Here is a 71,573-nt window from a genome sequence, read left to right as displayed (position 1 = left end):
GCCGCTCCGCGGCATGTGGGATCCTCCCAGACCGGGGCGCGGACCCGGTTCCCCTGCATCGGCAGGCGGACGCGCAACCACTGCGCCACCAGGGAAGCCCCTCTTTTTTTTTTTTTTTAAATATTTATTTATTTGGCTGCATTGGGTCTCAGTTGCGGCATGTGGGATCTTTTGTTGTGGTGTGCGGGCTTTTTTCTCTCTCCAGTTGTGGGGCACGGGCTCTGGAGTGTGCGGGCTTAGTTGCCCCACAGCATGTGGGATCTTAGCTCCCTGACCAGCGATCGAACCCGTGTTCCCTGCATTGGAATGCAGATTCTTAACCACTGGACCACCAGGGAAGTCCTTGTACCATCATTTCTATTTGAGGAAAAGGGAACGTTCTTCTCAAGTCCTTACTCTGAGCTGCGCACTGTGCGAGCCTTTGGCAGCACAGGGGTTACTAGAGCATAGGCCCTGCTTCATGTGACCCTTACATCAGTGGAGGAGACATGTGCAAAAAAGTAAACCTTCTCACTCACACCTGCCCCTCCCAGCCTGTGACCCCACAATTCTCCTCTGGGTTAACTCTAAAGTCCGTTTTCAGAGCCTCTGAGATTCACACAAGTGGGAGGTAGAGAGAGAAGCCAAGCTAATTCAAAAATGATACATTTTATCTCCATCAGATAGAGGGGTATCTTGTTATTAGGAACCTAATATGTAAAAATTAAATCTTACAAAACATAAGTAAAGGAATGATTATTCACTTCATAAAACTGGATCTTTCATTTATAAATAACTTCCTTTAAATTATCTGTTCCTACTTTATAAGACACTGCGTGGTATATGGGGAAGAATTTTGAACTGGACAACAGGAAACCTGGACACAAATACTAACTCTATTCCTTAGTGATTGTAATTTAGGAAAATCACTTAACTTTTCTATCTCTTTATTTTAAAATATCAAGAAGTTTGACTCAATGATTTCTAAGGTGCTTTTCAGGCCAACAGTCTCTGGTTACTAGGGGGTTTAAAGAAATTGGTATGAAGCACATTAAAAGGATTATACACCAGGATCAAGTGGGGTTTATCCCAGGGATGCAAGGATTCCTCAATATATGCAAATCAATCAATGTGATACACCGTATTAACAAATTGAAGGAGAAAAACCATATGATCATCTCAATAGATGCAGAAAAACCTTTCGACAAAATTCAACACCCATTTATGATAAAAACCCTCCAGAATATAGACATAGAGGGAACTTACCTCAACATAATAAAGGCCATATATGACAAACCCACAGCCAACATTGTTCTCAATGGTGAAAAACTGAAACCATTTCCACTAAGATCCGGAACAAGACAAGGTTGCCCACTCTCACCACTATTATTCAACATAGTTTTGGAAGTTTTAGCCACAGCAATCAGAGAAGAAAAAGAAATAAAAAATCCAAATTGGAAAAGAAGAAGTAAAACTGTCACTGTTTGCAGATGACATGATACTACACATAGAGAATCCTAAAAACGCAACCAGAGGGGAAGGGTAAGTTGTGACAAAGTGAAAGAGTGGCATGGACATATATACAGTACCAAACATAAAATAGAGAGAGAGTGGGAAGCAGCCACATAGCATGGGGAGATCAGCTCGGTGCTTTGTGACCACCTAGAGGGGTGGGATAGGGAGGGTGGGAGGGAGGGAGATGCAAGAGGGAAGAAATATGGGAACATATGTATATGTATAACTGATTCACTTTGTTATAAAGCAGAAACTAACACACCATTGTAAAGCGATTATACTCCAATAAAGATGTTAGAAAAAAAAAAGAAAAAGAAAAAAATGCCACCAGAAAACTACTAGAGCTAATCAATGAATTTGGTAAAGTAGATCCAGCAATCCCACTACTGGGCTTAGACCCTGAGAAAACCATAATTCAAAAAGAGTCATGAGGGCTTCCCTGGTGGCGCAGTGGTTGCGCATCCGCCTGCCGATGCAGGGGAAACGGGTTCGTGCCCCGGTCTGGGAGGATCCACTGGCATTTTTTTCAGAACTAGAACCAAAAATTTCACAATTTGTATGGAAACACAAAAGACCCCGAATAGCCAAAGCAATCTTGAGAACGAAAAATGGAGCTGGAGGAATCAGGCTCCCTGACCTCAGACTATACTACAAGGCTACGGGAATCATGACAGTATGGTACTGGCACAAAAACAGAAATATAGATCAATGGAACAGGATAGAAAGCCCAGAGATAAACCCACACACATATGGTCACCTTTTCTTTGATAAAGGAGGGAAGGATATACAGTGGAGAAAAGACAGCCTCTTCAATAAGTGGTCCTGGAAAACTGGACAGGTACATGTAAAAGTATGAAATTAGAACACTCCCTAACACCACACACAAGAATAAACTCAAAATGGGTTAAAGACCTACATGTAAGGCCAGACACTATCAAACTCTTAGAGGAAAACATAGGCAGAACACTCTATGACATAAATCACAGCAAGATCCTTTTTGACCCACCTCCTAGAGAAATGGAAATAAAAACAAAAATAAACAAATGGGACCTAATGAAACTTCAAAGCTTTTGCACAGCAGAGGAAACCATAAACAAGATGAAAAGACAACCCTCAGAATGGGAGAAAATATTTGCAAACGAAGCAACTGACAAAGGGTTAATCTCCAAAATTTACAAGCAGTTCATGCAGCTCAATATCAAAAAAAACAAACAACCCAATCCAAAAATGGGCAGAAGACCTAAATAGACATTTCTCCAAAGGAGGTATACAGATTGCCAGCAAACACATGATAGGATGTTCAACATTACTAATCATTAGAGAAATGCAAATCAAAACTACAGTGAGGTATCACCTCACACATGTCAGAATGGCCATCATCAAAAAATCTACAAGCAATTAATGTTGGAGACAGTGTGGAGAAAAGGGAACCCTCTTGCACTGTTGGTGGGAATGTAAATTGATACAGGCACTATGGAGAACAGTATGGAGGTTCCTTAAAAAACTACAAATAGAACTACCATAAGATCCAGCAATCCCACTACTGGGCTTAGACCCTGAGAAAACCATAATTCAAAAAGAGTCATGAGGGCTTCCCTGGTGGCGCAGTGGTTGCGCATCCGCCTGCCGATGCAGGGGAACCGGGTTCGCGCCCCGGTCTGGGAGGATCCCACATGCCGCGGAGCGGCTGGGCTCGTGAGCCATGGCTGCTGAGCCTGCGCGTCCGGCTGATTCACTTTGTTGTAAAGCAGAAACTAACACCCCATTGTAAAGCAATTATACTCCAATAAAGATATTTTTTTAAAAAAGAAATAATTATAAAGAATAAACAACCTCTACATTTTCACTATTAAAAAAAAAGAGTCATGTACCAAAATGTTCATTGCAGCTCTATTTACAATAGCCAGGACATGGAAGCAATGTAAGTGTCCATCAACAGGTGAATGGATAAAGAAGATGTGGCACATATATACAATGGAATATTACTCAGCCATAAAAAGAAAAGAAATTGAGTTATTTGTAGCGAGGTGGATGGACCTAGAGACTGTCATACAGAGTGAAGCAAGTCAGAAAGAGAAAAACAAATACTGTATGCTAACACATATATACGGAATCAAAAAAAGAAAATGGTTCTGAAGAACCTAGGGGCAGGACAAGAATAAAGACGCAGACATAGAGAATGGACTCTAGCACATGAGGCGTGGGAAGGGTAAGGTGGGACGAAATGAGAGAGTGGCATGGACATATATACACTACCAAATGTAAAATAGATAGCTAGTGGGAAGCAGCCTCATAGCACAGGGAGATCAGCTCCCTGATCCTTGTGCTTTGTGTCCACCTAGAGGGGTGATCTGATAGGGAGGGTGGGAGGGAGATGCAAGAGGGAGGAGATATGTGGATGTATGTATATGTATAGTTGATTCACTTTGTTATACAGCAGAAACTAACACACCATTGTAAAGCAATTATACTCCAATAAAGATGTTTAAAAAAAAAAAAAGAAAGAAATTGGTATAAGAGAGGGAGAAAGTATTACCATAAAGTGTTAAGCTCCATGGACAAATTGAAGCTAAATTGTAATGTAAAGCATCCCCGGGATGAAACCAAATCAAGGGGAAAGCAGGATGATATCTTTTGAGGCCATCCCCCCTATGATTCACTCCGTCATTCTGAAAAGAGGCAGAGACAGAAAATGAGGATTTGAAGAGCAGGCTTGAGATTGAGAGATGAAGGGCTTGGATCCAGGAAGCAGAGGACCTAGAAGCAAGCAGAACTGCGTGCCATTAAGAGTATCATCATAATCACTCATTAATGGAAATGTGACCATTTCCATGCCCAAGCTAGTAAGGGCTGAACACAACGGAGTTTGAACTTTCTCCATAGACAGTGGAAGATGATGAAGATTTTTTTGAGTAGAGGAGAATGACTCCAACCAGGATTTCTGCCCCATCCCTGGCCCTTTCCATGCAGCCAGCCATGTGCCCAAGTACCATGCAAAAGAACGTGTTGAAACTAGCTGGCCAACAATGCCTGTTCCAGGTGGTAGTCTAACCTTTATTCTTCACCGTGGCCTACCAGGCCTTCTGAATCTAGTCCCCATACTCCAGCTTTCTTTTTTTAAATTTTCTCATACTATAGATCTATAGATATCTTTTTTTAAATAAATTTATTTATTTATTTATTATTTATTTTTGGCAGCATTGGGTGTTTGTGGCTGCACACGGGCTTTCTCTAGTCGGGGCAAGTGGGGCTACTCTACATTGCGGTGTGCGGGCTTCTCATTGCGGTGGCTTCTCTTGTTGCAGAGCATGGGCTCTAGGCAGGTGGGCTTCAGTAGTTGTGGCTTGCAGGCCCTAGAGCACAGGCTCAGTAGTTGTGGCGCTTGGGCTTAGTTGCTCTGCAGCATGTAGGATCTTCCTGGACCAGGGATCGAACCCTTGTCCCCTGCATTGGCAGGTGGATTCTTAACCACTGCGCCACCAGGGAAGTCCCTCACTCCAGCTTTCAATAGCTGCCTTGTCTGTCTTCATTTTGGAGATTGACCTGGATACCTTTCTCTAGTCCCTGCTTCCTCCTAGACTTTTACTCTTGCATAGGACTTGATGACAGTATCCTGGTAGCTTTGGCTAAGATGGTTTCTCTGTTAGACTCAGATCCCCAGGACCCACACAAGCAAGGCTGTTTCATAGGAGAGAATGATTTAGATACACAAATTGTGTGAAAGTAGAATAATTCAGTTCAGGAGAGGCCAATAGAGATCACTGGTTTTTATTTTTGTGTTTTTTTTTGTTTTTCAGAAGGAGGCTGTGGGTTTGTCACTCTAGGCTCAGAAACATGGGAGAGGAGATTGAAGATGGGTCTGAAGTGGTCAAGCCAGTCCATAAAGGCAAGTCTATGCCAGTCAGTAAGAATCACTGTTTTGAAGTCTAAGATAGAAGGTGAATATTCAAGCAGAGGTAAAACTGGTCGTCAGTAGAGGTTGATTAGGCAGTTGGGGGTTAGAGAAATCTAGCACCTGGTATTAGAAAGCCTGGGATTTAGGGACAGGAAATCCTGGCACTAAAGGAAGGAGGATAAAGCAAACACATAGCCATAAAGGAACTACTTTTTAAACATATATAGCTTTTACATCTTTCAAATCATTTTCATATGTATGGTTTCCTTTGTCTTGACCAAAAACCTGTGGGATAAATAGAGCAATGGTTATTATTCCCATTTGACAGATGAGGATGAAGTCAGATTGTTGAAGTCCCTGAAAGACAGGAAGAAACTCTGAGACTTTGACGGAAGGGCTATAGGAGGTCATCGTGAGAGGTAAGCGTGGGAGAAGCTTTGTAAGAAGATTCACCCCTTAAATGCCTGATGCCTTGGATCTTCCTAACACATTACTACTGTGCTAAAATGGCTTTCTATTTTGGAGCATTTATCTGTTGTTGAACTTTTTAATTAGTCAAATGCCCAGCTGCAGTATCCAACATCAAGAAGCACTCCAGCAAAAATCAGAAGGTTTGAGAGGTCATTAGAAGTTGAAATGTATGAGGAAAAAGCATCTCTCCTAGAAACTCATTCTACTCCTGCAAATGACTTCAAAAATCATTTCTGGGCAACAAAGTGGAAGTCAAATTAGTTTCACTTATGTGCTTGTTAGCATTTGTTTTCTTGACCTCTCTATTTTTCCCCTGCTTTGTCTCCATTACCAATGTAGAAGAAAATTTGAAATATTCTGACTAATTAAATATCTTCTGGCTAGCTTCCTAGTTGATGTATACTTTTGGATAAAATTATATACACAACTATCTAAGAGTCATTTTTTGCCAGCCCAGCTTCCACTCACCACAGGGCTCATAAATCTCATGGGGCCATTGCTTGGAGGCCACCATCACAGACTCCATTGACACCATTGTCACATGAAGCCAGAACCACCACTAATACTAACCACTACCAACCCAAACTGCCCAAAGCCAAAGCCAAACCCTGCCCTGCGTTAAATCCTAAATTCTATGGGGAATTCTCAAGGCCAGCTAACCACACCAAGCCTGAAAGCTATATCATCTCTGGTCAACAAGCAAAATGCCATCCATACTCCCCTGACCCTTCCACACGCTCCTCTCGTCTGATAGGACTCTAAGCCTCTGGTCTCTGACCAACCACTCCTTTCTGCCTCCCATCCCACAGCTATCACTGTGCCCTCTGAAACTCCATCTCATGATAATCCAGCCACCTTAGGTTTTCAGCCTCTTCACAGATGCTCCCTTCATTTCCCGACAACTGAAACTGGGCTCTCCCTTGAGGACGTGACTCTCCCAAGTAGCCGTCTCCAATGGAAGAAGTTCCCATATCCACTTGAATATCTCAACGGGTACCTCAAACTCAACAAGGACAGAACTGAACCTGTCCTCTTCCCCATATCATCCATTCTCTTCCCCTGCCTCCATGACAAAATGACACAGAAGTTACCCAGTCACCCAAGCCAGGAATCTGGCAGCTCACCTAGACTCATCTTTCTCTTTCACCTTCTACATTCTATCACTCACCAAGCCCTGATAATTTTTCCTGCTAAATAGTTCTCAACCCATTCCTCTTCTGTGTTTCTATTATTAAAGTCTAGTATAAGGCCTCAGTCATCTCCTGCCAAGATGGTCACACTCATTTAATTTACCCAGGACCATCCTCCACCTGTGCCAGAGGGATCTCGAGCTGACCATGTTATTCCTCTGCCTGTACTAGTTCATGGACTCTCCCAAGCCTGGCTGAGCTCTCTCTCAGAAAAACAGGCTCTCCTTGATCTGTCCCTACCCACCTCTCCATTCTTATCTTCTCCAAATTGCTGTCTCCCACTCTAGGCTTTAAACAACTTGTCTTTCACTGCACTCATCATGCTGAAATAATCCTGTGCTTTTTTTTCATGCAGTTCCCTCGTCTGAAATGCCTTTCCTTACTCTACCCCATTCTTTGCCTGGTTGTCTCTTACACACTAAGCTTTGATTGGTGTCACCTTACCCAGGAACCATTTCTCGTGTGATCATGCCAAGCTCAGTCACCCTCCCTGTGCTCTCCCAGCCTCCTCTGCTTGGTTTGTATTAACAATATGAGTATGTTTGCATCTTTCTTCTGTATCTATTTACCTGGAGGTCAGAGACTGAATTTTTACTTTTTTTTTTTTTTTACATTTCCATCTGTGTGTCTAGCAAAGTGAAGGAACATATTAGGTGCTTAATAAATATTTGATGCACCAAAATAATTTCCAATGAAAATGGATTTGCCAAGTCCCAGTGGCCTTCATGCATGTAGGCATTCATTTACTCATTCAACAATAGAACACCTACTAAATATTTATATCCTATTTACCTAGCCTTCTCAACCTCTCTGCAATTTAGATATGCTGTAACTTCTTGAAATGCCTCAAATTCAGTTTCACTCAGAAGCATGCTCTCTTGTGAACCACAGGTATCTAGCTTGTGCAAAATAACTGGTAGAGGTGATCTGGGAAGAGGCAAAAGTAGGACAGCTCATGTCCCCATGAATTTACAATCTGATCTGACTATATGCATCTGCAATATTTGGCAATACATAATTTTTTAAAAAAACCTTTCAGCAAATGTAAATTAATAAAATGCAAACTGAATACCTAAATGTCTAGAGAACTTGGAGAGAAAAAAGATAAGAACTGTGTGAATTTAATGAGAACCAGCTGCAGAAGGTAAGGTTTGTCTTTAATGTAAAGACTCAGTGAACATGAACGACTTAAAAAGAAAAGAAAAGAAATACTATTTCAGGTTAAAGAAATGACATGAGCAAAAGAAAGAAGATAAAAGGTCTTTTGAGAAAACAGCAATCCCATTTCCCTGATGGAACTACAGGATCTGAACTAGGTTATGGGAATAGGCGCTCAGCGTGCAAGACCTCCACAAAATAAATCTATGAAGCCAAAATTAGTCTTTAGGGCCAACTGTCATAGAGAATCTCCAAATCAATTCCTTCCTCCCTTCTTTCCCTGGGGTGGGGGTGGGAGACTGTTCTTCCTCCTGTTATGAAGCAGAGACTATTCCCCTATCCCTTGAAATCCAGCATAGCTTTGTCACTTGCTTTGACGAATAGAATCTGGTGGAAGTGAAACTGGGCTACTCCCAGCAGAGGCCTGGAAGCTTCTGCTTTTTTTCTTGGAAGCCAACAACTATGTCACACAAAAAAAAAACCTCAGGCTTCGTCATTGAATGAAGAGAGGCCATGTGGAGAGAGACCTGGAAGACAAAACACCATCTTGGAAGGATGGTCCAGCCTCCAGATGTATGAAGTGGCTAAGTGACCTCAGCTATACCAGCTAGATCAGAAGAACAAAGGCAGAGGTCGGAGTGAGCAGTCACAAGTCAAAGAATGCTGCCAGCCACCAGAAGCTGGGAGAGGCAAAAGTGGAATCTCTTCTCCAGGCTCTGGAGGAAGCACAGCCTTGCTGACACCTTGATTTCAGACCTCTGGTCTCCAGAACTGTGAGAGAATACATTTCTGTTGTTTTAAGCCAAGTTTGTGGTAATTTGTTACAGCAGTTCTAGAAAACTAAAACAGATGGGTTCTATTTTTATCCCCATATTATAGATGAGGAGATTAAGTTAATGAGAAGATTAAATAATTTGCCCAAAGTCACATGGTAATAGGCAGAGGGGTGGACCATTCCCACCTCCTTGCACTCTGTGTCTATCTTTCCAGCTTCCTTCCTATCAAAAATACCCTGCTTGTAGCAAAGTGTCAGGAAAGGGTCTAATAATTCATTCATACTATCTTATTAATTCTCAATCCCAGTTTTGTGTTTGAATCCTCCTGGGACATGGTAGTAATTATATTTTATTGGAAAAAAGAACAGAGTCCACTGGAATGCAATGCAGATAGTGAAGCTTTAAGTTTCAACTACAGGCAGATGGTGGAGATATTTAGCAACCAAAAAATTTGCCTTTGCCATGTAATATTAGGTAAGATATGGGAGAAATTTAGAATCCTCTAAAAACTGTAAGTTCTTAAAGGGCAGCATTCAGGTTTAATATGCAGGTATTTCTGCTATAATGCAACAAATATATAGCTGAAAAACCTGAGGTCTACCAAAATTATGAACAAAAAACATAACAGGGATTATGGGACCAGCTAGGGAACTTGGGACCCAAGGAATGACACAGAAGTGAGTCCCCTGGGTTTTCTTTTTACTTCATATATCCCAGATGTGGAGCTGAAGAAGCCAGCAGTCCCAGAAATGCCAATGAGTGCAGACAAAAAAAGAAAAAAACATCAAACAAAAGCCTGCTCTTTTCAGCCAAAGGATCAGGAAAGGAAAAGCCTCAGAAGACAGAAATTTAAAATACAATACTACTTACGATTGTTCAAAAAGGTGAAACACTTTGGTATAAATATAGCAAAACATGTATAGCACTTGTATGCTGAAAACTACAAAATGAAATGAATCAAACAAGATCTAAATAAATGAAAAGACATACACTGTTCATGGATTGGAAGTTTCCATGCAGCACAGATGTCAGTTGTTCCCAGGTTGATATACAGGTGTAACACAATTTCTAACACTGTCCCAGCAAGTTTTCTTTGTAGATATATATAAGATTATTCTAAAATTTATGTAGAAAGATAAAGCAACTAGAATAGCTAAAATAGTCTTGAAACAGAAAATAAGGGGAGGAATCAGTCTACCTAATTTCAAGCTATGTAATCATAGCCACAGTAACCAAGACTGTGTGGTATTGGTAAAGGGACAGACACACAGGTAAATGGAACACAGTAGAGAACCCAGAAACGTACTCACACAAATATGCCCAGCTGATTTTTGATGAAAGTGTAAAAACAATTCAATGGAGGAAAGACAGCCTTTTCAACAAATGGTGCTAGAGCACTTGGTCTTCCATTGGCAAAAAAATGAAACTTGACATAAACCTCACACCTTATACAAAAATTAACTCAAAATGGATCACAGACCTAAATGTCAAATGTAAAACCATAAAACTTCTATTTCAAAAAACATAGAAAATTTCTGGAATCTAGGGCTAGGAAAAGAGTTCTAGTACTCCAAAACACAATCCAGAAAAGAAAAAATTGACGTATTGAAATTCGTCAAAATTAAAAATGTTTTCTCTACAAAAGACTGTTGAGAGATGGAAAAAACTACAAACTACAGTTCGGGATAAAAATAAAAACCAATCCAATTAGAAAATGGGCAAAAGACGTGAAGAGTAATTTCACTGAAGACATACATATGGCAAATAAGCAGATGAAAAGATGTTCAATATCATTAGACATTAGGGAAATTCAAATTAAAACCTTAATGAGATACCAGTGGACACCTATCAGAATGACTGAAATAAAAAATAGTGACAACACCAAATATCAGCAAGGATGCCGCAAAACTGGATTGCTGATGGGTATATGAAATGGTAAAACCACTCTGAAACTATTCGGCAGTTTTTTGTTTGTTTTTTTTTTTTAACCAAACATGCCACCCTCATACAAGCCAGCAATTGCAGTCCTGGACATTTATCCCAGAGAAATGAAGACTTATGTTCACACAACTGTTTACAGCAGCTTCAGTCAAAATAGTCAAAAACTGGAAACAACCCAGGTGTCTTTCAACAGCTGACTGGTTAAACAAACTGTGGTACATCCATACCATGGATTCAGCAATTAAAGGAGTGAACTAGTATCATACATACAACTTGGATGAATATCCAGAAAATTATGTTGTATGAAAAAAGTCAGTCCCAAAAGGTTGCATACTGTATGTGTCCATCTGTGTAACATTCTTTTTTTTTTAAATAGTCACTGTTTTTTTTTTTAATTAATTTATTTATTTATTTTTGGCTGCGTTGGGTCTTCGTTACTCTTCGTTGCAGTGCACGGGCTTCTCATTGCAGTGGCTTCTCTTGTTATGGAGCATGGGCTCTAGGCACACAGGCTCAGTTGCTCCCCAGCATTTGGGATCGTCCCGGACCAGGGCTCAAACCTGTGTCCCCTGCATTGGCAGGCGGATTCTGAACCACTGCACCACCAGGGAAATCCCTGTATAAGGTTCTTATAATGATAAAATTACAAAAATAGAGAACAGATTAGTATTTACAAGGATTAAGGGGGGAGTGGGGAAGGAAGTGGGTGTGACTATAAAAGGGCCACATGAGGGATCCTTGTGGTGATGGAAATGCTATGTATCTTCACTCTGCTAACATCAAAATCCCGGCTGAGATATTGTACTATAGTTTTTGCAAGATATTACTACTGGGGAAAACTAGGTAAATGGCACAAGGAATCTCTCTGTATTATCTCTAAAATTGCATGTTAAAAAAAAAAAAGCAAATACACAAAGATCAAGGACCCTTCCAATATTTACCTTCCAAGATAAGCCCTTCCAAGTCAGAGCATGCAGCCAAATATGGGAAGAGCAAACACTCAGTGACTGGGCATTGTGCACTATACTGGCTTGTCACATTCAGCTATGATGATGTCCTTTGTGTTCCAAGTGTTCAGTACTATAATTTAGCGGCACAAAATATTAATATATGGAAAACACATAAACCAACATGAATTCTGCATTAATTCTGGTATCATTCTTCTATTTACCATTCATATATAAGCTAAATTTCATTACAGAAATGTGTTGTTACAAGGGACTGCATTTCTTTATTTCCAAGTGACTATGCTGGCATAAAGTAAATAAACAGTATTTGGGGGAAAAATCTGAACGAATGAATGAACTGAAGCCAGAGGTATGTGGATGAAATTGGAAAATCATGTTTGAAGAAGATTCCTCTAGTGGCTGACTGTAATATGTAATATATAAAGCTGAGACAGAAAACATAAAAATGATAGAGGTTTTTATTAAAGTCTTACTAGGGGTAACGAAGGTCTGAATGGGGGTAAATATGTAGGACTTTACGTAAAAAAGTACTAGCAAAATTAATAAGGGATTCGATGTCAAAAAGTCTCTAAGTTTTTATTTAGGGTACCAGGAAAAGCTAAGTGGTTCTCTTGACAGAAATGAAAAAAAATCTCTGAAAGGTGACTGTTAGAACTATCTGAATTTATTTATTAAATTAAATATAATGTGTAAAGACATTCAAATAACATTGTCCTGCAGACAAATAGAGACGCAGTGTTAGAGAGGGGGCATGAGATAAAAGCCACTTAAACAGTGGTATTAGTGGGTGCTAGAGGTGAGGAAAAGCTCCCAAGGCAATGAATCATCCATCGTCCTAAATATGGGGTCTGTGAAACTGGATTGGGGTTCAGTTCCCCTACCCAGCGAGAAGAGAAGATTTTGATGGAGCTGAACTCACATGTGAAGACAAGTTACTTCATTTTCAAAGGCTAGAGGAATAGACGGAGCAAAATCCGACAGAAACTTAAATCAGGGTTTCAAAGGCAATGCAACTGAGGCCAAATTCCCCATCCTTCCCCTCACCAAGTCTCCTGCCTAATTATACGATACAGCTGGAAGCACTGCCAAAGCCTTGTTCTAATTTTGCAATGACAACACTATCTCAGGCTCTGCTTCCTCTCCCTACACCCAAAACTGTTAACTCTTACTTCTTCAGCTATCCCATCTCAAAAATAGATCCTTTGAGACCTCCACAGCTACTGAAAAATTCCTCATCTAAATGTAACACCTACTACAGCAAATCCTTCCACAGGTTCTTTAGATAATTAGTTTCATAGAATTCTGCTTTTGCTGGAATATTCTGCCAACAACCCCAACTTGCCTAGCAATGAAATAAAGAACAGGTGTTTCTCTTGCCAACACTCTCACCACAAGATCATTTTAACATAACTTAATCAATAGAAAGCAAAACACAATAACTAGTATCTATAAATGGCAAAGGGAAATGGCAATTCCCAATCCTGCCAAAATCTTACATCTTTATAGATGCATTTTTTTCCCCACTCATCACAGTGACTGATGAGGTGGAAAGATTTCCTGACTTGGCTTCCCCATTGGCTTCTGTAGGTTTCCTCTGATGGATACCTCCTGGCTCCCACCTTCTCTCATCTTCAACCGTTCTAGAATACAGATACAGCCTCAGCCACACATGTACTCAGCTACTTAGGATCCTGAGAAATCTGCTCTTCCAATATCTTAATGGAAGGGCAGATGGAAAGCCTCCATTCTTTGATCAGTGGATACTTCACTAAAATTCATTCCAATTCTCATCTGCTTTTTGTTGTTGTTGTTTAAGATTTTTTTGATGTGGACCTTTTTTTTTTTTTTTTTCCTGGTACGCGGGCCTCTCACTGTTGTGGCCTCTCCCGTTGCGGAGCACAGGCTCCGGACGCGCAGGCTCAGCGGCCATGTGTTACAATATTGCTTTATGTTTTGGGTTTTTGGCCCCAAGGCATGTGGGATCTTAGCTCCCCGACCAGGGATCGAACCCATACCCCCTGCATTGGAAGGCGAAGTCTTAACCACTGGACCACCAGGGAATTCCCTCATCTGCTTTCGAAGTGATCCAGCACTCTGGCTTACCTCTCCCAGCTCCACCTCTGGCTACTCACTGCTAGTTCACCACTTCGATCTCCAGGGGCACTGTCCCCTCCTAGAGGGGATGCTGGCACACTGACCTCAGCAGAAGGTAACATTTCCCTCTATTATCACATCCTTAATTCACCCCATTCCATCAACAACACAAAGCTGTTGGACTTGACTGAGGGTTGGGAGATAGACAAGATGATAATTTTTAATATTAAAAATGACCCTATAACTGATTCACTTTGCTGTACAACAGAAACTAACACAACATTATAAATCAACTATACTGCAATGAAAAAAATTTTTTTAATGACCCTAAACATCACCATTCCCAGAGTGTATGAAAAAAATTAAAGAGCAAGTTAAATTCTTCACATAGATCCTCTCGTTGGGTCACCTAGTTCCTAGGCTTGCTCCCCTGTCCCTCCTCAGTAACAGAGAAAGAACATTCTTAAATCCATCATGTTGCAAATTTCTCCCTTCCTCTAGGAAACTTTATCCCTCTACCTAAGGAGGCTAATCTTATCCTAAAATATGATCCTCCACTTCCAATTAGGGCAACCCATGAGACATAATAGCTCAAAGTAAGATCTCTCCCCAAAGACTGAGTTGTTCAATCTGGAACAACACTTTGGACTTTCAGCCAAACAACACACATGCTCATCCTTCCCAGAACGAGTATAATCAAAATCCCTTTTAAAGAAGAGAAACACTTCCCTCAAGGCAACAAGATCTGCAGAGCTTGCTCCAGGTCACGAAGGAGATAGCATTTTTATGCTCTTGACAAAGAGATATCAATCCTCCTTTCTCAGTCTCCAGCTTCCAGACCTTGTCCAGGCTTTTTCCCTTTGTAAACCAATCAACCAACCAAGGAGCCCATGACAGCACCTTTGATAATAGTGCCATCCAGTTAATCGTTACTCTGTAGCTTTCTTTACCTTGGACCAAATCCTATTCTAGTCAAGATTTCCTCCCATTCTAGTACCATGTTCCTTGGTATCCTCAGGGGATTGGTTCCAGGCCCCCTCCCTGCAGAGACCAAAATCCACAGATGCTCAAGCCCCACATATAAAATGGTGTAGTATTTGCATATAAGCTACACACATCCTCCCGTATACTTTAAATCATCACTAGATTACTTGTAATACCTAATACAATGTAAATGTTACATAGGGACTTTCCTGGCGGTCTAGTGGTTAAGACTCCAAGCTTCCAATGCAGGAGGTGCAGGTTCGATCCCTGGTGGAGGAACTAAGATCCCACTTGCCACACAGCAATCACCACCCCCCCCAAAAAAAATGTTATGTAAATAGTTGCCAGGGCAGCAAATTCAAATTTTGCATTTTGGAACTTAGTGAAATTTTTTTTCTAATATTTTTGATCTGTGATTGGTTGAATCCATGGAGGCAGAACTCACAGATATGGAGGGTCAGCTGTATTAAAATAGGGCAAAGACTAACATGGAGATGCATTTTCCACCCAAGCCATCTACTTTTTCTCTGCAGGGCTGCTTTTTCCTTATTTTACTGGGATGGGATAACATTTAGCTTCTCTGCAAGGCTCTTTCCCATTAGTCCTCAGACCTCGTGTCCTTCCTGGGTTGTACCCTGTCCCTCATCAGTGAGAATCCGTGGCTAATCTGTCAGCCCATTGGTTACTCCTAGTTAGAGTTAAGTTACATAAGCTTTATTAGTATAGCTTTTTCTTTAGTACATTTCTCTAAAACTGAAGTTGGTCTATCAAAAGCCATTCAAAATCATCTTCTGCCAAAGTCATCTTCTGTCTCTCACATTATAAATCCCTAAGCTTCTAAATCCACATTCTCTAAATCTCTTTATTAGTTTCCATTTCCTTGTCAGATTTTACTTCTCATCTTCAGATAACTCTGATTTCTTCCAACCCCTCTACTCACATCTTTTTTTTGTTCCTGGGATTTCTCTTTTCTTGCCCTTTTTCTACTCCACATCTGCACATATTTTTCAAGCCACCTGACCCCTCACAAGAATACCTTCTCACTTCTCATCTGACAAACCAGTTCTCTCAGCTATTAAAATATGGGAAATTTCCCAACAGCCCCTATGTACTCTAGAACCTATAGTGACAGACTCACTACTGCTGTCAGAAGACAGTTCTACCGGGCTCAAAATAAGCATTCCTTAATTGATCAGGGCCTTGATGATTAGGTTGCAATGGCATAATATATGCATTACTTCAGCCACCTTATGAACTAGAAATGTACTCCAGCAACATTATTAATTAAACAGCTTTGTGGGATAACCCAAGAATCTAACCACCATTTATAACATTATCTGTTTGGGAAAATGAGGCCTCCATTTTATTTTATTTTTAAAAAATTATTTATGTAATTTATTTTTGGCTGTGTTGGGTCTTCGTTGCTGCGCACGGGCGTTCTCTAGTTGCGGCGAGCAGGGCTACTCTTCGTTGCAGTATGCGGGTTTCTCATTGCAGTGGCTTCTCTTGTTGTGGAGCACGGGCTCTAGAGTGCAGGCTCAGTAGTTGTGGTCCACAGGCTTCGTGGCTCCGCGGCATGTAGGATCTTCCCGGGCCAGGGGTTGAACCCGTGTTCCCTGCATTGGCAGACGGATTCTTAACCACGGTGCCACCAGGGAAGTCCCGAGGCCTCCATTTTAAATAACCACAAATGAAGTTTTGAAACATGACTGGTTCACACCTGGCATCTGTAGACATTGTTGTAATTTGCCATCCATGTGCAAGCTTCATCTGAGGCAGGAAGAAGCAGATTTTCTGTTTCAAAGACCTGGACAGACCCAGAAGAAATGCATTGCTACAGATTGGAGGAATCCCTCCTGCTGATGACAATAACAGTAAAACATTTATTTCTGTATATTTTTACCTTTTAATCACATCCAATTTTTAAAACCATCCTTAAGATTTTTAGAGCAAAAAGCACAGATTTGAGCAAAGAGCAAACTGTTTGGAGATGGGGACCTAGGTTAAGGCCTGACTCTACTGTGTATTAGACATCTAGTTGGCCAAGTCATTTAATCCTTCTGAGCCTCAGTTCCCTTAACAGTAAAGCAACAGTAGTAACAACAATATTCTCCCTATCAAATACCCTGATTCAGGGACTTCCTGGTGGTGCAGTGGTTAAGAATCCACCTGACAATGCAGGGGACACGGGTTCAAGCCCTGGTCCGGGAAGATCCCACATGCTGTCGAGCAACTAAGCCTGTGCACCACAACTACTGAGCCCGTGAGCCACAAACAGTGAAGCCCCCGCAGCTAGAGCCCATGCTCTGCAACAAGAGAAGCCACCACAATGAGAAGCCCATGCACTGCAACGAAGAGTAGCCCCCTCTCACCGCAACTAGAGAAAGCCCACGCACAGCAACAAAGACCCAACGCAGCCAAAAAATAAATAGATAAAATTTTTAAACAAATATCATGATTTTTCAGCAAGGCATGGCATCAGGACAAGTTGTGAACAGGGGTGGAGCTGCTGGGACAGGTAGGGGTTAGGGTGACCACAGAAATTCAAACAAAGAGATAGGGCATAGCAATGAAGGGAATGAAGCAGTGTCCAGACATAACACAGGCAAACACCAAGTTAGAAGGCAGAAGTAGCAGGATGTCCTCACTTGTAGTCAAAATCTGGTGACCAAGATTGAGTGGGTGGTATTCACCATCCCAGTATTTCATGGAGGTCTTTACCAAAGCTAGGTTCCATCCCTTGGGAAGAGAACCCAGCATTTAAAATTACAGGGAGATAGACTAGATACCCAGATTGTGAATCCAAGGGAAGCCCCATTCTATAAAACAAGAGGGACAGATGACTCTTGGAAACAGGTGGCAAACTATCATGACACTGTAGAGTGGCTTAACCAGGATTCAAGACAAAGGATTCTAGGGATCATCCCTGAGACGCCATGCCCAACAGCAAAAGAACCTTAGATTATGACACTGAAGCTCACACATTATCAGGGCAAGGTATAGTTTATAGGAATGTACACTAAGTAGGCAGAGGGTGGTTTGACAAAAAACATCTTCCAGTAGAATTAAAGTTGACTTATCAGTTTGCTCAGTGGCTTGGGGCTTTGCGTGCTTGGCTGGACGCTAGAACAGGTGAGTTCCTCTCCCTGCCTGTGGCCATAGGCCTCTTCTTTGCTCCTGCCAATTACTCTGTAAATGCTGGATGCCGGGGCACGGTGGGGGTGAAGCGGATCGGCACCACAGCTGATGCTCAATGAGTGTCGGAAAAGTGCGTGGACAGAGGACTGAATAATGAATGCCACAGTTAAAGTCCATGAATGAGAAGTGAGGATTCAGCGAGCGTTTTGTACAGAGAAGAGCCTGTACTTTTTTTTCTCCTGCAAAGGAATTTTCAGGAAGGTGTCTCATCGCCTGTAATTAAGCCTGCAGACATCCTTAGTCCTCTGGTCTCTGCACTTTGGAAGATAGAATGCAGCCCTCTGAATGCGTTTTAAGAGCTGTGTAGAAGAGGGAAGAGATATGGGAACATATGTAAATGTATAACTGATTCACTTTGTTGTAAAGCAGAAACTAACACACCATTGTAAAGCAATTATACTCCAATAAAGATGTTATAGAAAAAAAGAGCTGTGTAGGAAAAGACAAACAGTTTTAGAAGAATTCAATAAAAGATGAGAAGCCAATTGTTGACAAATTCAGCATTCCTGATTGAAGCCAGTCAAAAGCAGTAAACAAAAAATGTATTAGGCAAAGCGAGTTAATCACTTAGTTAACACTTTAACATCCATTTGAAAGTGACTGTTGTGTCAATCCTGATATATCTCCTTTGCAATGCATTTGAGGAGTGTAATATAGGATGGAATCCAAGGTGTTGTGATCTCAGCTTACTGGTGGTTATGTGAGGAATGCAGACTAGACGGGTGAGGTCTGTCCTAGAACCCTGCAAACTTGTGTGTGAGCCTCAAGGGTTCCTACCATGTGGAGAGGTAAGTGGACCTGTGTTTCCCTGGCACTCATCCCCAGCAAAGGGACCTTCACATTTCCTAATTAGGTTACAGTCAATGTTCACAGGCTGGTGATGGATGAGATACTGAGGTGTAATCACAACTGATATTATTCATGTCCCAGGAATGTGCAGCAGAGGCCTCTCTGCTTGCTCCAGCAGGAAACAATGGTGTAATTGACAAGGCTTTTTATGTTTCAGATTCTGGTCTGGGTTTAATCCTCTGTTTGGTCATGATTGCAGAACAGGTATCTAGAGAGGAGAAATAAACATGCTGTAAGTTCCATTTCCATGTTGTTTGAAGCTCATTGAGTCATATAAAGACTGGCATAGCTTGTCCAGAAATGGGACCAACTGGGGCAGCCTCAAGCATCTGCCTTGAGATGTTTAGTTGCCTAGAGGCCACTGTAACCACAGAAAGGGCAATTACCTTAATCAGCAGGTGTTGGGCCAGGCACTGTGCTAAAATAAAACGTGCAGATAAGCTACCTGTTCTGAAATGGTTAGCAATGAGGTGAAAAATCCAGAAAAATATGTATGCCAACAACTAACACAAGTCAGATGCAACTCAGGACTATGAGAGAGGGAAAAAATCTTAATGACTCACCGGAACAGGGGAAGATTAACTCTGACTAATGGGAGGAGGGCTTCCAAAGGGGAGTCTTGAAGGATGAGTAAGAGAATATGAAGGAGGGGTGAGGTACATTCCAGGAGATAAGAAATGGGACAGAGCCATGGGCAAGGAGCTATAATAACACAGACGAGGGACAGTAGCCCAGCCGACAGGACCCCAGAGCACTTGACAGAGGTAGGGAGCCTTGAAGGACAGGGAAGTGGTAGTCAGATGGAGGGCGGAAGAGGGGTATTCTAGGAAGAAGAGGCAGCACTACACACACAGAGCAGTGAAAGAACGTGGCAGTTTTGAATCCCACAAGTAACTCATTGTGTTTAGAAACTGAGGAGGGTTTGGAAGATGAGTTTGGAGAAGTAGGCAAGAGCCAGGGCACAACAGAAGTTATTTTCAGCCAGCTATGTACTTTGTATTTTACCCTGATGGCTGTGAGAAACCACATGAGGTAGTCCAATCTGTCTGACTCGGTGACAAATTGGATCTGGGTAGAGAGTAGAGGTGGTGCTAGGGTCAGTATTTAAACCAAGAGAAAGTCCTTTAACTACTTGCTTTGCAGAGAGATTACCTTCTCTGTCTTCCTGCACTTTCTCAAGAGAACTGTGGCCACCAGGGACCTTCAGAGAAGACTTCAGAGCTACCCATCTTCTTAGGAATGATGGCCACTAAAGTCTACACAATTTCTAGAGGATTCCAAAGACTGCCAGACATATACTTGCCAGTGCAGGGCAAATGTGAGCAGGAGTTTCTTGTCAAAATTTCAAAATATCCACTTACCTATTTATTGATACTTAAGGGTTCAAGTTCACCAGGATTTTCTCAAGTCATCCATTTTCAAACCACATCCAGAGCCAGCAGTATTTTGTATACTGAAGATATGTATCAATATAGACTATAACTAAATTTAAAATTTCTGTTTGTCATGGAACTTTCATAGTTGCCTTTCAGTAATGCACATCAATAGTGCAATCATCAACCCTTATTATTAGTATGGAAAAAAACATAGAGTCCTATATTTTGTACACATATCAACCCCGTTTTTGGCTGGTTTAATTGTTTACTTCCAATTTTCTGAGAGAAAGCTCTGTATTTATGATGAGTTAAACTTTATTCATTTTATGGACTTCCCTGGTGGTGGAGTGGTTAAGAATCCACCCGCCAATGCAGGGGACACAGGTTCAATCTCTGGTCTGGGAAGATCCCACCAGAGCAACAAAACCCGTGCACCAAAACTACTGAGCCTGTGCTCTAGAGCCCGTGAGCCACAACTACTGAGCCCATGCACCGCAACTACTGAAGCCTGTGCATTCTAGGGACTACATGCTGCAACTACTGAGCCTGCGTGCTGCAACTACTGAAGCCCGCGTGCCTAGAGCCCGTGCTCTGCAACAAGAGAAGCCACCGCAATGTGAAGCCTGTGCACTGCAATGAAGACCCAACGCAGCCAAAAAAAAAAAATTTATTCATTTTATTATTTAAAAAGTTAAATTTCTAAGCTCTAAATTATAGAGGAAGGAGTTAAAGACAGAAGCCAGCTGTAAACAAAATAATTAAGCCCAGATCCTCTTCCCAGCACTTTTTTAAAAATAAACTTTTTTTATTTTACAATAGTTCTAGACTTACAGAAAAATTGCAACGATAATAGAGTTACCATACACAGTTTCCCTGTTATTAACATCTTACATTAATATGGTACATTTGTAACAGTTCGTGAACTAATATTGATACATTATTTTTAACTAAAGTCTGAATAAAATACTTTATTCAGATTTCTTCAGTTTTTACCTAATATTCTTTTTCTTTTCCAGGATCGCATTCAGCACAACACATTACATGTAATTGTCATGTCTCCTTAGGCTCTTCTTTGCTGTGACAGTTTCAAAGGCTTTCCTTGTTTTTGATAACTTTGACAGTTTAGAGGAGAATTGGTCAAGTATTTTGTAGAATGTCCCTCAGTTAGGAATTGTCTGATGTTTTCTCATGATTAGACTGTGGCTATGAGTTTTTGAGAGGAAGACCACAGAGATAAAGTGTCATTCTCATCAAATCATGTGAAGGCTACATATTGGTATTATCAGTATGATGTATGACAGCTGACGTTGACCTTGATCACCTGGCTGAGGTTGTGTTTGTCAGGTTTCTCCACTGTCAAGCTACTTTTCCCCTATCTTTTCATATTATATTCTTTGAAAGGAAATCACTCTATGCAGACCACAATTAAGGAGTGGGGAGTTATATTCTACTCTTTGACAGAGAAATATTTACATAAATTATTTGGAATTCATCTGCAGCGGAGATGTATCTATTGTCTCCTATTTATTTATTTATTCAATCATTTATTTACATCAGCATGGATTTATGGATATTTATGCTTTGAGTAATAACCCAACATTATTTTGTTGCTCAAATCGTTCCCACTTTGGCCATCCACAGCTCTTCCAGTTGGCTCCTGTGTCCCTTAAAATACTCCAGTCATTGTGGGGTTCTCTTGAGCACCTCCTTACTTTCTGGGACTACAAGATGCTCCAGGCTCATCTTGTATATTTCCTGCCCTAGTTCTAGAGTCAGAGATTTCTCCATGGAGCCCTAGTTCTTTTATGGGAGAATGGTATTAGAAACCATAATCTGGGAGTGCTGGGAGCTACTGGGGTGTTGTCACTTGTAGGCCCTCTCAGCTAACAGAGAAAGAATGTATATGTATGTATGTTAACATGTATATACACATATATCTATAAATTTTTTATCTATCTATATCTATATTAAGCTAAATATAGGTTCATATTGATGTCTCCAACTGTAACCCAGTACCACATGGATCATCCTAGGCTTCTCCCCTTGCCAGGAGAAACCTGGCTCCCCCCCTCAGCCATCCATTACTTAATTGCTCAATTCCAGTGCACTGTAGAGTACTTACATAATTGCTAGCCCGTAACCTTGTAGAAAATGACTTTATAAACTAGAGTGCTTCTGTATAATTCCTTTTGCCTTTAACTTTACAGACTCCACTTATTTCAAAATGTACTTAGGTCAGCACTTTTCCCCCACCCCCTTCAGTGAAATTGTTCATGCATTTATAATACAGTTAGATTCTTTTCTCATATTTTGTATTCCATCCTGGGATCCTACAACCTCCTAAATGGTTTTTTTACTTTGCACAATTAAGGGTCAACCTTTGTGCTGTAAAGTTCTATGGGTTTTGACAAGTGCATAGTTTCATGAACCTACCATTTTTACAGCATTATAAAAATAGTTTCACCATGCTAAAAAAATCCCCAGTGGTTTACCTATTCAACTCTTCTCTCACTCCAAGTCCCTGCCAACCACTAATCTATCCACCATCTCTATAAGAGTTTTACCTTTTCCAAGATGTCATATAAGTGGAATTATATAGTGTAGCCTTTGAAGACTAGCCTCTTTCACTTAGCAACATGCATTTAAGATTCATCCGTATCTTTGTGTGGTTTGATTGCTCTTTCAGTTGTACGACTATACCATCATTCATTTAGCCATTCATCTACTGAAGGTTGCTCCTAGTTTTAAGCATTCCTAGTTTTAGGCATTTATGAATAAAGCTGCTATAAATATTCCCATGCTGGTTTTTGTGTGGACGTAAGTTTTCAACTCAGTTGGGTAAATATGTAGGCGTGTGATTGCCAGGTCCTATGGAAAGACTATGTTTAACTTTGTGAGAAACTGCCAAACTGTTTTCCAAAGTGGCTGTTACCATTTTGAATTCACACCAGCAATGAATGAGAGTTCCTGTTGCTCCACATCCTTGCCAGCAAATGGTATTGTCAGTTTTCTAAACTTTAGCCATTCTAATAGGTGAATGATAATATCACTTTGCTGTTTGGCTACTTTTTAAAAATATTAAAAGCTTGTCAGGAGAGGGGAATAAGAGTTAAAAACTAAACAAGAAATCTGAATCACTGGCATTGAGAGCAGTCTTGAAATAGCTCAGGCTACAGGAGAAGAGGTGTACTTCTTTGGGGTCATGTTAGAAATGGCTGTAGAGGGGACTTCCTTGGTGGCGCAGTGGATGAGGCTCCGTGCTCCCAATGCAAGGTGCCCGGGTTCGACCCCTGGTCAGGGAACTACAGCCCACCTGCAGGCTGCAACTAAGAGTTCGCATGCCACAACTAAGGAGCCCACGAGCTGCAACCAAGACCCGGTGCAACCAAATAAATACATAAATATTTAAAAGAAAAAAAACAGGGTTTCCCTGGTGGCGCAGTGGTTAAGAATCCGCCTGTCAATGCAGGGGACACGGGTTCGATCCCTGGTCCAGGAAGATCCCACGTGCCGTGCCGCGGAGCAACTAAGCCTGTGTGCCACAACTACTGAGCCTGCACTCTAGAGCCTGCGAGCCGCAACTACTGAGCCCGTGTGCCACAACTACTGAAGCCCACGTGCCTAGAGCCTGTGCTCCGCAACAAGAGAAGCCACCGCCATGAGAAGCCCGCGCACTGCAACGAAGAGTAGCCCCTGCTCGCCGCAACTAGAGAAAACTCCTGTGCAGCAACGAAGACCCAACACAGCCAAAAATAATTAAATTTATAAAAGAAAAAAAGTAAATCCAGTAGAAATAATTTTTTATTTTTTATTTTTATTTTTGTGGTATGCGGGCCTCCCTTTGTTGTGGCCTCTCCCGTTGCGGAGCACAGGCTCTGGACGCGCAGGCTCAGCGGCCATGGCTCACGGACCCAGCCGCTCCGCGGCACGTGGAATCCTCCCGGACCGGGGCACGAACCCGTGTCCCCTGCATCGGCAGGCGGACTCTCAACCACTGCGCCACCAGGGAAGCCCTCCCTTATCCATTTTTTATCATCTGTTTTCCTTTTTCTTTTCCCAGCTGTATGTGCTATTGTTCCTCCTGGGCCACTTCTGATGCTTTATTCATTCAACACACATTTGTTGCACATGGACTCTGTGACAGGGCTTGTTCCAGGTCCTAGGGACACAGAGACAAACAAGACTATCCTTGTGGGATAGGAAAACCACTTTGAGGTTTTTTTCTTTTTGAGGTTTATACTTTTTTTTGAGGTTTGATAATGTGCCAGTCACATTCATAAGAACTGTTTCACCTAATCTTCCTATTGTGTTTTTTTTTGCTTGTTTTTCTTTATGGGGAGCCGTGCCATGTGGCATGTGGGATCTTAGTTCCCTGACCAGGGATCAAACCCATGCCCCCTGCATTGGGAGCTTGCAGTCTTAACCACTGGACTGCCAGGGAAGTCCCTATTTCACTTAATCTTGATACCCTCTCTCAAGATGAGTTCTATGATAACCTCCCCTCAACAACACCATTCTTACAGATAAAGCACTAAGTCTTAGAGAGCTTAAGCAGGAACCCCAAGGTCACACAACTAGCCAATGGAGAGCTGGGGTTTGAACCCTGGTGTCTGACTCCAGAGTACACAATTTTCACCTTGATGCCATGGGTCCCTCCAGAGACATTATTCATAGCACTTTCCCATCCTAATCCTTGCAGGGATGAGCCTCTTTTTCCAAATAAAATCAAAATTATTTACCAAAAAGTAATAATAATAATAACAACAACTTTCTAGACTTAGAAGCCTTTGCCACTAACTAACTGGATGATCTTGAGAAAGTCACTAACTGTTTCTAGGCTTCCATTTCCTCTGCTGTAAAATGGGGGAGGGGGAGAATTAGTGACTTCTAAGGTCCCATTAAGCTCTGATGTTCTTTTAATCAATCAGACATGTCTGCAGCACCATTTTGGAGAACTGTTTGCTTTGAGGTTGAGAAGGAAAGCCAGGAAAGGCCTGGTGCTTGCCCGGTGACAAGAAACACCACAGAATCTTCTTAGCTAGTGTTTCTCTGTCAAAACATGTTTTTTAGTGTTGCAGATTCAACCTATTAAAACCATTGTGTGCTGGCACCAAGGGTAAAATAGAAGCAAGCCAATGCATTTTAAAGACATTTGTAGAATACAAACACCTACTAAGACCAAGGCACTGCTGCCATGGTGGCTGAACTCACAAGGGAAATCCCGGGACCCATCCCACCCCACCGTGGCGCCTTCATGAACTCCCCTCTGCTGGCTACCCCAAGGCCAACCACAGCCTGGTAACATGGCCCCAACAACCAGCCAACCTCAGCTCTGTCGTGTTCTTGAGCTCAGCCATGTTTCCCAGCCTCTGCACATTCCTCATGCCATTCTCACCGTCGAATTACCCACCTTCCCATCTTCACGTTTGTATTAGTTTGTTAGGGCTGCTATAAAAAAATCTGGGTGGCTTAAACAACATGCAACTGTTTTCTCACATTTTAGAGGCTGGAAGTCCAAGATCAAGATGCAGGCAGGGTTGCTTTCTCCTAAGGCCTCTCTCCTCGTTTTGCAGATGGCTGCTTTCCTGCTGTGTCATTAGAGGGCCTTTTCTCTGTGCATGATCCCTGATGTCTTTTCCTTTTCTGATAAGTACACCAGTCATATTGGCTTAGGGTCCACCCATAAGACCTCATTTAGCCTTAATTACCTCTTTAAAGGCCCCAGCTCCAAGTATTGACACATTCTGAGGTATTGGGGATTAGGACTTCAAGATATGGATTTTGAGGTGACACAATTCAGCCCATAACAACGCTGGAATCCTACCCATTCTTCTCATTCCTCCTCATGTGTTTTCTCTTCAAGAAGGCTGGAATTTAACCAGTTGGAACCTCTCCTTCCTTGTAACAACTTTGCTCCAGTCCACCCCTTAACAAAAGGCCCTAGGGGAGTGTAAGCTCCTTGAACAACAGAACAATGTCTTGTTTTATAAACTATGTCTTATGTTATTATATCCCCTAATTGCATATAGTTTAATGCTTTATTCAGAGTAAAAACTCAAACAAATATTCAGTAGGAGAATTGATAAACTGTGGAATATCCAGACAATGGAATATTATTTAGTGCTAAAAGGACATGAGCTATCAAGCCATGAAAAGACATGGAGAAAACTTAAATGTATATTACTAAGTGAAAGAAGCCAATCTGAAAAGGCTACATACTGTACAATTCCAACTATATAACATTCTGGAAAAGGCAAAACTATGGAGAGAGTAAAAAGATCAGTTGTTGCCAGGAATAAGGGGGAAGGGATGGATGAATAGATGAAGTACAGTTGATTTTTAAGGCAGTAAAACTATTCTGTATGATAATATAATGGTGGATTCAGGTCATTATATATTCGTCCATACCCACAGAATGTACAACACCAAGAGTGAACTCTAACACAAACTGTGGACTGCTGATAGAGATGTGTCAATTCAGGTTCCTTGACTGTAATAAATGTACCACTCTGCTGCAGGATGTTGATACGGGGGGAGGCTGTATGAGTGTGGGAGCAGAAGGTATATGGAAACGCTATGCACTTCCTGCGTGATTTTGCCGTGAACCTAAGACTGCTTTAAACAATAAAGAAAAAACCTCAACAAATATATTTTTTAATCAAATTGAATTTTCTGCACAGCCCTCACACATCTGTAAGTCTGGGTATGACTTTCCTCTTTCTGTGGAAACCCTGTTTTCTTTTATAGCTAACTAGGTCTTTAGCCTGACAAGGGATAATAAAGCAATTAAGGAAGAGAATAGTGTCTGAGATTTGCTCATTCCTCCATCTAAAATCCTAATATTTGGGTATTGCAAGACAGCATGAACCTCAGAGTAGGTAGCCCACTTCCCAATCAATGTTAACTCTACTCCAAGGTGCTGTAAAACCTTGATTAGCCAGAATTAGCTACGCTAAAGGACCAGAGTTGTAGTTCACTGGTTCTATGGCTCCTGAGTGGGTCCTCCCTCCCAAGCCTGGCCTCCTTGGAAGAAAGCACAGCATTCTCTGAGGATAGTAGTGTTCACTCATTGTTGCCGTGACCTGGGTGTCTGCTTCTGGGGTCTAATGCTAAAGAAATAAATGTTAGAATCCACTGTAAGTGTAACTGCTGGCAAAGGACAAATATCCAGAGAAGCTGGGCCTTTGAGCAGACACAGGGACTGCAGAAAGTTCCTTATAGTGGGATAGAGAGGAGGAGGAGGAGGAGGAGGAGGAGGAGGAGGAGGAGAAAGGGAGAGAAGGTCAGAGGCAGCCAGAGATGAACCTCAGATCCTTCACCACCATGAAATTCAGCAATGTGGGGGGAGAAGTCCACGTGACTGGGAGGGGACCAAGTGCTGGATCCTCCCTGACACCCTCTATGGAGGCCATTTACCAGGCTGTGAAGATCTGTGCCTAGTGTAGGTACACTTAGACCACATGCTTCAGCCCTATACAATGCAAAGTCCAATGATCACCCTATACTAAGACTAACTTCAAATGTCACCTCCTCCATCAGGTCACCCTGATCACTCCAACTAGAAGCAATCTCTCCACTTACTCATCATCTTGCCATAGTTTCAACTGTGTTTCTTGGAGCCCATGAGAGTCAGAAGGAAGTTTCAAGAAACTCCTTAGTGAAAGGGTAGAGGGCTAGGAGAGGAAGGGCTCCTCACTACAGCTCAACCAGAACAGCTGCACTTTTGCCTATAACATATACCAAGGTCCTTCTTACAATTCCTTTTAAAAAGGGAAAAACTTTAAAACCACTAATGTACAGTGAAATAGCAGTATTACTGGACCATCCATCCTAGATAATCCAGATGGTCTCAATTTAGATACATGTTGTCCCATTGTCAGATAACATATCAGAACATGTGTCCCTATTTGGCATTTGTAAAATATCATGGAGCTGATGACATTTATCACATAGTGTCTTGGATTATAGTTACTTGTATGCTTGCTTTATCACCTCAACAAATTATAAACTGCCCAAGTGTAGGCAGCATATTCTTCTTTGCATCCTTTACAGTACCTGTCACAGTGCCTTATACTCTGGTGTTCAACATGTATATGTTGCATAACAATAAGAATGTTAGGTCGCATTCACTATCAAGCAGATTTACGCAGCAGGTCCTGAGAGTTACAGCGTAATGGAATGAATGTGCACAATTGTTATCTTTGATTTCTAGACAGATCCACAATTAGAGACAATTTAAAGATAGGACTTGACAAACTAAAAAGGAGTCTTAGACCACTCTAGGAACAGAGATTTTAATATAGGGCCACAAAGGAGACAGCTACCTTTGAAAAAGCTCAGCATTCAGTGTTCACTTGATAAATCTCACAGCATTTCTGAGCTTAGGTACAAAGCATAGGGTTGCCATGGGCTGATTCTCGTGTGGGTGCCTAATTTGCATAACATGCCCTTCTGCTCAGACAAGTGACTGGACCACAGTCAGGAGCATCTAGATGTCCCTGGAGGGTTAAGATGAAGGCCTCTGGAACACAGTTTTCATATTGAGTCTAGTAGGTTTGGAAAGATGAGAGAAACATAGGTCAGCCCGAGAGCAGTGCCAACAGTACTGGCCTAATTCCTTGGCACAGTGTGGGCCCCCAATAAATTCATGTTGAATGTGTGAAATGGCTCCCCTCCCCTCCTGCTCCAGTTCAGTCAGCAGTCGGGCAGCTCAAAGCACTCTCAAGGGCACACGTCTACCTATCTATTATCCTCCTTGAGGAAAATACCACAACCATTGTTTTCTACAGCGTTGAGGACAAAGGCTAACAAGTGGGCTTCAGAGCATCCACAATGCCAGGTGGGAGAGGCGTGCTGATGAGTCTGGTCCATCAGCAGAGTGAGCTGCAGCAAAGGGTCCTGAGCCTGAGCCTAAGTGACCTTGGGACCCTAACAGGAGATTATTGTCAGATGTGGTTTTCAAACATCCCTATAAAATGTTCTCTGTGAAGTAAATGTAAGGACTGTCCTGGATGTCCCCCACTGCACATTTCCTGGTTTTCTGTGTGCGAGTCCAAATGAAGTGACCTGCAATAAGCCCATCAGAAGATGGTCTGTCCTTTGTGCACAGGAACTTCTGACACTGGGTAAAACAAGAAAGGTGACACAAGAAAGGCAGAGATGGTGAAGACATTATGTACCTGCAGGGTAGGAGTATGTTTGGTGCCTGTGTTGGGGGGAGGTATATGGGTACCTGTCCTTCCATGTAAGTGCATAAATGCATGTAGGAGAGCAGGAGAAATGGGGGTATCATTGCAGACCTCTCTCTTCCCCTCTCTTTTTTCATTTTGTTTCTCACTAGTCCAGAACATTAACAGACAAAATTTTACTTCCTGCTCATCTTATAATCACTGTCATAGTTCTATAATGTTCTTTTTGGCAGGTACCAAATTAGATGAATAAAGAAACTTTGACAATGCAACAGTCTGGATTTGATACCAGGTATACAAATGAAGACGCATCGGAGAAAGAATTAGCAGGGATTGAAATCTATACAAACCAAGTTTTCACTGTCTGCGTGACCTTGAATGAATCACACACCTTGCTCTAGTTCATTCAATAAAGCATTCTTTGATTCAAAAATATTTATCATGTGCCAGGTATCTGTACTAAGCTCTGAGAACATGTTCATTTACTCACCCGACAAATATTCATTAAGTCCCTACTATGTGCCAATCACTGATCAACTTGTTGGGATGCAGCTGTGAATAAAACAAAGTTTTTGCCCTCATGGAGCGTACATTCTAATGTTGTGGGGTAGAGGAGAAAATAAACAAATAAATATACAATATGTTGAATGGTAAGTGCTATGAATAAAGGGGGGTAAAGGGATAAAAAGGACCATGAGTGAAATTTTATACAGTCAGTCCTAGGTATTGGTTGCAGGATGACCTAAAGATAACAAAATCCCAGGACGCTCCAGTTCCGTATATAAAATAGCATAGTATTTGCATATAACCTACATACATCCTCCTGTATACTTTAAATCATCTCTGGATTACTTGTTATAACTAATACAATATAAATGCTATGTAAATAGTTGCCAGTGTGTGGCAAATTCAAGTTTTGCTTTTTGGAACTTTCTGGAATTTTTTTGGGGGGGAATATTTTCAATCCATAGTTAGTTGAATCTGCAGATGCAGAATGTGTGGAGGTGCAAGGCCGACGTATAGAATGTGTTCAAAGCCTCTGGGGAGCTAACATTTAAGCAAAGACTTGGAAGAATCTAAGGAGGGAGACATACAGCTCTCTGGAGAAAGAGCACATCACAAAGAATATAATAGGAATGACTCCTCACTATATACAAAAGCCTTTTAAGTTGCCTTAAATCCCTTCTGGAAAGAGACAAACTGTAAATCAATCCTAAGGGCCTCATCTACCCAACATGGACAAACAACCTAAGATGAGGAAGAATGAGATGAATGTCAAAGGGTTTTTTAAGCCTGGAAGGCTGTTTAAATATTGATATTAGGTAATGTTATTTATTAGTCACTGGTTTCCAGTCAAAAATCAAGACCAAGTATGCAACTATATTTGAAGGCCTTATCCACAAGTAAAATTGGTGCTGCCTGAGTTCAAAAGCCAATTCAAATGCCAAGAGTCCTCCTAGGATTTGGCGGTTCACTGTCTAACCTGCTCAGAACTGTATGCTAGGCCTGTAGTCTGCATGCTCACACCATCTCATATATACTATTTCCTGCTGCATTTGATTAGGCGAAAGTGAAATCTCCTAACCGAGATGTGACCTGACGTTCTTTATTTACAGGGAAATCACTGGTTAGAAAATTCCTCAGCTTTTGGCAACTGTTCAGCCAAATCATTAGCACAGGTTAACTTTATTTCCAGGACTGGTGCAATTCTATTTGGGTAGCAAGGAGGGGAATCCTCCAGCTATAAGGACATTCTTGTTCAAAATGTTCTAAAATTCCAGTTTCTCTTACATTTTTCCTTAAATCTAACTTTGGGGGGGATAATCGAGAACATACACACAGGAATTCAGTCTGAATGTGGCATTTTGGAGGAAAACCCCAGCTGAGTACACACCAGTGTGTTTCAGCTTTGCTACAAGAGAAATAGTTATGCATTGTACATGGACTATAAAGACATTTTTTGTAAACCTTACTTTTAAATGTTTGAATTTCAGGACTTAAAATGTTCCATGTGTTTAGTATTTCTTGTTCAGCTAGACTAAAGAAAATTGGTTGAAAATTCAGTCTCAGCATATGTATAGTATATTTCAGGAATGTTTAATATGTTACTATTTCTCGAGCTATGGAGTTTGTGAACATGGCTTTTACATTCATCACTGGTTGTAGTCAAGGGGTCACTTATTCAATACGTATTTATTGAGTACCTACTATGCGCCAGCCTCCACTTTGGGTATGCAAGATACAATAGCAAAGAAAGTCCACAAATTAGAGGAAACAGGCCATAAATGAATCTATAAGTAAATATAACATAATGTCAGGTAATGAAAAAATTCTTCCTGCTTTAAGCAGGGAAAGGGAATGTGGGTGGTGCTCCTATTCTACAGGAATAGCCTCTCCTCTGAAGTCTCATTTGAATAAAGACCTTAAAGGATCCTTTTGGTTTCGGGGGAAGAAATACCCAGGCATACGGAGTGCCCCAGGCACTCCTGGAGTTCCTGGAAAAGCCTGGAGGCTATGTGGCCAGGGCAGAGTGAGTGAGAGGGAGAGCTGGTCATTGGAAATGAGGTCTTTCATAGAACCATATGTCAGAGGGTTCCTGGTTCCCCCCAAAGTGGAAGAACCACTGAACCCACAGTCCAGTTTCATTTTTTGGAGGTCCAAACAGTGATAATGAATTGCAAGGAGACCGTGCTATCAATCTACAATCTCCTCACTAAGCTTCACCTTACTCCATATAAAAATTGGTATCTGTTGTTTTCTCTTCTGGACCCATTTACCCATGCATTTCTCCCACCTGAAACACCCTTCTTGACTCCTCTCCCTGTTCAGTCTCTCCCATATTTCAAAACTTCAGCTCTGCCTCCTGTAAGAATCCTTCCCTAACTCTTCTGGATGACACTCAGCAGCTCTTCTGACACTGTGACTGGAGGTTTTTCTTAGGACTTCCTCGCCATCAATAGATTGGTATTCAGGGGAACCCTGAAATTGAATGCGAAAGAGTTTGTGTAATTCTCCGTGCGTGTTTTCACAAGAGTGTTCATAAGTCCCATGAGATTTTAAAATGAGTCTGTGACTTAAAAGATTGAGATCCACTCCTTTTGACCAGTGTTTCTCACACATCAAATGTGCACATGAACCATGCACATAAACCATCTACATTTCATTAAAATGAAGATTCCAGTTCAGTAGCTCTGGAGTGAGGCTTGATGCTGCTGGTCCCGGGACCATAATTAATGGCAAGAGGCTAGAATATTTTATTCTGCACTTGTCTGCATACACTGGCTTGTTGCTCTCTGCCTCCTAAGTAGATTGCAGGTTTCTGCTAATACTTCTTGGCTCTTCTCCCACAGCAGGGACTAGAAAAATAGCCCAACGTTGGACCTGACAGATGCTTGCTCTACAGATATAAGTACATTAATTGAAACTAATTAAAATAGCTTCTCTATGTTCACTTTCTTAGTCTCACTTAGTTTTCTGAGGTAACTACCTGTTTTTCAAGCTGCTGAACTTTTCTGTAACCCAGAGCAGAATCTCAGAACTCCTAAAATCTTCCTAAAGTTTTTCTCTCTCTTCCATATTGAAATAAAAATCCACCAAACCTAAAATACATCATGGTACAGGAAATGCCTCATTTGGAAGGATAATCCACTATATAAGGGTATTCTCCCTCATTGGAGATGTTCAGTACCAAGATGTTTAGTGCAAATAAATAATGTGGAACATCAAAGAAGCCAGGATAAATCAAATCAGCACCACTAGGCCCTTGAAGGGGTAGGTTCCGGATAAACTGTTTAGAGCCCAGAAGTGAAGTCTTAAAGAAAGGGCAGAGAGGGAAAGACTCTAGAAGTTAAGGAATGGTGTCGAAAAGTGAAAATGGGGTTTGGGAATAAAACTGCTACCTCAAAAAACTTGCCACTCTATATTTGCATAAGCTTTAAAACAAGTTACTTAGTCATGTGGAAATAAAGTGTTTTTAACAGCATCTAATGACACAGCAAATGAAAAAAAAATTTTTACACGCAAGACACACGTGTAAAGAATGTGTGTGCGAAAGGAATTTTTAATGTGGTATTTAATAAATATATATACATATTATTTGCACTTATAAAAATACTATGTGCAATGAAAGCTATGCATAAATATTTATAAAATAACTTTATCTAAGTAGGCCAGTAACATTTAATATTTTTCAATAAATTCATACATAAAATATATACATTAGTGCCAAATGGAACATATATTTTGAAATATGAACCCCTAGTAAAACTCTTAGGAATCTGGAGTAAAATTCAGGTTATCTGCCAAAGGAAACTTCGGAGTAGTTGTCATTTGAAGAAAAGAAACGATGCTGGGTCTCTTATCTTCATGGACTGTTTTGCTTGTCAGATTTCTAACATCACTTCAGCTGAATTTTGTATTTGACTTCCAACTTCATGGCCATTTGACCTGCCAACTATTATTTTCTTTGAGGTTTTTAACACTCCACCCAAGAATTTTGCTTTCCAGAACAGTTGTCTCCGTTTCCTTTTCACTTCACCTTAACATCAGACGAGGTTTACAACATAGGCTTAATGTGCATCCTTTAAGGTTTCAGACAGACCCAGGGGCGTCGCTGTGATGACCTGAAGCTGATACCGCTCTGGAAAGTCAAGGTCCCCTGGAGGATTGCTCTTTGTGCCAGGATTTCCATTCAACCTGAGAGTCCCGGGGCTGGGGTCGGACCCGGAGAGCCTGACTCTCCAGGGTTCCAGTCCCCTCCCCAGGCCGAACGTGCGGGCTGGGACCTTACGACCGGAAAACACCGCCCTTTCCTGTCGCCTACTCATTCCCCAGGCCGAAGACTCGAGGAGGAAGAGACGGAGACGGATTAAGAAAATTAATTAACCGGGTCCACGTTCGGCCTCCGGGCGAAGGGACTGGGCGCGCAGCGGGCGCAGGTGCCGCCCAGGGCTGAATTTTACGCTCCCGGGCCAGCCGCTGCGCCACTTGCGCCCCGTCGCTAGTCCGGGGGCGGCCGCCACCCGCTTGCCCCAGCTTTAGGCAGATCTCTTTTAGGGACCCCGCGGGAGAGGAAACGCCTCCCCCTGGACTGGAAAAACCTGCAGCGTCGGCTGTTCGCTTGCCCCTGCTCAGCCAGCAGCCCGTGGCGTCTCCAGTGCGCCAAATCCACTCTCCAGGTTTTGGCGGCAGCTCCAAGGGGATCAGGCTGGAAACTGTCAGAACACGATCCTCCCCCCCCCAAACCGGGGCTTCGAGTGGCCCGGGGGCCCGAGGCCGGGCCGGGGCAGCGCGGTCAGGTGGCTTCTCTTCCCCGAGGGCCCCCCGGCCGCCGCGCCGGAGCCTTGCCGGGCTAGATCGGATCGTTGGGACGAAGAGAGGTGGGCGCACAAGGTTTAGTACAGGTGTCCGGGGTGCGGGCGGAGTCCCTTTGTCCTCGGGCACCCTGGAGCTAGCACCCCGGGTCCCTCTTCGAACCGAGCGTCCCGAGACCTTTCTTTGTGCCGAGGGAGCCGAACGCAGCTTCTCGCAGGGAAGCCGCATCCCTGGGGGTGGCGCTGGGGCGGTAACAATGAAAATCCATTGTCCTCTGGGGGCCCGCAGGCCGGGCCGCGGGTGAACCCGGTCCGCCCGCTCCGGGCCGGGGCTCAGGTACAGCGGCTAGAAGGGTCTGCCTGCGGCCCCCGCCCTCCGCCCCGCCCTGACCCGCCCCGCGCGCCGCCGGCCCCGCCCCGAGCCGCCCCGCCCCGCCCCGCCCTTCGCAGGTTCAGTCCCGGAGTGCGGCTGCGGAGGGCTCAGTCTAGCTTGCACCTTCTCTCCCGGCCGCGGCCCGAGAGGGCGGGGAGCGCAGCGGTGGGGCCCGAGCTGGGGGCGAGTCCGGAGACCCCGGCCTTGGGAGCCTTCACGCCGTCTCGGAGCGCATAATGCTGTGAGCAGGCGCCGCGCCGGCCGACCCGGCTGGATCTGCGCGTGGCGGGCAGGGACTGCGTGCGCCTTCGGGAACTGCGGCGCCCGGCCCCAGGGTCAGCGGCTGGGATCCTTGGCGCCGCTGGTGAGTTGCTGCCTGCCCACGGCTCCTTCTTTGCGCGTGTGTGAGTATGTCCAAACCGGCGGCCGTGGCCGCTTCCGGCGTGCGCGGGGGGCTAGGTTTGGAAATGCACAAGGAGCGGAGATACCTAGGGCATCCCCTTCCAGCTGGTGTCCAACGGACCAAAGGGGAAATAAAGCAAACTAGGAGGGGTGCGAGCGGCACGACCAGATCGCAGAGCTCCACCGTTTGTGCCCACTTTTCAGGGTGAGGCTGCGCGGCTACACTCACCCTCCGAGCTATTGACAGCCATTCTGGGCGCGTACTGCATTTTTCCATCTGAGAACAAGCCGCACATGGCTATCGCTCCCCTCCCACCGTGGATTGGCATCAGGGCTGCACAGGGTGCACGGTGCAGATCTGAGGTGGCAATACCTTCTGGGTGCCCTCTCCTCACTTGACGAGGGGCACTGTGCCTGAGGCTCCAACCTGCAGATCAGGCAGTCGATTTTTTTTTTTTTTTTTGGACGGTGGTTTCTGAACAACTGAAGTGTTTTCAGTATTTTTTTTCCCCTTTCTCCTTGAAACTAAGTGTCTTGACAAGTATCGGACATGTGAGGACGAATGGATCTGGCCATTTTTTCGTTATGGATTATTATACTCCATCCCCCTCTCGACTTCGGGAGGCATGTGTTTCATCTTATAAATAGAAAGTAGCATATTTTTTGGCAGGACCTCCTTTATACTGTACAGTCTGAGAGGTCAGTTTAAAAATAAATATGCACTTGAATGTTACATTACCGAGAGCCAGGCTGTGGCTGGGACAAGCTGCGTGGACAGCAGCATCAAAGCCGGGAGCGCAGCTGTGTTGAAAGGAGTAAAAGCCCCAGAGTGCAGCCCAAGCTGACAGTCAAGTAATTACATTTTGTTTAAAAAAAAAAAGTGAGTGAATTAAAATGAGGGCGGAAATAGGAATGTCAGAAGGGTATTGCAACATGAATCTTTCCAGACCTGGTGTATTTGGGGGAGTCGCCGCTGATGCGTGCTAGGTGGTGGGGTGGGAGGTGCTGGGTAAGGGGAGGGAATTTATGAGTGTGTTAGGGAGACAAAGGTTTCCTCCCCCACCCCCCAGCTCTTAGGCTTCACAGTAGTATCCTAGAGTTTCTTGAGGGTGCTGCCTTTAAAAAAGAACACAAATCAGGAGAGCAGCAGATTTGAATAGGAAAGCCTTTCTTGGGGACTTGCCAGGAAAGCACGGGGAGACAAAAGGCTCACCTAGAAGCCCTGATGACGCCCCAGGGGTATCCCTAAGGCAATTTAAAAGACTCCTATAACCTTCTAACTTCGAAAAGATCTTTCATCTAACGACCAGGAAATGCAGCTTTTCTGGACAGTTCCAGAGATTCTCTTTTTGATACCAGCTAAGATCTGTTATGAGCTCTTGTGACAGTTAAGAATAAGCTACACAGGTATGTTTTCAGATTAGACCGAAACACTCAGAGATAAGTTAGGGCAGTTGTGAAATGTTTGGCATTGTCACATGTGAAATTAATGATAAAGACTAATAGTCAAAGAACCAAGGAATGATTGAGAGTTCTTCATTAAGTCTCGTAAAGAATGTAGGTTTCCCAACAGGCATCACTCATTGAATAAAACACTCAGCACCAGCCTCTGGGCTCACAGATAAGAACATTAGAGGAGAAATTTGAAAGCCTTTCTGGATCCATGGCAGTTCCTGTTTTCCAGTGGTTATCATCTGCAAGAGATTTACATTATGAATTCCATGATTGGAACATGGTGCTATGACTGTGGCAGCAGCTACAGACATGAAATAAGATGAGCTCCCCCTTCCCTTAAGATCTGAGCAGTGAAATTCTGTTTTGTATCTCAACGGAACATGTAAAGACAGCCAGAGTAATAAGTGTTGCACATTTTTTTGCTTTTTTATTGTAAATTTAAACGTGGTGCAACATGAATAAATACAATGCCATAAAAATCATCGCAGGACTGTTCACATGAGCTGGTTTGTCCTACCTGCTGTCCAGCTTTTCCTTTAAAGTGGTGTTTTATGTCCAACATGTTCACAAAAGCTGCCCTTTTTCCCTTCTAAAATTCGTGGTGTTGAACAGCATTGGGGATAAAGTTGTTTTAACCTACATCACCAAAAGACTTTTACCAGGCCATAAATTTTTCACAAGCACTTTGCCCAGTAGCCATAACATTTATCCAGAGAGTGGACTTCCAATTCATAACCTGAAAAACCTCTAGGAAGACTGCTCTGATTTTTTTTTTTAAATTATAAATATTCTTGCTTTCAGTCTGATTTTATTTAAGCTGGGCCTAATTTCTTTCTAACCAGAATCCTGTGTACCTGTTTATTCACTGATGGAATAAAAACTTAAATCTATTTTTTAAATGCAGTATGTTTGCCAGAGAGCAAGGAAAGTATAGTCATTTGAAACTACTAGATTAAGCCAGCCACAAAATCTTTACCAAGCACCGAAGCCAAAGAATTCTCCTAATATATCCCACTGTTCCGTGAATATGTATGTCAAAGGTACTTCCTACATGGAGCCTGCCCTAAGTGCCAAGCCCTGTTCTTAGCCCTTTACCTCGAGTAATTCATTTATTTCTAATAATCACTCTATGAAGAAGGCACTGTTAATATCCCCATTTTACAGGTGTGGAAAGACCTCTTACATAATTTGCCCCAAATTACACAGTAAGGAACATACCTAAACATGCATATGCAATTTAGCAACCCAGTATGTGCATGAGTGAATGGCTAATTTTCCACAAAGATCAGCATCTTCTGCTTAAGGAGATGGGGAAAAAACCCTGAGGTTAAGAGCCTCTGAGGCAGGCTGTCTGGGTTCATATCTTGGCCCTGGTACTTAATACTTGTGTGACTTGGGGCAAATTACTTAGCCTGTGTACCTCAGTTTATCAATTACAAAATGAGGATAATATTACTCTGAGGATTAAATGAGTTAAAAAAGAACACACTCAGAACAGGCCAGGTCCAGAGTAGACCCAATAAAAAGTTGATGCTTTCATTATTGCTTTTGTTGTTTCCCTAGGTGCTTAATACTAGTTGCCTCATTTAATATTCACAACTGCTCTTTGAGGTAGATAGTATTGTTCTTATTTTCCAGATGAGAACACAGGCTCAGAAAGGTTTAGTAACTTGGCCATGGTCACACAGCTAATTAAGTAGCAGAAGCAGGTTTGAACTCAGGTCTGTTTGACCTTATGCTAAATAAATACCCCACCCTCACCAACAGGGAGGAAGGCCAGGGAATCTATTAAATCTGACTCTTTTAAGGGTTTTTGGCCTCTGACAGAGAACTCATTTCGCAGTACACTGTATCTCACAGTACCACCGTCCAAAGGAAGATGACAGTAATTGCCAGCCTTTGGGAATATCATGTGAATTATTTTATTTATTGAAGATAGTTCAACTCACAAGTATGGCCAGTAGTCATCTGCAGTAGATCCAGCATCAAACTGCTAGCAGTAACCTGAGCAGTTTAATTTATACCATAAACAAAGAGATTTACTAGGAGTATCAGAACCCAAACATGATGAAGTGGAGTTTAGTGTGTGGAACACATCCTTACTTTGAAGTTCTAGAGGTCAGGGGGTTGCAGGGTCCAGTAACCGATCTGGATGGTCACCTCCTTGAGACTGGTGACCACATCCATGGTGCCTGGCCCTGCAGTCCCTGGCACTCGTGATGTTGTCCCAAGAGGAGCTAAAGCAAGATGCAGGAACCACGAGCAAGGTGTGCAGGAAGGTTCTGTCCTTGGCAGAAGTCGGGCCTCATTACAGTTCTAAGTTCTGCACATGCCCCAGACCCTGCCAGATAACATTCTGGTGTGAAAGATAGAGCAAGGAGGCCTTTGAAACCTAGAGGGGTGCCCCGGATAACCCAAGGGGCCTGCCTGGCCTCCACTGCCTTTGATACTGTGTATTTGTGATGAGCTGTTGGAGGCAGCTCAGATTGAAGTAAGGGTTCTGGAAAGGATGTCTTGGCTTGAAATAACCCAAGTTGTCTCAAAACCGAGGGCAATAGCGTTAGGGCTGTTCACCTCCATTTGGAATCTCCCCTTTTCCTGCCCCCATCCTTTCAAGGTTACAAACCAAAACAGCATGACACAAACCAGAATAAATAATATCAGTAGCCAAATAGTTATACAGCAACAGTCAGGTATGTTCTTTCCTTTAGAAAAAGATGCCTTCCTTGGCCTTAATGTACTTCTTGAGTGCCCGGGTTCACCCAGTCTCATAGTGATGACTGAGTTTGACAGTTCCTCTGGTGGAAGAGCAGTTTTTTAAATTAAAGCATACAGTTTTATAATACAAATCATATTGATATTAGAAAGTTTGCTATTTCTGAATAGCCAAGAAAACTGATGAGTTTAAGGGCTGATGAGTTCAAATGAGTATTTTCTTGATCAAGTCATGAATTAATTGTAGAATCCTTGAACCTCAAATTTTAATTTTTAAAACCTGGATTTTCAGTGGTTTGGGTTTTATTTGCATATTTGAGAAAGTCATCATTAACCTTCTAGCCTTTGATTCTTTGTTAGAGTGTTACAGAGATCACACACCTGCAGTTAGCTAATACAGCACCACCTCATGTGAACTCTGAGACAGGAATAGCATCAGAAGAGGATTCTTTGGGAAACCAGTCTAATGAAGGTCCCTCCCTGCAGGACTTTTCAGAGGATTGAATGTCACTGGTACAGTGAATCTCCACACGGAGATAGTGTCTATCAAATCATTTTGCCCACAGAGCAGCTGCCAGGACTAGTCTAGCAAGAAACACTTTGGGAACCATCGAGCCAGAGGCAGACACCACCCGCTGTAGCCTGCCCTACAGAGCTGAAGGAACTCAAGAACCTTTTAGAGAACTGCAGGGTGTACAGGGCCAGAGACACAGGAACGCGCTAGAAGATGCTAGCAAACACCCTGCCATTCTGCTATTTTTAAAACTCATGCAGAATTAAGTGGAGACAGTCACAGAGGGATTGGAGATCAGAAAACATAGGTTCTGGTCTTAGCTCTGACCCAGGTTGTGGAGCTGTGACCTCTCGGGGTCTTATTCTCATCTCTAAGGTGAAGCTTTTGGTTCTAGATGATTTCAGATCATCTCTATCTCTAGAATCCAGTGAGCCAGGATCAGTGACACCTATTAGCATAGCAGTCTTACTACTATACTAATATGTAAAACCCTGCATTGAAAAACAGACCTAGCGCAAATCCCGGCAGGGCAGCCCAAGCCAGCGTGGAGGGCAGAGAACTTCAAAGTCAGGCCTCTATTTAGACAGCTTACACATTTGGGAATCCGTCATGTTCTGGTGACAACTTGAAGGTCATATTTGTAGACGCATCATACCAATGATAGATGACTGTGTGTTTAGTTGAAAAAGACCCATTCTGTTCAAATCCATTATAATCATTTACGCTACACACAACTTTTTAAACAAGCAAAGTCATTTTTAGGTGAAATGTGGCTTTGCCATTTCAGAATATATGTGAATTCTTTCCCTTTTTATTTATTTTTTAAACTTTTTTTTTTTGACCAAGGAGCAGTTCAGACACGTAACATTGATTTTTAACACAGCAGGAGAGGGGGTTCTAAGCCCTTGACTGGCCAGCTATGTCACAAGGCGAATCCTTGCCCATTTCTGGGTAGGTTCTGTCTGTGAAGATGTGGAAGGGGAAGGATGGGGGTGCAGAGGAAGCCGGTGGAAGTTCTCCAAGCTCTCTCCTGGCTCTAAATAGCTGTGATTCTGTTTTTTTTTGTGTTTGGTTTTTTCTTGTATCTGAGGCATTTTCCATAGTGTCTTGTACCTTCTCCTATTTTAACACTGATTGTGTTTAAATGATCATTTGTTGACCCTTGTGGCTGCCTAGACTACTGGCTCTTTTGAGAGTAGGGACTGAACCTAGTTTAGCTTGGCATTCATCTTTTTTACAATAGGACTTCATGAAAAAATGGACAATCTAGTCCTACCTGTGTTATCTTCTCTTAGCACTGCTGAGCCAGAAATCCTTTTCAGTTACCCAAGCTTAAGTCTGACCATAGTAAAATTATTCTTTCCCAGGCTACCAAATGTTCAAATTCAAAAGGAGGTAACTCTAATCCTTTGGTTTTGGTGATAATGATCATCCAAGGTACTCTGAAAATCAGGCCACCACCAGAACTTCCTCAAAGTCTTCTCGGCCGGGCTGTTGCAACCTCCACTGAAGCTTTCTCCTGCCCAGGTGTGACTGTGGTGGCCCGGTACCATGTGTCCACTTACAGCACAGACTGGGCAGTCCCGGTGCTGGAAGGATGAGGCTTGTTGTTTCCTAATGCTCACCTAGACCTCTCAGCCATGCCTGCATGAGCCATTCATCATTGGTGTGCTTACTGATCATTTGTCTCCGTGCTGGGACGTGGGCTCTGTGAGCACATCATTGCTGTAGCCTCAGTTCCTAGAATAGTGCCTGGCACTCAGTAGGTCCTTATTAGATGTTTGCTGTTGAATGGATATTGTGGAAGGTGAATGACTATCCAGGGACTGGATGAAGTCATGTGGAAGGCTCTCTCCAAAGCCTTAGCTCGCTGAATGAATCAGCTCAAGCCACATGTCCCACTGTGCACGGCATAGCACCAAACTGGAAACTCTTCCTGCTCTCAGATGACTTCAGAGTGAAATGTTTTCCAAACTAATGTTGATTTTTGGCCTTACATAAGTTTTGGTAGAAGTTTACGCTCGTGGGTGGATTTTGTTCTGTATTCCTCTTAAGCCCTTAAGCTGTGGGCTCACCTGACAGGGCAGGTAGTGCCACTGCCGACATATCTCAGGGGCAGCATGGGGAGTAAAACAGTGACTTCTTCCTAATTCCAGTTTTTTCACAGAATGAGGAATTATATAGTTGGCTGTCTGTATCCGTGGGTTCTGCATCTGCAGGCTCAGCCAACAGCAGATCAGAAACATTGGGGGGAAATAAAAGTTCCAAAAGCAAAACTGAATTTGCTGTACACTAGCAACTATTTCTACTTTGTATGTGTCGTCTCCTGCTAAGAAGACACTGTTACTATCTCCACTCTACAGATGAGCAAGCTGATGCTCACAGAGAAAGTCACTGGCATTGCTTTGTACCCTTAATTTAATATCAGGAAAGATGAGAAAAGATAATGAAAATTTTATAAGGTAGTAAAAAGTATTTTGATTCTAAGGATAGTCTTAACTTCATTAAAAAGCATTATGTTTTTTTCTTAAAATTCCCTAGAAGCTAGAACCCTAACATCCGTTTTCTTTATTAAGTATAAATAAATCTCAAACACAAATCTATGATTCTATTACCTGTCTGTGTGTACAGGAAGCTTACATGCACATACCGGGGGCTGCTACTTGAAATGAGGAACACAGATGAGCGGGTATCTCCCCAAACTCCTCTCCCAGTGCAGGAATGCTCTCCCTCCCCTCCGGAATTCCTACCACAGTCTCAGGCTCAGCTGGAAAACTTCCTTTGATGGGCCTTTCCCATTCTTTAAGCTGATTAACTCAAGTTGGTTAGACTTCTTCCCATCCAGCCCCACCTGGCCTCTCCTTGAACCTTAATCACACACCTAATTCTTTTCTTGGGATGGTACTGATTCCCTCTCACCTGACGGCTCACCAAATATTTAAAGAAAATAACGGTATGCCCTTAAATTTTTCTTCATCTGACCAATCATTGGCTGTAATTTTCCTAACTCAAGGAGTCCCATTTGTTCTCAAGGCTGGCGGAATTGCCCTTGGAGATAAAGGATGCAGGTACATGTAAAGAAGTTAGCTCCATGTCCTGTTGACAGAATTATTCTCTAATTAAGCTGGAGGTAAGAATCCTAGTTGTTCACAGGGCAGACACAAATCATTTTAGCCCCATCTGCAATCATATATTGGTGACTGCCAGAGACATTTTAAGGAGAAAATGGATATGGTTATTTTGGCAATTAGAATGGTTCCCCTCCTTAGCATTGTATTTCAGTAGATGTTCTGCTTTTTCATTTGGGATAAAGATGCTTTGTGCTTGCATAGCACTCTATGAAGATTTTCACACTCAGCTCTTATAATCACCTGAGAGATAGACGGGTTTGGGGTGATTATCCCATTTACACAGGAGGTAACTGGCCCCCATATGGTCTGGAGTTGTAAAAGAATCCTATAGGGCTGGCTCAACGTTTCACCCAGTTCTTTCCTCCCCTAAGGCCTAGAATAGCAGTGAGAGATCTACTGTTTTGCTTGCCCATGTGTTCATTCATTTAATAGTGGTTTTTTTTTAAGTACTTGATCTGTGCTAGTTATACACTGATATTAAAACAATCTTTTTCTGTAGAATGTCCATTATATAGTTTCTTGCAGGTTCCCTGGTATATCTTGGGCTAAATAATCCAAGTTTTCCCTTAATCCATTTCCTTTTGAAAGGAGAGGTCAGGGGAGCAAGCTCATTGTTCCTCCTGGGCCTCATTCTTTAAGATTGGCTTAAATGTAACTAGTAAGTCTGCATTCCGGGAAATGTATTGTCAGATCTTTCTAGAGTCTTGCCTGTCTCTCTAAGACTGTATTTGCACATGGCAGTCATGGATGGAAGTCTTTTCCCTTTGAAATAGCATGTCAACAAATATTTTTTGCCTTAATCTCAATGATCTGTATGAGTCTGTAGAATTACTGTAGCTCACATTGATAAGCTGTTAAATTCTTACCCTGCACAGATAGAGAAAGGAAAAGAAAGAAACCCTTTGCCACAAGAAAACAGATGACAGCTCCTTGCTAGATGATTTTTCTAATTTATTTTATTTTCCTGTAGGAGTCACAGAAAGACTCAGATTCCATTTTCAGCAAGGCAGGCAGGGTTGAAGAGGAAAGATGTCAAGGCAATCTCAAACTTTCTCATTTGTTCGTTTAACAAACATTTGTTCAGTACCAGCCATGAATTAAATACAGTCTTGTCCCCAAGAGAAGGCAGCCTAGTGGAGTAGACATTAGTAATTGCAGTATAGTGTGAGAGTTGGTGGGTTTGAGGTATAAAACGGTAGTATAGGCCTCCAGGACTGGCTGGACATGTAGCTGCAGGGTTGGGCGAGACCCTGATCTCCAGGCTGTAAGGGTGGGCCCGCCACTCAAGGTTAAGGGAGCATTCTAGATGGTGCATTCTCATAGAGATTGGAACATAAAGTGGAAGGAGATGAGGTTGAAGGCAAGGAGACAGGTGGGAAGACAAATGCCCTTGTGCAAGAGATCGTGAAAGCTACAAGTGAGGCTGAGGCATGAGGCAGTAGGATGGACAAGAGGAGACAAATAATAGGACTTGATGTGGAGAATGAGGCAGGGCGAGGAGTCGGGGGTGACAGCTGGGTTTTGGATTTGGGTGACTTCCTGCCATTTACCTAGAGGGAAAAGTACAGGAGGCCTATGCTGAGGGCTGGCGAGAGGAGGAAAGATGGCAAATTCCATCAGGGATAAGTTGAACGGGAAGTACCTGAAGGAAGCAACAGAGAAAGGTCTGAAAGACTAGGGGAGAAAAGTCCAGTGCTTCTTTCTGTGAAGGACCAGTGTTTTTTAGTGTTTTGTTTCTTTGTTTCAATTTCCAATCGATAGTATAGGATACCTGGCACAATGAGTAGCTGCTTGGACCACACCCAGTCTCCACGCAGACCTGATTATACACAGCTTGCCAAGAGTATGACCAATGAGAAGAATCCACAGATCCGCATGCTTGATTATGTCATAAAGTTTCTAGAAGCTTACTTTCAATTACTTTCAATTTCTTTCCTTATCTCATCATGGACTGGCCTAGTCCATAGATCCACTTGGAGTAGCACTGGTCTAGACTAAGGTATGTACGGGCTGAAGACACGGATTTGGAAGTTAGCATTAGAGGTAGTTGAGGCCAAGGACAGGGGTGTGATTGCTGGGAGATTGTTGAGGGCTGGGCCATGGACAGCCACCCTCCAACCCTGTGAAAATGCCAGCGTCTAAGGCAGGGGTTCAAACTTTTCCCGTAAAGCGTCAGTTTAGTGTTTTAGGTTTCGATGGCCACATACAGCCTGTCACAGCAACTCAACTCTGACCTTGTCATTTGAAAGCAGCTCTACCAGGGTTTCCAGCCCTCAGCACTACAGGGAACGGGGGCCGGAAAATTCTTTGTCGTGGGGGCAGTGTCCTGTGCGTCGTAGAATGTTCATTTAGCCGTGCCTCTGACCTCTGTCTACCAGATGCCAGTAGATGTCACCACCACCCCCAGTCATGAGAATCAAAAATATGTCTAGACATTGCCAAATGTCACCTGCGGGGGTGGGGGGTGGGATGGGACAGAATCACCCTCAGTTGAGAACTACTGAGCTGAAGGTAGTACATAAAAAAATGAGCACTGGTGTGTTCCAATAAAACTTTATTTACAAAGACAGACACAGGGTTGGATTTGACCCACCTACCATAATTTGCAGACCCTTGATCTAAGGGACGGGCATAGGGAAAGCTAAAAGGGCTTATTCAATAAAATTTAAGGGCCTCTTGTGTTCGCAGCCCAAGAGGAGGCTCTGTAAGTGATCCAGCGTAAAGAAGAGACTGTTAACAACAGCGGCTCTTTTTTTTATAGCACCTTTGCCTACCTTATTCTTATTGAGCTTACTACCTACCAGAAGATATCAGACACAAAATCACAAGAGAACAGGAAAGAAAACAAATATAAGCTCTTTAGGAGCCCTAAGAAAACCTCCAAGCAAGGCAGTAATGAGCCTGGATTGCGTGAGGTGAGTTTGAGAATTTCTCCAGGAAGGAAGTGACTGAAGCAGGCCTTGGAGGATGTTATGAATAGTGGTTGATGGTAAAGAGATGGGAGGACAATTCACGTAAGGAACACAGGTTTCTTAGTTTCAGAAAGTCAAGGGGGAAGTCACGTGTCAATAGCAAGGGAAGGGAGCCATTGTCCCGGCAAAAGCCTTGTGGGTGTACAGGCGCCCCGATGCATGGCCACGATGCACGTGTTTCCTCTGGGAAAATAATTAACAGCACTTAACGCTTTTTTCTAAGAACAGGATATTTTTTTTTTCTCCTTGAGACTCAGGGGCTTTTATTACCTCAAAATTTTAATCTCGTGGCTTTTATTTCACATGAAGTCAAATCCCTTTTGAGATTCTTTGACAAGGGCAAAAATACTGAAAATTCCTGGTGAGTTGGAGAGGCTGGTATCTGGGACCATTTTATTCATTCTTAGTTAATGAAAAGGTCAGGTCATCATCTCTGCCTCTCATTGATGTTGAGATCATAGTGTATCCTTTCCTCTTGGTGCTGTCAGACTTCAGCACCTGATAGCCTGGAATAGACATTCCCATTCTCAACCCACTTCCACGGCAGTCGTCATGTTAGTTACCAATCAGCAGTGGTTAAAAGCATGGACTGTGGAGTCCAGCCATAGCTGAAATCCTGGCTCCTCCATGTTTTGGCTGATGGGTCTAAGACATGGGCTTAATCTAAGACTGGTTCCTAAGAGGTGTGTTCTAATACTCACCTGTCTGGCCCACAGCACGCACTCTAGCCATCGCTATTCACATATGTAAATTCTTTAGAGAACTTGGCATTTCAAATTTGCTACTTTCTAGAGGCATCCCTTGTAGACTTGGACTGGGGGATGGTTCCTGAGAGCAAAGCAACTCATCTCTCATGATGGAAGGTCTAGCAGGGGTTAGGGATTTAAATAACACTTCTTAATTTGTTCACTGTGTGCCACGTGTTGTGGTTGACAAAAAAGATAAATAAGACCCAGCTCATACTCACAGAAAAGCTCTCAGCCTAGTCAGATGGCATATTCATTCATGCATTCAACAAATATTTGTGTACAGATATTTATGTACAAATAACACAGGGGGGTTTGCCGCGGAAGTAGGTAGAGAATGCACTGGCCACTGCCAGGTTCCAAACATACCCAAGTGTTGGTGTGTTGCAGAGGAGCCCCTGCAACGAGTGTCGATGATTGTCAAGGGCCCTAGCAGGGTGGGAGGACGGCATGGAAATCCCTATCTGTCCCTTCATCCTGTTAGGGAAGGAAGAGTAGTCAAGAGACCTAAATTAGATGTGCTCTGAAGACAAAGGACGAAGAACACCATACCATATGTAGTATGAGTCAAGTGACCGTAGTCTGAATTTCTGGACACCTGTCAAACCTGTTTGGATCATTTGATATTCCTATTGCCTTAGTTGGAGTTTTCATAGAATAGTTACTGACTTAAATATTAGGGGTTTTTTTCTTTTTATTTTTTTGGTGAGCAGCTAAGCAACTTTACAAGTTATTTGATTTGAGCTGAGTTTTCCGCTTTGAGCCAATTCCCGGCTGAATGTTGCTGACAACTTCAGGGTGAGATTCTCATCCTGTATTGATATTGTCCTTGCAGCTTCACAAACCAAGTCAGATCCATTAGTTCTAGAAGCACGGGAGCAGCTCACAGGAATGGTCTTATTGGATTATTCATACCCACCAGCTAGAACCCTTGTAAAACTCGTCATGGTAAATGAGCCAGGCCCCTCTCCTGCCTCGTTGTAACTGCCAGGACTCCACATCCGTCTTGAGTCCTCCTCAGTAACTCCTTTTAATAGGGAGAAAGGTCGAAATGGCCTCTCTTCAAAAGTGCAGGGTTGGTACTTTGAGGTGGATGTTCTGTCTTCCAGTTTTGCTTCTAAAAACCCTTTCAAACAGTACAATTAGAGCCTATAAATGTGAGGAGTGTATGCACATTAGCAGTGAGTCTCCCATATGGTATTTGTGGGTCTCTATATAATCAGGGTTGTAAAAGAAAAATAAATACAAGCTGTAGCTGAATCATAAACGAGAAGTCCATTTATAAATAATTGAGGGTTGAGATGTAGCATAGACTTTCTGAGTGGGTCTATAAAATAGCCTGCTCAGTCTGGCTATAAGTTCATTTGCATGACAGCCAGGCGGCTGGGAACTAAGCTAATGGCGTTTTATAGCCTTGCAGCATATAGCTATGTCCTCAGTTCAGATATTATGGGGAGAGGATAAGAATCTAAAAATAGAAAAGGCATCTTTTTATCTTCTCGTGGGTGGAGTAAAACAGACTAAAAATATGAAAAGCATCCCTTCAGGATGCCATTTACCAGAGTATTCTCTGGTTACATTTATTTCTGTCTTCGATTTTCACGTTAAGTTCAACGTTGAATCTCTAGTAGTATGATTTTTTTTTTTCTCCTTGAATTTTAAAATTCTTTGATCCAGAGACGCACTCCTACGGAAGTTTGCAAAAGGACTGGCGTGAGTGCCCTCATCGTCATAATATTTTAGTATTTCTGATACAGAAGGTTATCTGGTCATCCCTATATTAGTAATAACTGCTATCTTCAAATGGAAAGTCTTCTAGGAAAAGTCTGTGAGTGTTTTTTATGGGTGAGTGTGATGTGGAGCCATAAGGAAATGAGCAGTGATAGTTTTCCCCTGTGGGAGACTCAAAATGAATAGGGACGAGACCCCACCCACTGTGCACATCTCAGACGCTCAGAGGCAAGGCTGCTGCCCGGTGACATCCTCCGTGCATGCCCGGTACACTGCCCCCTTTTCCCACAGCAACCCATTCCATCTTGCCAGAACCCTGGGTTCTCCCTTAGAGGATCCAAAAGCTGTTTCCCTGTAGCTTCTGCTTTTGTAGCCCTAGCGCCTCTCGTACTGAACAAGTTAATCCCTTTTCCGTTGCAGTTCAGTGAATCCTTCAGATCCCTAAAGATTCATTTTCCCTCAGTATTTGAGTTTTCTTTAAGCTGCTCCGCCTCACCTTCTCACGTGTCCTGACGGAGTCCCTTTGTCTCCCTGTTGGACTCCTGGGAACCTGTAGGAACATGTTCCAGGTCACCTTTATCCCTTTAAAGTGTGAAGCCCAGGGTGAAATACACTTTTCCAGGGCTCATCGCAGTGGAATTGTCTCCCCTATGTTGGCAACGGAGAGCAACACCCCAGAGATGGCTGTGGGTGTAAGGAGTGGCGGGTTCTTGGCCACGCTACCATCCTTCCCTGGGACTGTTGCCTCAGGCACAAAGGAGGAATAACCAAGTATTTTTGCTTGGGGCCCAGATGGTGCAGCAGTGCTGCATCTGGGTGCTAGGAAGAAGGGCATGCTGATTCAACGCTGAGACAAAGCGAAAAGTGATAGGAAGTTAGGGGGTCTTGGAAGGATGTGACAACTAAGCAAGAAAGGGGAAGTCCAGTGCAGACTCACTTCCTGCAAGTTGAAGAAAGGAAAAGGCCCACGGGTCCCCCAGGACAGCCACACGCACACATGCCTCCACCCCACCTGCCCTGTTTTTATGCATGAGTGTTTTAGATTAACATTGCAACCTATTGTGCAGGATGCAAGAACTTTTTTATCCTCTCTGTCCCCTAAGAATTAATCTAAAAACAATTAGTAGACAAACCAAACATTCCTTTCTTAAAATAAATGGAATTTTTAAAAATCTCAACCCCTTTGTTCTTTTCAGAGCCCTGTGAGTTGCCAGTACTGTCAACTCTGGTCATCCAGGGACTGATTTTTCAGTGTGTGACTTTTTCATAACCCTTTGCTTTTCTCCCCCACCTCCTGGCTGCTGCCCTGTTTTGGTCTTTTCAGCATCATTCTCTTTACCAAAAGGATGATAAGGAAATGAAAGGAAGCGTGGCCACTTCTCTTTTTTTCTTCATTGAATTATTATTGCTGTGTTGATTTCTCTTGTTAACACTGTCACTTATGCTTAAATCAGTCACATGTAAGAAACTGAAATTGTCTAGCCTGGTACAGGAATGACCATCTGACACTGCCTTTCTTATCAAAACCATGCCTTCAACTTCCTCCTGAGTCCTTTTGTGTCTTGGAACCCTTGAGCTTCTCACAAGTTCCTGTGAGTGGGGGTCTGTGCCTTTGCAGCTGGACTTCTCGCCCACACATCTGCCGGACATCCTCTCTAACCCAATCTCTCCTCTCCGGTGCCCAGGAGCTAGAACCTTTGTTTTCAGAGGAATCTATAATTTCCAAGATGAATATTACCTCAAATGTCATCTAAGCAGGGGAAGAGGAGCAAACAGTGATCTAAGAACTTCCAGAGAAAGGGATTAGCAATCTTGGAGAGTTCAGATTTCAGGGTCAAGGGCAGGGTTTTGAGAAAGGTCTACACATAGGATGGTTTCTTTTTCTCTTTTTCTTTCTTTCTTTCCTTTCTCCCTCCAGTCCTTCATCCCCTCCTCCCTTCCTCTCTTTCAAAGACGGTGGGAGTGGAGGAATGATGGCAAGGTAGGAAAGCTGGAGAGCAGGAGAGTCCCAAGTGTGGAGAGTCACTGAAAGTGGTAGAGTCCTGACCGATACGCAAAGGCTGGAAATGCTCTTCATTTGGATCATGGAACACCCAGGAGGGCTGGCTCTCCAGTTCTAGTCAGGCCTGTAAGCCCTTTTGGTTTAGCTCTTCCTGTCTTCTTCGCCCGCTTCCTCCTCCTGGGTGTCCACCTGACTCGGGCTCTCCCTCTGATTCATCCGTTGCTCTGTCTGCTACCATGTGGGACAGCCACCAGCAGCCTCCAGGAGCCCAAGTCTCCTTTTCAGCAAATGGTGAGGAGGGACAGGATTTCGTGTTGTGGCCTTTAGGACCATTCCACCGTAAAATGCTGCTCATCTGCGTCACCACCACCTCTCAGAGAAGGAGCTATACCCCTGAGCCCCAGTACCTCCACCTGCCTGTGCTTGCCTCCACATGGGTACCCTGCCACCCACACTTTCCCCAGCATCCTGGGTCTCTTCCCTCTTCTCATTTCCTTCTGACGAAAAACCTTCTCTTCTGAGACCTTTTCCATCCTACAAATACAGACTGGTGGAGCCTCTTTGGTGAAGGCCTGATCACCACAGAAAGGAATGATCTGTCCCTTTGACAAGGTCAGGTGAGATAAGGCTCAGCCCTCTCATGAGGCCTTCTGCCTTAAGCTTTTGGCTTTTGAACGCACTTTCCCATAATATTGTTTGCATTATGATCAGTGACTCATGGGTTCGGTAGACTTTTTAGGACCTACGTATAAAATTGTCTCTGCAGGAAAGTGCAATCTGAGCCCAAAACAACCCTCGTACTTATTTTTTTTTAATAGCTAATTCATTCACGTGGTTCAGAAATCCAAAATCATGAAAGGATGTACAGTGAAAAGTTTCTCTTCCATCCTTATCCCCTTCCATCTACTTCCTCTCCCCGTGGGCACCTCACCATTATTTCCTGTGTATGCTTCCAGGGAAAGCTTATCTACATACAAGCCAGTACAGATGTTATCTACACACTTTTGCACCTCTCTTTTTTTTCCTTTGAAGATATACGTCTTTGAAGCTCTTTCTATATCAGCATATAAAGAGCTGCTTCATCCTTTTCTAGGCCTGTGTAATATTCATTTGTACAGATGCACCTTAATTGGTATAACCAGTCCTCTAAAGGTGGACAGTTAGGTTGTTTCCAAATTTTTTTTTTTTTGGCCGCACCACGTAGCTTGTGGAATCTTAGTTCCCCGACCAGGGATTCAACCCGGGCCCCCAGCAGTGAAAGCTCCATGTCCTAACCACTGGACCACCAGGGAATTCTCAGTTGCTTCCAACTCTTGGCTGTTATAAACTATGCTGGACTGACAACACTGTGTATGTATTATTTCCTTATTTCCTGTATACGTAAATTGGATAAATCTCTGTAAGTGGAATTCCAGGGCCTAAGGGATGTGATTTGTAGTTTTCATAGATACTGCCTTCCACTGAGGTTGGACCTGTGCATGCTTTCCCACCCTTATCAACCCATTGTGTTATCACATATTTGTATCTTAAAGAGGCTTTGGAAGGAACCCCTTCATCATTTGGGAGCTGACTGACTTCCCAGGGAGTGTGCTTCTTAAATGGCAAGACCCCAATGTCTGGAGCCCATGCCCAGCCACTTGGCTTAGTGCCTAGTAGCCGTGCGGCCTTGGCAAAGCCTGTGCCTCGATGCTTCGTCAGTAAAATGGGGGTGTTAACATGGGTTCTTGTGAGTGAGCTAGAACACACCGAAGGTTGGAACAGTGCCTAGCACATAGAGATGTTCTCAGTAAACATTTCTTGTCATATGACGTGTTGGTGCTTCCCAGGAGATGCACACATACCCTCTCGAGGACCAGGCACCTTGTTCCCAGTGAAGATACCGCCCTGCAGTTTCCTGCTTTAGCAACAGCAGAGAAGTTGTTAAGCAGTCACCCTGGTGCATGGCTGTCCACTGACTGATAAGCCAAGGAGCCCAGAACATTCAGAAAGCAGAAAGGAGGGGAGGGAGCAGTCAGGGTATTGGATTGTGTCTCCCATGATCAAGCATCGTTGCCCCTGAGCTGGAGGAGGAAAGATAACAGATAAGATAGATGGATGGGTCAGAGCTCTCAGATATTTCCCCAGCACCATATCACAGACATCAACTTGTCTATAAAGTTGTAAAACTGACATTTTTGCACCAAATTCCCGTTTTGTTTTGGTTTTTTCCTTAAACTTCCAATTAATTGGAGGGCTCTTAGCCCTGGCACACAGTAGAAATTGAATACAAATTACTGTTTCCAAAGTCCTAGAAGCCTCCATCCCTGTCATGCAGTAAATACTATGTAAATATTTGTAGAAAGAAAGAAAAATGCCTTCTAAGGTATCTCCTTTCTTTTCCCACTCCTGATAAATCTACTGAGAATTATCTAGCCTCTGCTCACCAACCCTTTTCTTACTTTTTTCTTTGTTTTTTTTGTTGCTTGTCTCCCACCTTTGCATCCACTCCACTGACATAAAACCCAGCTTCTACCAGGTCGAGAAAGCCTCTGCCGAGGGGCCTGCAGGGCCCGTGGCCATGGCTGTGGCCAGGCAGGGACTGAGGACTGGGCCTTCCAAGTGTAGCAGGCATACCCTCTATCTTTTCTCCTCACTTTTGCTCCCCAATATCCCCAGTCGCTGTACAGGTAAAGGGTGAATGTGAGTGATCCAGTCAGAGGAGCAGAGAAGCACTCTGGCTGCATCTTCATGCTATTTTTGTTTTTCTAAAGAATCTGAAATGAATGCTATGCCTTGGTTCTAGCCTTGCATAACCCTGGCTCCACCAGCTGACCACATGCAGCCCTCGCATGCCTTGGAGTTGCAGTGGACACACTGTATCTTTCCATGGCAGCTGCCCTCCTGGCCTTGTGCGCTGAGGACACTGGGACACTGGCTCCAGTGGGCATCTGTTCTTCCGGGCTGCCCCCCACCTTCTGCAGGCCCAGCGCCCTAGCTGCTTCTGTAGGCGGTCATCATACTGTGCCTAGAGGGGCAGGGAGGCGACACCAGGCACCCTGGGTGGCAGGGGCCCTGGGCTGTTGTGCACTTAGAGGGGAAGGACATTGATGTTTTAGCAGGAAGACCCAGGGCTTCCACTTCTGTTACTATTACAAGACCCAAATTAGAGTTAAAACTATGAGAATGTCAGACTCACAAGCAAGTCTTCCCATGCTAGGGTTCCCCATCTACTCACTTGGTATCAAGTGTCTCTTTTAGTAACATGGTATCTCTGTGCCTTCCTAATCTGCAGTGGGGAGGCCGACCCACCAGGCACCTCCCGGGAGTGTGTGGTCTTATCTGGCAACTTCCAGGGTAGCCTGCTCTAGGTGCAAACCCTCATGCCACCTTGGCCTCCTCCCCACTCCCAGAGCCAGGGTAGGGTGGTCTCTCCAGCTCATCCTTCTCTGCCTCCTCAGGCCTGGGTGCCTGCCACTTCCCAAACAGAGCTACTTGTTACCTGGATGGAGCACAGTCCTCACCATCTGCCACAGGCAAATGAATTTAAAACTCTTGCTGAAAGGAAAGAAATATGCAGCAGATGTAGACGGCCTCCAGCTGCTACAAAGCAAATGTGGCTCTCAAGCCACCATCTAACCCAGCCCTCGGAGTATTTACTTATTTATTTGCTCTGTGGCCAGGGGGAGGAGAGCCCAATGGGAGAGGTCACAGCAGAGCCATTTTAAGAATTCCCACAGTGGCGAAGGTTTTAGCTTCTCCGTGTCAGCCGATGTGACTGAAGAGTTGGAGGATTATTTTCAAGAGATGAAGAGGTTCTCATCTGTAAGACAAGAGCCCCAAACCTTCTTGTAGCCCATCACTTCTAATTGTGTCATATAGCATGTGCAGGGAGAGAGTGTTAGCTTTCTACATGGGTAACAAATTACAAATGTAGTGGCTTACAGCCCTACCTGTGTTCTGTCTCCCAGTGTCTGCAGGTCAGAGGTCCAGGCAGGGCTTAGATGCATAGTCTCATCAGGCTGTAAACTAGGGGTCAGAGTTATGGTCTCATCGGAGGCTCAGCTGGGAAAAGATCCACTTCCAGGTTCCCCCAGGTTGCTGGCAGAATTCATTTCCATATGCCCTCTTTCAGTGGCTTACTTTTTCAAAACCAGTAAAGGGAGCCTCCCTCCAGTCTGCTAAGACAGAATATTTTATAATGTAACCTAGTCAGGGCTGTGACATCTCATCACCTTGCTTAGAAGCAACTCACAGGTTCCACCCACAAAGGCATTAACACCAGGGGGCCACTGACTTGGAACCCTGCCTACCACAGGGAAAGGATACAGGCTTATCAGCAAATGTTTCAAAAGTATTCTCAAGTGAAGACCCAACCTATTATGTATAATCACACTTTTTTCTTTCAAAAAGAAGCAGTTTTGTTCTTATCCTTCCATTTCAGAATGTCGCCAAATCCTGAATTGTATTTTTTGCTTTTCACAATCTTTTTTTTTAATTTTTATTTTATATTGGAGTATAGTTGATTAACAGTGTTGTATTAGTTTCAGGTGTACAGCAAAGTGATTCAGTTATACATATATATGTATCTATTCTTTTTCAAATTCTTTTCCCATTTAGGTTAAAATCCTGAAATTTTTGACAGCCCCATTCTCTCTGCCACAACTTGATTCCAGCTCCAACTTCCATAATGGCTTTATGTTACTGAGAAAGGGTGTTCCTTTCTTTTGACTTCCGAATCTCAGTTTTCTCAACTGTAAGAATGCATTTTCACTGAGATTTTGTTGGACACTAGCTTCACTGTCACTTAGTAAATGATATTTCCAGTTCCTTTCCTTATAGGACTTCATTGTATTGCATTTTTATTTATATAAAGAAGTCAATCAACAACAAAATATTCTTCGTCTTGCTAGTGTGAACGCCAAAGCAAGAGAGAAAATATATTTTAAAACAAATTCAGTTGTGTCTAAGGAGCTAACATCACTCTGCTCATGTGCTGAGAGCAGTTCCTATAACAGAGGAAAAGGACTAAAATCTCAGACGTATCCAGAAAATTGTGTCCATGACCATGTTTAAAAAGTGCTGATGTCATACGTTTGGGTTTTTTAATCTCTCTTTCTCTCCCTTTTTTCTTTCTTCCCCTGAAGTAAGACTAAGATTAGTGGACCCTTGTTAAGATCAAAGTTTTTATCCTGCTTAATGGAGAGAAACAAAATAAAGTTTGGCTTCAGATGGGAACTGGTCCTGCCATTATTTACAGGCTCTTGAAAAAGTGAGAAAGTGAAAAAGTCAGGCCCAAGTGATGCCTGAAGGGTCAGCTAATTATAACCTGCTTTGGTTTCTCTTCCAGGTTTCTCCATGCTGTGGAAGGGACTGGCGGATGTAACCGGCTCTCCAGAAAGCCCTGCTTGGCTGTAAGTCCAGGAAGGCCTCTTAGACCTCCATCTCGTTTCAGAGCCACTTCTGAAGCTACTTGAGAAAATGATGTGACAGTTCCTATCAAAAAGGATATTGGGAAACATAACATCTGTGAAGAAAGTCGCCTTTTTTCCCTTTTGCAAAATCGACATCCTCAAACTCCAAAATGCCAGCCAAGACCCCAATTTACCTGAAAGCTGCCAATAACAAGAAAGGAAAGAAATTTAAACTGAGGGACATCTTGTCTCCGGATATGATCAGCCCTCCCCTTGGAGACTTCCGCCACACCATTCACATTGGCAAAGAGGGCCAGCACGACGTCTTTGGAGACATTTCCTTTCTTCAAGGCAACTATGAGCTTCTACCTGGAAACCAGGAGAAAGCGCACATGGGCCAGTTCCCTGGGCATAACGAGTTCTTCCGAGCCAACAGTACCTCCGACTCCATGTTCACAGAAACACCCTCCCCGGTGCTCAAAAACGCCATCTCCCTCCCAACCATCGGAGGGTCCCAAGCACTCATGTTGCCTTTGTTGTCACCGGTGACATTCAGTTCCAAACAGGAGTCCTTAGGGCCGGGAAAGCTGCCCCGGCTTAGCTGTGAGCCAGTCATGGAGGAGAAGGCTCCAGAGGAAAGCAGCCTGTTGGAGAACGGGACGGTCCACCAGGGGGACGTCTCATGGGGGTCCAGCGGGTCCGCATCCCAGTCCAGCCAGGGCAGGGGCAGCCACTCCTCCAGCCTCTCCGAACAGTATCCCGACTGGGCGGCCGAGGACATGTTTGACCATTCCGCCCCGTGTGAGCTCGTCAAGGAAAAGACTAAATCAGAGGAGTCCCTCTCTGATCTCACGGGTTCCCTCCTCTCCCTGCAGCTCGATCTTGGGCCCTCATTTCTGGATGAGGTGCTGAATGTCATGGATAAAAATAAGTAACAGGACACCGCCGGCTCTTTTCCTTTGGGGTAAAAGGTATCAAAAAACAGAACAAAACAAAACTAACCACAAAGAGAAGAGCTTCACTGGCTATACTTGCTGTCATGTGATGGGTTTTCTAAAATAACTTTCCTACAAAATATTTTTTTACCTGGTATGCCCTGTTTGCAAAAACAGTGAATAAAAACAAAAAAACCTATCCTGGCAAAGAGAGGAAGTGAGTCAGAACCCATTTTCGGCGGGCATTGCTAATGTACAGCTCACATTTTTTGTTTTCAGACACATAAGAAATCTGGCTTGGCCAGGACTGGCACTACTTATGAAGGGCTGTGCCAGTCACATTAAGGACCTTTACAGTACTCTGGCATTTTCTGAGCAAGAGGAAGTCAAAATTTATTTAACACCCACGCCTTTTTTCTAGACTCTTTTCTATATTATATCGTTTGGTTTCACCATAGCAAATTCTTCAGTGTTAAAACTTTTCTCTCTTTTCACATTTGAACAACTTTATGGGTTTCGGGGATTTGCTTGTAGCTCTTATATATCTCTATATATTATATCTATATTGCAAAATTTTGACTGTCAGCTACATGTTGGTAAGACACAAGCAAAGTATTACTGTAACTAAGTTATTTTTAAAGTTAAAATATATTTTTATGTGCCTTTGGCTCTTTATTGCAGAGTCTACATTTTATAGGTACTACATCAAATATGGTCATTTGACTTTCCATTGGGATTCCATTCTAAGCTGTGTATGTGTATGTTTGGAAAAATGTATTCATACTTAGCTTTATTTTTTTTTCTTCATCTGTTATCATACTTTTCACAGCAGCCAACAATGGATTGTAAAGTGTAAAGGCACAGGTTACTCACAATGCTTCTGCAGAGACTGTGGGCTACACCACATAATGTTATTTGGAAATATGGGTATTTTAGTACAGTACATACTTGCATTACATAGGTACTTCATACAACACAATAAAGAGTAAATGTTAAAATCAACTTGCTTGGTTATAGTAATAAACAAAAACATAAGACAGTAATTATATTTTCTTCAAGTCCAGGGCTAGAAAAATTGCTTCTGTAAAGTGTACATGAGCCTTTAAAATAAGGTAAGAGGTGATTTCCACCCACTCAGTAATTTTGATTACTGCCCAAAGGTTTGAGATTCTAAAACTAAGGCCCCTCAATTTTAGGAAAAAATGAACATGTGAGATGAGAATTTTTTTTTTAAGTCAGCACTGATGCCAACTTCTCAAAAACTCATTTCTGTGAATCTCCTCCCTTACTTTAACACGGCAAACTCATGCAACCCCAGTCCCGTCCCTACAGGACAGATGCTTCCATGCGGCAGGTGCCATATAGACAAGATTAAGGAGGCCAAAAAAGAGGGCAGCAGAGCACCTTGCCCCCAAGAAGACAGAGATGCCCTGAGGATGTTGGTTAAGGAAACAGGAACAGGAAATGTACACACCGATTCCAGTCCTGTTGTCAACACCCCTTCCCCCTCAAAGACAAACACTTGCACGCAAAAACTTTCATTTCTCCTTGAAATATATCCCTGGGACTTCCCTGGTGGCGCAGTGGTTAAGAATCCACCTGCCAATGCAGGGGACACAGGTTCGAGTCCTGGTCCAGGAACATCCCACATGCTGTGGATCACCTAAGCCTGTGCACCACAACTACTGAGCCTGCGCTCTAGAGCCCATGAGCCACAACTACTGAGCCCGCCTGCCACAACTACTGAAGCCCATGTGCCTGGAGTCCGTGCTCTGCAACAAGAGAAGCCACCTCAACGAGAAGCCCATGCACCACAACGAAGAGTAGCCCCCGCTCGCCGCAACTAGAAAAAGCCCATGCGCAGCAACGAAGACCCAACACAGCCAAAAATCAATGTATTAATTTATATTAAAAAAAAGTGTATCCCTGAAATGACTGCCTCCTCCAAACTTTTCAATGATATTCTCACCATGTCTGGAGTTGCTGCAATTCCATCATCTGGTTAGCTGAAATAATCTGAGCTGTGGGTGAAACTCAGTTAGGATGACTTGAAGTAGAAAGAGGCAACAAGCTCCCTTAGAGCACTGAGTTCCTGCCTTAATTCCCCAGTTGTATTTCTGTCCCACAATTTTCCAGTGTTCTTTTTCTGCGAGATACCCACTTATAGTTCACAGTTCCAAATAGCCTCTTCTAAATCTTGAGAATGAAGAAGAGTCTGATGTATCTCATCATTTTTAATCAGACTCTTTCAACACATCCCCCATCTTAACTTTTGTTGATCATATTATCATTTTACTCTTCATCTGCAGCATGACCTCAAGGAAAAGATTAAACTGTTAGGTGAAATGATGAGGAACATCTGTGCATTTCCTCTGCTCCCTCTGTGATGAGTAGGGAGAACAGCTCTGCCAGTATCAGGTTTGTTTGATAGAATCTAAGCAATAATGCATCCTTGTAGGTATTACCCATTAGACTTCCTCTGAGCCCTTTCACATACAGTCCCTCCCATTAGGTTAGATATCATTGAGATGGCAACAAGCATGCCCCTGTTAGAAAGGAAACAGCCACATCCGGCTTATGAACGATATTGTTGAGTCATTTCTCCTGTGGCAGCCCTTCTAACACTCTGTTCCTTCTCTAGGGAGCAGGTGCAGAGCTGGTTTAAGTTTTCTCCTGCAAAAAGGCTCTTCCGGCTTGCACCTGCTGAGAGCTGAATTGATGTTTTCAGCCCGTGACCGTTCTGCCACTTTTAACCTAATTTACCAAGATTCACTTTACTTGCAAATTCAGAATGCGAGCCACCTGTGACCCAACAACCAGAAAAGAGACGATGCAATTTATATAAGTAGAGACCCTTGGTGTTGTAGCAGTCAAGGTTCTTGTGGGTAGTCTTTTCCCTTTGCAGTGAGGCCTAACAAAGGATAAGATAGATAATTTCTACCTAAAATTACCTGCTGAAAAAGATCAAAATATCAAGGTACTCAGCTCTTCATAAGTGTAATGTCATTAGTTATCACATTTCAGTGACTCAGAGTCACAAATGACTAAACTGGTTGAACATAAAAGAGAACTCACGTTTCCAGAGTCATAGTCTATTCCTTTTTTATGTCACTGAAAGTTATCATTTTTTCTCAAGTGTCCCCACCAAAACACTTGAAGTCATGGCATGGAGGAAGTTCATGAGTCCATGAATAAACTTGATAAATATTGTAAAACAGAGGAAAGAAAATTATACATTAGGTGATGGTTCTGATCCTCTTAATGTGGAGCCTGATGAGACTCAATTTTACTGTGAAATATGTCAACACGATAGAACAAGTCAAGATGATGGTTTCTCTCCAATAAGAGTTTCTCCTTTGGAAATTATGTTCCCAACCTACTCCCAAATTTAGCAGGTCTAATAAAGAGAATTCTTAGACTTTAGAATGAGTCCACCAGACAATATGAATGAATGAACTCATTTTTTTCTTACACAAGTCAGTAAGTCATATAAATAGGGTTATTGGGTGCTGCCCTGTGTCTCCATGCATACTTTTGGGTCAGATCCAGCAAAATAAAAGAAGTTTACAGATGCCAAGTGATAAGCTACCATTGACCCAGACGGGTAGCCTTCTGGTTTGTTTGACTGTATGGGACTCAAGAACATCACAAATACTCAAAACTATACTCACACATATTCAACGTGTTGGTTCTGGCTAAGCAATACATTTATTTTCTAAAGAAGATGGTCTCCCTTGTAGATTTTTAAGACACGTTTGTTTCACCTGACGATACCTGGAACATGGCATGCTTTATTCTGATGGCACACCATTTCATCCAGCCAGGCTTCTGTCTGAGAATGTTTAATGTTCACCTTATTCTTAGAGCAAGTACTTATTAAAAAGTAGGCCTAAAAATTTCTTACTTGAGTTGTCAGGGAGTCATTATTCTGTGGTAAATGGTGCAAAGAAAGTCATGTTGAAGAATGGGAAATATGCTTATTTTATGAAGTGATATACAACACAATGAGATGTTTTACAACTACTGTGCTGCATTTAATTATCTTCCATTTTTACTTTAAAAACTCTGACAGTGAATTCACTTCCATTGGCTTCTAAGGGAGGTCAATAATCTTCATCCTTTGAAGGTCAGCCAAATTTCCTTCATGGGAAGCAGATTGCCACAGGTGATAGATTTTTTAAATCTGCCCAAATCAAAGCCACTAGGCAGAAAAGAGTTAATATTTTCAGAGACTCATCGTGAAGACAGAGATGTCTGCCAGACGTCAAAATTAATGAGGCTGAATACGTGAAGTGGGTATCATGCTCACCATTAAATGATTATTGGAGTAAGTCATCAGGCATGTGTGTGATTTGTTGCCAAATCACTGGGAAAACAGAACTTTGAGTTCTGGGGAGGAAGGACCTGGGATGGCTCCATGGAAGAGCAGGACCCAAATGGGGCCTCAAGGGACTGGTGAGATTTTTTTCTTAGGGGGAGGGGCACACTCAAGATGAAGAAGGTTTTGAACAAACAAAAGAATACACTACATCCTAGCAGGGTTTCTACTCAAAATGGTTCAGAAACAGGGATTGAAACAGAAAATGCTCAGTTCCGGGCTTGAAAGGATTGGGTCCATGCCTGAGAAGTCTCTCCCCATGGACTAAGAAAAGACTGGAATCTAAGACTGCTGAACAGGTGGTTCCCAGGGTTAGAAATTTGTATCCAATAAGCCACCATCTTGTGAAAGCTCCTGCCAGTCAGTGCCTGCACTATAACCTGAAGGCAGACACTGAGGCTGCTGTATGTCAGGGAAAGTCATTTATGATGAAAGAAGTGAGAGGGGTAGGACTTCCCTGGCAGTCCAGTGGTTAAGACTCCACGCTTTCACTGCAGGGGGCACAGGTTTGATCCCTGGTCGGGGAACTAGGATCCCGCATGCCGTGGCCGAAAAAAAAAAAAAGTGAGAGGGGCTAAGTTTCTCCTGAAACAGCCCCAGGTGAAACAAGTTCATATTCCGGCCCCTGGACTGAACACACTTGGGCAGCTATCCCACCAGCAGTTCCTCTGGGGAGTTTCCTCCCACTCCCTCTCAACTCATCTTGTTGCAGGCTGGGTTGTAATTTCTGATTGAGCAGCCCCAAGATTAAGGGAGAAAGTGCCTTAGAAAACAGCAAGGAAGTCCAAATGTCACTGAAGAGTCTGGGCTGAGCAGAAAAACCAATTAAATGGAGTAGAAGCAAACAGCCCCTGAAGTGCCCTCCAGCTCCCTGAAGTCCAAACTCACAAAACTGAAGCCCAGAGAGATGAAGTCCGGACTTCCAAACCCTGGTTTCATGTCTCAGAACGTGCATCTTCCCAGGGGTGACTCCTGGGCCGTGTACCCCTCAGGAAAGACCAAACTCTCTCCTAGCACAAGCCTTAACCCTACGAGATACATCAGGAAAATGGCCATCTCAGCACAGCGGGAAGTCCCCAGTATTTACACCACAAATGGAAAGATCCTTCCATTACATTTGGGTCTTGAACAAAGAGACCCTTGAGGTACTGCTTCCATGGAAAATTCCATCTTTAATAGGAGTCACCAGAAATGTGTATTAAAATCCCCAAAGGATGTTGTCCCCATACCCATGAGCAGCCTTGTTTGTAAGCGAAATGGGCAGAACCTGAGTGAGCCTGGAAAGACAAAACTGCTCAAAAAAATTTCTCCTCTATGTAGCTGCCCCAGTGCCAGAATATCTACCCCTGGAGATTGGTTCCTTTGGATAAAGCATTATGCTAGGCATGGAGTCCCCTTAAAACACTCCCAGGACTATTGGCATCTTAAAGCCATCAACAACAGGATGTGAACTCACTTATCAGATGTCTATTCTAGGAGCACAAACCTCTAGCAACTGGACTGAGGCAAGGGAGACAAGGAGAGTTAAGCAAGACCAGGAAAAGCATGAAGAGTGAGTTCATGTAATGCATTATTTTGCCCAGGACCCCAAAAAAGAGGGGGTGGGGAAACAGGTTTTTCTAAAAGATTTACCTGTCACTAATGAGGCCTTCACCGGAGGTGATAATAAAGGTTATAGGTGGCTGATGTCCCTGGTGCCGGAGGAGTAAATGCAAACAATGTAATGAAATCTAATTTTGAATCAATGCAAATTAGATAGTGCAAGAGAACACTAACATAAAGCTCTCAGTGGCTGACATGGTTCCATTCGCCCTCCAGGCCACCAGGCATAGAGGCATTAATGCCTTAACGCCAAATGTTGATATTTCTAAATCACTGTCTAACCTTCCGTCTGCCTCTCCCTGCCACCCCTGAGCAATGGCATTTTAGTGACGTCATTTCCTAGAGGGGATTATGCTTTTATTCTGAAGTCTCCTTTATAACAGTGTTCCTGCATTCTAAGGTAAACCATTAGCAATGCCCCCAGAAACACATGAAACTTTGAAAAGCCTGAAACAACATTCAAATTACATATTGAATTTTTCAGAGTAAGCGGTAACGTTCGGACATATCAGGGAAGAACATTGCTAATTATCTTCTAATCCCTCCTCTCATTGCAAGAAAATGAAATTGGGATGGGACTAGAAACAAGAATCAAAACATTTGCGGTGCTCTGGCTTCAGATTTTTCACCATAAATGGCAAGAAAGAAGAGCAGATGAATACAATCTTAGATGTTAGATTAGCATCCAATAAAGTTCTCCCATCCTCGTAGTGGACCATGGGTCCTGTGACCAAATAAAGCACTGTTTGTGAAGATTCACTCTGCCGTAACCCTCCTTTTTTTTTTTTTTTTTTAAAAAAAGCAAAGTTGTGCTTTCACCGTTGATTAAAATTGCTAATTTTCAATACAGTTGCCTCTCTGGACTTCATAAGCACATTGAAAATTGATCAGGTGCTTTAAGTAATCCAGAGGAAAAAATTGTGTCATGACAGGAGAACACAGAAGAGGGGCAGACCCTGTTGTGTAAGAGGAGGGGAAGCAGGGTCTTACCTACCCAAGACCCCAGCCTGGAGACTGCTCTAACTAGAAGTAAAAGTATTGCAAATGAAATGGCTTCCAGGAGTGAGATGCCCACCCCTCTAACCAGCCGTGAAGTAGGAAGATGCTCTTCTTTCTTCCCACCCCTAATCATCTAAGCATTTTCTCTCCAGGGAGACTCCTCAGCGTCCCAGCCTCCAGACCACCCTTCAGGTCCTAGGAGAAGGCCATGGGAAAGGAAAGAGCCAGCTTACTGGAGGACGGTTTGGGGGTGTGAGACTGCTTGTAACATGCCCAAGAAAGACATCCTTAAGTCTCCTGCCCTTCCAACAAGGCTTCCCTACACAGGTTGACTCCACTACCAAAATATGAAATGATAGTATATGAACAATATACCTGCAGTAGGCTGAATAATGGCCCCCAAAGATATCAGGTCCTAGTCCCTGGAACCTGAAAATGTTACCTCATTTGGAATAAGGATCTTTATAGATATGAATAAATTAATGATCTTGAGATAGGGTGTTATCCTTGATTATCCAGGTTGTCCCTAAATGCCATCTCAGTTGTCCTCATAAGAGAGAGGTAAAGGAAAATTTGAAACACAGAAGAGGAGGAAACAAAGCGACTACAGGGGCAGAGACTGGTGTGATGCGGGCACAAGTCAAGGAATGCTATTAGGCACCAAAAGCTGGAAGAGACAAGGAACAGATTCTGCCTTAGAGTTGAGAGCTTTCAGAGGGTGTGAGGTCCCGCTGACAGCTTGATTTCAACCCAGTGATACTGATTTTGGACTTCTGCCCTCTTGATCTGTGAGAGAATAAATTACTATTGTTTTAAGCCACCAAGTTTGTAGTAATTTGTTCAAGCAGTCGTAGGAAATTAATGCAATACCCAAGTACTGGAGAGAATGCAGAAAAATAGAGTGTGTTAAAGATAGAATGTTATGAACTGAATTGTGTTCCCCTAAGATTCGTATGCTGAAGCCCTAATCCCCAATGTGACTGTATTTGGAGATGGCAACATTTAAAGAGGTAATTAAGGTTAAATGAGGTCATAAAGTAGACCCTAATCCAGTAGGATTTGTGGACTTATAAAAAGAGGGGAAAGAAAACTCTCTCCCTCCCTCCCCCTACCTCTCTCCATGCACAGAAAAGGCCATGTGGGGACACAGCAAGAAGGTGGCATCTGCAAGCCAAGGAGAGAGGCCTCAGGAAAAACCAGCCTCACTGGCACCCTCAGAACTGTGAAAAAATAAATCTCTGTGGTTTAAGCCATACAGTGTGTGGTACTTTGTTATGGCAGCTCAAGCAGTTAACAAAGAAGACTCCCTTTAAGAGTTAGGTTCTTCAAGGAAATAAAGCCAGGATGACCCCACCTCCCTGGATGTCAGTCTCCCCTGTAAGACAAGATTTATACTGAGTCAGTGGTGGCAAGGAAGGGGGAAACATTCCAGACAGGAGATCAGCAGGAGCAAAGTCGAGCCCCGCATTAAGAGTTCTGGAAAGCTTCCCCTACAAGTGCACGACAGAAAGCTGCTTTCACGCACCACATGTTTACACGGGATAATGCGAAGTCTAATCAGACACAGGTGTGATGTCTTGGCCCGTGGGGGCGGAGTCAGCTACCTTCAGGAGGGTCACTGTCACTCACAATTGATTGCTGCTGGTGTAAAACAAGTCAAGTGTGCGCACAGTGGGCAGACTTGGGGGAGATGAAGGGAAAGAAAGGATTTAAAACATGTTTTGAGGCTTGTTCCCAGCCCCAGATAGCATTTGATGTGGGCAGGGGCCAGATTATCCCTGTCATCCAGATAACAACAAAAGGGAAGCAGAGAAGACAGCAGAGGGGCTCTGAGTTATTGCTAGGAAGATATTCTTCAGTAGCTCTTTGCCTCAGAAGGGTTCCTTCCCACACAAAAGCCAGGCAAGGTTAAATAGGCCCTCCCAGTATGCGAGGGCAAATCAAAGAAGCCAGAGGCATCACTGAGACCCAAGAGTGATGTGACAGGTGTTGTAAATACCCTTCAGGAAGCCGACTGGCAAAAAGACAGCCAGTGTGCTGAAGGTGGAGCCCTGCAGGGCAGTGCTTCCCACAACCCAGGTCACAAAGGAAATGGAGAGGTTTGAAGGACACCCTGGGGAAATGAGAGGGCTGCTAGGCTGAGGCAGCACCTCCCCACACCTGCCCCAGCTGCTACACAGTCAATGCCTCAGCGCCCTTGTAATGCACCTGACACCCAGCAGTGGGTTGTGGGAAGTCCCACCCCAGAGTACCTGTCGTCATACTGGCCACCTGGCTACTTATGGGACCATGCTGGGCTCTTCCTGGGACTCAGAGTCCTGAGACCCACGTGGGCACAAGTGGGTGAGGAGAAAATATGGTTCTAGAGGGGATACTGAACATGGCACAGGTGAGGCCTGACTGCTAGGTGGCAGGGGCAGCAGTAGCAGGGGCACAGTGAGCCCCTTGCCTGTGACAGTGGACAGGGGAGGCTGAGAGGGCCGGGAGACATCTGGTGAGTTGGGAAAGAGACCCAAACAGCAAAGCCTTCCATCCGACAAGAGGAGCAGAACTGAGACTGCTTCTGAGCAACCGTGGCCAAAATGGTCTATCAGCATCATAGACTCCTGGAGAACATGGGGCAGAGAATGTACTCAAGTCTCTCCCACTGAAAACTAAACAGCCCATCTCAAACCTGTTGACCCATCTCATGACCTTCAGAGGTTAGTTGGCAGCTGGGTCCCCAGACCCCCACCTCACATTCACTGAGCCTCTGGCTTCTACCACCGCCATGCCACTGAAGCTGCCATCAACAGAGTCACCAATGAACTCTGTTCCTAAAGTCACAGACATCTCCTATCCCACCTCCCTTCCTTCGCTGCAGGTTTTGACTCCACTGGACACTGCTTGTTCTCTCACACCCTCTGACCACCCCACTCCGGATCCTTCCTGGTTTCTCTTCTTCTATGTGCCCCGTCACTACTGAGCACCCGGGGTCATCCCTGTCCTTCTCTCTGTCCCTCGGTTTGGTTGCATAGCTTTAACTACCAGCTACTTACTGATGACTCCCAGATCTGTGTTTCCTGCCCAAACTCAACTCCTGGGCTTCATACCTGAATGTGTAACCAAGGACTGCACCTCTCTATTTGTTTGTCCTGCAGGAACCTCCAATTCACCATATTCCAAACAGAGCTCACCATCAACAATAAATACGCTTCCATCCTCCTTTTCCTCTCCTAGTGAATGACACCACAGCCAGCTGCCTGAGATGAAAACCTGGAAATTGACTCTGCTCCCCGACCCCACAACCCCCTTAATATTCCTCATATCCGACTTCTTTTCTCCATTCCTACTGCCGCTAACTTTCAGATCCTCGTCATTCCTCGCTTCTATTACAGAAACAGATTCCTAACGATTTCCCTGTCTTCAGTATGACCACTGCCAATGTATTTTGTTTCATTTTGTTGGTGGTAGATTTTTTAAAAGGCTTCAATCCTATTAGATGAAAGAATGAATAAATGCATTAAAAGTAGACAGTAAAATTAAAGCTCACCAGAAGAATTATTTTTATTAGTCCATAAGATATAAATTCCACAAGAAATTAAGACTTCTCAGGAGCCTCCGCTGGATGAGAAAAATGCCATAAATTCTGAAAAAGCATTTTGGAGGAAAAGAAAACAAGGTACAATGCATGTCTCCAACGTATTCAAAGGCTGTAGAAACTAATACGATTGAAACATTTAAAAAATATGTATACTTGCAAATGTTTCCATGGATCTGGATTCTTTTACATATTTACACATTTTCATTATTTACCTTATAGAAGAATATAGCCCTAAAGAAATTTATTATTGTTTGTTACAATAAGATAGAGCCATTACAGCAAACTTTTAAATGTTGTCAGTTTAAAGAAGGACAAGAATGTGATTTGGGGCTGTAAGCACTCAGAGTCCTGAACAAGCCTAAACAAACATTTTTAATCAGTGTTACTGCTTTATGAAATTTTTAAGCTGACACTTAAGAGACGCTAATGTATAAGCTGGCACACACACAAAACAAATCCTGTCACCTTTACCATACATTATCTAAATGTGCTCAAGCAAATGCATTTCAAATGCCCTACCCTGTTGCATGAACACATGCAGGACAGGAACACAGGAAGGACAGGAAGTCAGCAGTAACTGATTTTGTGTCCTACTTGGTGGCATTGGCTATTTCTAGAACAGTCAAATAGTGTCAGGAATAAAGACATAAATTATTCATAATAACCAAGAAGAACAACATGTAAAAATTGACTATATTGTCTCCTGGTAGAAAGCAAAAACTGAATCTTAGGCTATCCAAATATTTTTAAATGATAGAAATGGTGACTTTAGTTTAGTAGTTTTCTATATTGAAAATGTAGACCCACAGCCATTGAATTATTACACATAACGCCCCATTATCTCATCCAACACCACAGCTGTCACAAGTCACAGGACACTTGATCCACAGGCAAGTTATGATTGAAAGAGCTAAGTTCTAACCACAGACAGGAGTACACAACAGGGCATCTAAAAGATTTCCCACTTGTGCCATCCTGGGCATCTTGGCATTCTCAGCATACGATGACCTGATTGTCTGGATGCCAGATCTGAGAATGAAGGTAAGTAATCCTGGACTCTCTTTCCTGTATCAAATATGGGACTCTGTTTCGTGAGTTTCAAAGTTCCCAAAGCAAGGGACAAATTCTATATAAACATACTGCCTATACATTAAAACAATATGTTCATCAGTTGTGTGTGCATATTTGTCGTGTGGTATATATGTGGAGAAAAAGAGAGAGAGAGAGAGAGAGTGTGTGTGTGACACAGAAAGAAAGAGAATGACAGACTAAGACAGGCAGATGATCAAAGAGACAAAGAGAAAGCGTGGCAATATTTATCTGCTTGAAAAGAAGTTGAGGGGTACAACTTCAATACTATGAAGCATAAGTTGATTTCTGAAAAGGAGAAAAGAAAGAGCAACCTAAATAAGCAGAAAACATACAGGAAAGCACAACCCTTAAAAGAGATAGAAGAGGGGTGCCTTCAAGATGGCAGAGGAGTAAGACATGGAGATCACCTTCCTCCCCATAAATACATCAAAACTTCATCTACATGTCGAACAACTCCTACAGAACACCTACTGAATGCTGGCAAAAGACCTCAGACCTCCCAAAAGGCAAGAAACTCCCCACGTACCTGGGTAGGGCAAAAGAAAAGAGAAAAAACCAGAGACAAAAGAATAGGGATGGGACCTGCACCACTGGGAGGGAGCTGTGAAGGAGGAAAGGTTTCCACACACTAGGAAGCCCCTTCGCGGGCGGAGACAGGGGTGGTGGCAGGGAAGCTTTGGAGACACGGAGGAGAGCGCAGCAACAGGGGTGCGGAGGGCAAAGCGGAGAGATTCCCGCACAGAGGATTGGTGCCGACCAGCACTCACCAGTCCGAGAGGCTTGTCTGCTCACGTGCTGGGGCGGGCGGGGGCTGGGAGCTGAGGCTCCGGCTTCGGAGGTCAGATACCAGGGAGAGGACTGGGGTTGGCGGCGCGAACACAGCCTGACGGGGGCTAGTGCGCCACAGCTAGCCGGGAGGGAGTCCGGGAGAAGTCTGGACCTGCCTAAGAGGCAAAAGACCATTGTTTCAGGGTGCATGAGGAGAGGGGATTCAGAGCACCACCTAAATGAAATCCAGAGACACGTGTGAGCTACGGCTATCAACATGGACTCCAGACACGGGCATGAAACACTAAGGCTGCTGCTACAGCCACCAAGAAGCCTGTGTGCAAGCACAGGTCACTATCCACACCTCCCCTCCCAGGAGCCTGTGCAGCTCGCTACTGCCAGGGTCCTGTGATCCAGGGACAACTTCCCCGGGAGAACACACAGTGCACCTCAGGCTGTTGCAACGTCACGCTGGACTCTGCCACCACAGGCTCGCCCCACATTCCATACCCATCCCTCCCCCTGGCCTGAGTGAGCCAGAGCCCCCTAATCAGCCGCTCCTTTCACCCTGCCTTGTCTGGGTGGGGAACAGATGCCCTCAGGTGACCTACAGGCAGAGGCGGGGCCAAATCCAAAGCTGAACCCCAGGAGCTGTGCGGACAAAGAAGAGAAAGGGAAATAACTCTGTGCAGCCTCAGGAGCAGCGGATTAAATTGCCACAATCAACTTGATGTACCCTGCATCGGTGGAAGACCTGAATAGACAACGAATCATCCCAAAATTGAGGCAGTGGACTCTGGTAGACTTAGGGTTTGCTTTCTGCATCTAATTTGTTTCTGGTTTTATGTTTATCTTAGTTTAGTATTTAAAGTTTATTACCATTGGTAGATTTGTTTATTGATTTGGTTGCTCTCTTCCTTTTTTAATTTATATATATTTTTTCCCTTTTTCTCTTTTTGTGCATGTGTACGTGTATACTTCTTTGTGTGAGTTTGTCTGTATAGCTTTGCTTTTGCCATTTGTTCTAGGGTTCTGACTGTCCGTTTTTTGTTTTTTAGGGTTTTCTTTAGTACAGTTTTTAGCACTTGTTATCACTGGAGAATTTGTTTCTTGGTTTGGTTGCTCTCTTCTTTCTTTCTCTCTTACGTTTTTTTTTATTACTTTTTTATTTTTAATAATATTTTTCTATTTTAATAACTTTATTTTATCCTTCCTTCCTTCCTTCCTTCCTTCCTTCCTCTCTCTCTCTCTCTCTCTCTCACTCTCTCTCTCTTTTTCTCTTTCTTTTCTTCCTTTCTCTCCCTTTTCTTCAGAGCCGTGTGGCTGACAGGAGTTTGGTGCTCTGGCCGGTTGTCAGGCCTGAGCCTCTGAGGTGGGAAACCAGAGTTCAGGACATTGGTCCACCAGAGAGCTCCTGGCCCCATGTAATATCAAACAGTGAAAGCTCTCCCAGAGATCTCCATCTCAACACTAAGACACAGCTCCACTCAACCACCAGCAAGCTACAGTGCTGGACAGCCTATGCCAAACATCTAGCAAGAGAGGAACACAAACCCACCCATTAGCAGAGAGGCTGCCTAAAATCATAAAAAGTTCACAGACACCCAAAAACACACCATCGGACATGGTCCTGCCCACCAGAAAAACAAGATCCAGCCTCAACCACAAGAACACAGGCACGAGTCCCCTTCACCAAGAAACCTACACAACCCACTGAAACAACCTTAGCCAATGGGGGCAGAGACCAAAAAGAACGGGAACTATGAACTTGCAGCCTGTGAAACAGAGACCCCAAACACAGTAAGTCAACCAAAATGAGAAGACAGAAATACATGGCAGATGAAGAAGCAAGGTGAAAACCCACCAGACCAAACAAATGAAGAGGAAATAG

General features: G+C 43.4%; 1 protein-coding gene across 3 annotated transcripts; it reads left to right on the top strand.

Moving 5' to 3' along the window:
* Positions 1-34,831: 34,831 nt before the first annotated feature.
* On the top strand, positions 34,832-58,258 carry CDC42EP3 (CDC42 effector protein 3). Of its 3 annotated transcripts, none has more exons than XM_024118793.3 (2): positions 34,832-34,960; positions 56,262-58,258. In XM_024118793.3, the coding sequence occupies exon 2, from the start codon at positions 56,496-56,498 to the stop codon at positions 57,258-57,260; it is 765 nt and encodes a 254-aa protein (XP_023974561.1). In that variant the 5' UTR covers positions 34,832-34,960; positions 56,262-56,495; the 3' UTR covers positions 57,261-58,258. The 3 variants fall into 3 exon arrangements, with proteins under 3 accessions (XP_023974561.1, XP_007123107.1, XP_023974560.1); XM_007123045.2 differs by lacking the exon at positions 34,832-34,960 and adding an exon at positions 35,345-35,631; XM_024118792.2 differs by lacking the exon at positions 34,832-34,960 and adding an exon at positions 35,345-35,671.
* The last annotated feature ends 13,315 nt before the right edge of the window (positions 58,259-71,573 follow it).

This window comes from Physeter macrocephalus, chromosome 12 (genome assembly GCF_002837175.3).
Source record: "Physeter macrocephalus isolate SW-GA chromosome 12, ASM283717v5, whole genome shotgun sequence".
Classification (NCBI taxonomy): domain Eukaryota; kingdom Metazoa; phylum Chordata; class Mammalia; order Artiodactyla; family Physeteridae; genus Physeter; species Physeter macrocephalus.
Note: the sequence above shows the minus strand (reverse complement) of the source record. Positions and strands in the feature narration are given on the sequence as shown.

Bases quoted from the DNA above. Each gene is read 5' to 3' on its own strand.
- CDC42EP3 (XM_024118793.3), top strand. From the start codon at position 56,496: ATGCCAGCCAAGACCCCAATTTACCTGAAAGCTGCCAATAACAAGAAA.